This window comes from Lepidochelys kempii, chromosome 1, assembly GCF_965140265.1.
Source record: "Lepidochelys kempii isolate rLepKem1 chromosome 1, rLepKem1.hap2, whole genome shotgun sequence".
Taxonomy (NCBI): Eukaryota; Metazoa; Chordata; order Testudines; family Cheloniidae; genus Lepidochelys; species Lepidochelys kempii.
In genome coordinates, this window is record NC_133256.1 from 216,629,580 (window position 1) to 216,690,527 (window position 60,948).

General features: G+C 47.4%; 2 protein-coding genes across 2 annotated transcripts; one reads left to right on the plus strand and one right to left on the minus strand.

The window, feature by feature from the left end:
• Positions 1 to 43,474: 43,474 nt before the first annotated feature.
• LOC140905883 (homeobox protein NANOG-like) lies at positions 43,475 to 47,647 on the plus strand. Its single transcript, XM_073329378.1, has 4 exons — positions 43,475 to 43,655; positions 45,231 to 45,499; positions 46,363 to 46,452; positions 47,164 to 47,647. The coding sequence occupies exons 1-4, from the start codon at positions 43,475 to 43,477 to the stop codon at positions 47,566 to 47,568; spliced, it is 945 nt and encodes a 314-aa protein (XP_073185479.1). The 3' UTR covers positions 47,569 to 47,647.
• Positions 47,648 to 52,840: 5,193 nt separating this feature from the next.
• On the minus strand, positions 52,841 to 60,746 carry LOC140905892 (homeobox protein NANOG-like). The gene is made up of 4 exons (XM_073329390.1): positions 60,569 to 60,746; positions 55,954 to 56,228; positions 53,762 to 53,851; positions 52,841 to 53,203 (listed from the first exon to the last, which is right to left on the minus strand). The coding sequence occupies exons 1-4, from the start codon at positions 60,744 to 60,746 to the stop codon at positions 52,841 to 52,843; spliced, it is 906 nt and encodes a 301-aa protein (XP_073185491.1).
• Positions 60,747 to 60,948: the final 202 nt, after the last annotated feature.

The window sequence follows — 60,948 nt, forward strand, 5'->3', positions numbered from 1 at the left end:
CTGGGAGGTATCTAAGCCTGAGGACCTCTGGTGTGAGTCCGGTGCAATGAACTGTAATCTGTTGGGGTTCTTGGGGCAGTTGGCCTTTACATGCCCCAGCTCATTACATTTAAAACATCGTCCAGCTGACAGGTCATGGGGGCGAGGTGGGTTGCTGGAGAATGGTGTGGCAGGACGATACGGTGTCTGGAGTATTTCTTGGTATGTAGTTGGGGCCTTGGGCTGCCCCCGGTAGTAGGGTGTGGTCTGAGGGTGTTCCTTCTGGTATCCGCTCCAACTGTGACCAGGATTGTTCCTCTCTCCTCCCTCCACGCATTTTGTTCTGGCTTGCCCTGCCTCTCTGGCAGTCTGGGACTGCTCGTATCTATCAGCATAAGAAGCAAGACTTTCTGCTGAGTCCATTTCCTTATCCCATAAACACTGTTTTATTTCCTCTTTGGACATATTCAGAAATTGCTCCTGAGCTATCAAATCACTCATTCCGTCAAAGCCAGTAACACCCCTTTCTTGGACCCATTTATCTAACAGATTGTTCATCTGGTTTAGATAAGCCACATTACTTAGTCCAGGCCCTCTCTTAAGGGTTCGAAATTTTACTCTGTACGTTTCAGATGTAATTTGAAATTGCTTTAAAACCAAATCCTTGAACTTATTATAGTCAGAAGCCTCATCAATAGGCATCTTATTGAATATGTCCAGAGCTCTTCTAGTCAATTTTGCGACCAATGTGGTCATCTTGTGAGGTTCAGGAATTTTATGGAGAGTGCACAGTCTCTCAAAGGTGAGAAAATATTCAGCAATATCACTGGATTCATCATACTGTGGACATCGTTGCTCCCATTTGCGGATTGTCAGGGAAGGATGGTTAGGGTTATCCAGTAGATTCAGCTCAGCCCTTGCCTTCTCTATCTCCAGTGTATGCTTCCTCTCTTTTCCCTTTTCCTCCATAGCATACTTCCTCTCTTTTTCCGTCTCCTCCATTTCTTTTTCCCTTGCCTCCATAGCTCTCCTGTGGGCAGCCTCTTGGTTTTTTTCTGCCTCCATAGCTCTCCTGTGGGCAGCCTCTTGGATTTTTTCTGCCTCTTTTGCTGCCTCCATTTCTTTTTCCTTTGCCTCCAGTTCTCTCCTGTGGGAAGCTCTTTGGTTTTTTCTTCCCGGGCTCTGTCATATTTGCCTCTCTGTTTTTAACTAACTTTACACCCGAGAGTTAGAAATAAAACAAACAAACAAAAAACTTGGCTTGTCAAAAAAATAGGTTGTGCTGTAACCTGATACCTATTCTCAGCCTGTAATGAACACCTCTGTCTCCAGGCCAAAAACCCTCTAGCTGCTTTTAGCTAAAAAAAAAACAAAACACCTCTTCAGGTCTGTGAAGAACTTGTGAATTTCCCTGCAGGAGTTTAACTACCCTGCCTTTAGGTAGAGAAAGGCCACTCCAGCTCACAAAAGCAAGCTCCCTTTTGTTATGCTTGTTGCTTTGTCCCCTTTTACAAAACCTTTTAAAATCTTTTAAAATCCTTCTGTGCTTCTGGTTCAAAAAAAAATTCTCAAAATGATTTCAGATTAATCCCGCCGCTGTGCCTCCATGTCAAGGTTCCTTCCCCACTCTGAACTCTAGGGTACAGATGTGGGGAACTGCATGAAAGACCCCCTAAGCTTATTCTTACCAGCTTAGGCTAAAACTTCCCCAAGGTACAAACTTTTACCTTTTGTCCTTGGACCTTATGCTGCCACCACCAAGCTTGTTAAACAAGGAACAGGGAAAGAGTCCACTTGGAGACATCTTCCCCCCAAAATATCCCCCCAAGCCCTACACCCCCTTTCCTGCGGAAGGCTTGATAAAAATCCCCACCAGTTTGCATAGGTAAACACAGACCCAAACCCTTGGATCTTAAGAACAATGAAAAAGCAATCAGGTTCTTAAAAAAATAATTTTAATTAAAGAAAAAGTAAAAGAATCACCTCTATAATCAGGATGGTGAATACCTTACAGGGTAATCAGATTCAAAACATAGAGAATCCCTCTAGGCAAAACCTTAAGTTACAAAAAGACACAAAAACAGGAATATACATTCCATTCAGCACAGCTTATTTTATCAGCCATTTAAACAAAACAGAATCTAACGCATATCTAACTAGATTGCTTATTAACCCTTTACAGGAGTTCTAAGCTGCATTCCTGCTCTGGTTCCCGGCAAAAGCATCACACACACAGACAGGACCCTTTGTTCCCCCCCACACACACTTTGAAAGTATCTTTTCTCCTCATTCATCGTTTTGGTCAGGTGCCATCAAGGTTATCCTAGCGTCTTAACCCTTTACTGGTGAAAGGGTTTTTCCTCTGGCCAGGAGGGATTTAAAGGTGGTTAGCCTTCCCTTTATATTTATGACCGCTACCAATGTGTAAGTTCTCACAGGCCTCTAGAAAGGCATTGTCGAGCTATTGAGAGATTTTTCAGAAAAGAATCAATGTAAGCCCCCCCACTGCATGTTTTTAGATTTACGCAATCCTGGGTCACTTTCTAACCCCATTACACCCCATCCTCAACTGTCACTTCTTAATCATTCATTTACCTGAGCAACGTCTTTTCTGTTCACCTTGTCCGCCAGTGCCTTCTCCAAGCCATAATTGCCTTCCACCTCTGGGGGGGGGTGGACAATGAAAGGCCATCACACTCATCGGGGTTCCTCATGAGGGTTTGGGTTTTGGGGTCGGGTTCCTGCGTATCCATCAATGGTTGAGTCAAAGGGCCCCCGCTGGAACTGTCACAGATGTAGCACTTTCTCTACACAAGCCTAAAGGTGCTTGGGGCTAAAACAAAGTCCGAAGTTCTCACGGGGATGGTGAAGGAGTCCATGTTTCCATGATTTCTAAAACACGAATTCTTGGTAAAAGATGGCCTCTTCTGCCCGGCACTGAGATTTATGGGGTGATGGTGCTGTGCTCTGATTGGCAGAGGGCACTGGGAGGAGTTCTTAGAGGGGTCACACGACCCTCTTCTGGGCGGTTCACCCTGTCCCAGAACTTGCCCTATTTGGGTCAAATCTGCTCTTGGGGAGGTCCCCAGCAGCTGAAACCCCTCCTGATTGGTAGAGGGCAATGGGAGAAGTTCTTAGAAGGGTCACATGACCCACTTCTGGACAGGTCACCCCGCCCCCTGAACTCCCCCCAATTGGTGAAAACTCCTCTCGGGGTGGTACCCAATGGCTGAAACCCCACCTGAGTGGTAAAGGGCGGTGGGAGGAGTTCTTAGAGGGGTCACATGATGCACCTTGCTTCCAGTCATGTGGTCGCCTTGACCCCGGAAGTAATACCCCCCTTGGGCGGGACTTCTGGTGACAGGTGGACAGGGCTTAAGGGGTCAAGGGGTTAGGGTTTAAGGGGTCAAGGGGTTAGGGTTTGATTCATGGTAGGGCTCTTATACTACTAACTTGTTTGTCTTAGCGATTGGCTAAATGAGAAGTAGGACTGAGTGGACTTTGTTTTGTTTTTGAGTGTAGTTATGTAACAAAAAATCTACATTTGTAAATTGCACTTTAGGGACAAAGAGATTGCACTACAGCATTTGAATTGAAAAATACTATTTCCTTTGCTTATCCTTTTTACAGTGCAAATATTTGTAATAAAAATAATTTACACTTTCATTTCAATTTTAATTACAACACAGAATACAATATATATTAAAATGTAGAAAAACATTCAAAATATTTAATACATTTCAATTGGTATTTTATTAACAGTGCAATTAAAACTGCATTTAATTGTGATTAATTTTTTTGAGTTAATCACGTGAGTTAACTGCAATTAATCGACAGCCATATATGTATATATATATATATATATATATATATATATATATATATATAAATTCATATTTTCCATTCCCCTGTCCCCGAGTAACACCAGGTCAATTTGAGGGATCTGGCAATTTTTGTCAGGGTTTGGGTTTGCCCCTTGGTATTCAGTTTCTGGGACTGGAACCATACCCCAGTTGGTTTCAGTCTCCTCAGGGCATGCTGGTCTATGCCTCCTATGGGCCCTGATCAGACTAAAAGTCCAATGTTTTATCTGGTCCCTATGTACCACTCTCTCAGGACCTCCTCGTTCAGACTGGATAGTGTAAACCAACAGTTCGAGATTGTTGTGAGTGACCACAATGTGGGGATTTGACATCCTTGATGTCTATGGTTATGAACTGGTTATGAACCAGGTCTGATTAGAGCCCCATTGGACTTGCAATCATAAGTCCTTTTCCTAATTTGGACTGTGTCTTTAGTTGTACTGAGACCAACTTCACAGGCTGTCTTCAGCCTGTCATGGTGATCTTTGACCCAGTCATCCAAATTGGTTACCTCATCCTTAGAAAAGACATCCTGATGCTTCCCTGGCAATGCCCTTAAGTTAGCCACCTGTGCAGGAATCAGCCCTTGGAGCACCGCAATTTCCTATCATGTCTTTCCCAAGAAGAGAAACTTGTTCTCCCTTCTCCCTCCTTGTCACCTGCAGCTCATTTCCACTCTCTTCAAATGTCACCTTCACCTGAGGGACCACCTGCTCAGGGCGATTTATCTCTGCAACTCTGGTTTGAGGATGCAACTCCACAGCCTTCACACTTCAGTTTAGAAGACACTCCCTGGATGGCCTTAGTCTGTACTTTGGCCTTACCATGAGGTGAACTGAGGCAGCCGCCTCAGGTGCCAGACTGTGGGGGGCGCCACTAGGACCCAGAGTGTAGAAAATTGTCCCCGCTACTGGTCCGTATGTATTCTCTCTGCTCTAGATGCACAGAGATGGTGGAGTGCTGTGCTGGAGGAAGGAGGGCACAAGAGACATAACAGGCAGGCAGGAGAAAAGGGGAGAGGGAATAACAGAAAGCAGCAGGAGCTGCAGGGAGAGAGAGGAGGAGGAGCCTCTTATGTACCTCTCTAGCACCCCCAGGAGCCTGGACTGATTAACACTAGCTTCTCAGGGAGCTTCCTGTTTCCTGCTGCTTCCCTGAACCCACTTGAGGAGAACAGGCAGCCAACTGAAGTAGTAGGGGCCAGGTAGGCCCTTAAGACGCTGATATCTTCCCTCACTCAGGTCCTGCTACCAGCCTGCTTATTTGTCCCCTTCAACTGAGTGTTGAAAGCTGGCACAGAACAGCAGTCATGAGTGAAAGAAGAAAACGCCCCTCTGGGGCAGCATTCAGAAAAAGAAAGAAAGCAAAGGAAGCTTTTCTATCTAAGCAGGAAGGAACTCTCCTGAGATACATAGACACATATGTTCATGGTGAGCCTTCCAGTCCCAGTGAGGATGTGTGTGGTGAGGAAATGCCTGATCTTCCAGTTAGCCCAAGTGCAGATGACCTGGCAGCTACTGCAGCATCCATATCTCCATCTCAAATGGATGTAACCATGCACATTCATGAAGAAAAGTGTAGGTCAAAGAAGAGTGTGTTGGAGGCGCAAGAAACAGCTGCTGCTGAGTTTAGTTCCTTAAGTCTAGATGATCCAGGACTGTGGACCCACTTGAGCAGTAACCTGAGGGTCTTCCTTGTACTGCATGGGCCACAGCAAGTGAAAAACTTCATGTTCCCCAAAGACAATGATTATTAGGGTGACCAGATGTCCTGATTTTATAGGGACAGTCCTCATTTTTGAATCTTTTTCTTCTATAGGCTCCTATTATCCCCATACCCTTCCTGATTTTTCACACTTGCTGTCTATTCACCCTAATGAAAATAGAAGTTTCCATCCAACACATTACAAGTGTGAAATCCTCAATGGTGACAAAGTGGAGAGGCCATGGCTTATGTACTCAAAAACCCAGAATGCTGCATACTGTTTTTGTTACAAACTCTTCCAGTCTAATGTTCCAGCCACATTGGGTTCTACAGGAATAAAGGACTGGAAAAATCTGGCTAGAAATCTGGCATGCCATGAGAAGGCAGCAAATCACCAGAGAGCATTCCACAGGTGGAAAGAGCTTGAGATGAGACTAAGGTTAAAGGCCACCATAGATGATCAGCATCAAGAGAAGATTGCATCAGAGTCTTTTTACTGGCAAAATGTTCTGAAAAGGCTCATTGCCATTGTGAGAATGTTTGCTACCCAAAACCTAGCACTGTGTGGCACTTCAGATCAGCTGTATGTGCCAAACAATGGAAACTTCCTTACAATTGTGGAGCTGATGGCTGAGTTTGATGCTGTACTCCAGGAGCATCAAAGAAGAGTCACCACCCAAGAAATGTACACACACCACTACCTTGGAAAAACAATTCAAAATGAGATCATACAGTTACTGGCAACAAAAGTCAAACAGAAGATTGTGGCAGATCTGAAGTCAGCAAGATATGACTCTGTTATTCTGGACTGCACACCTGACATCAGCCATATGGAACAAATTACTTTAATGGTGCGTTTTGTAACAACAACAGAACCTACTGAAAATGTCCCTGCAATGGTGACTGTCAGAGAACATTTTCTAGAATGTATTGACATTGATGATACTACAGGAGCTGGTATGACAAATGTGCTTCTTAAACAGCTGGAAGATACAGGAATTGCGATAGCTGACATGAGAGGTCAGGGCTACGATAATGGTTCCAACATGAGAGGAAAGAACAGAGGAGTACAGTCACGGATCCGAGAGTTAAACCCTCGAGCTTTTTTTGTCCCATGCAGTTCTCATTCATTGAACTTGATTGTCAGTGATGCAGCATCAGCTTCTTGTGAGGCTGCTGAACTTTTTAATGTAATTCAAAGCATCTATGTATTTTTCTCTGCATCAACGGCAAATTTTGAAGCAACATCTGGGAACATCCTCTCTGACACTGAAACCACTGAGTGCCACATGATGGGACAGTCGAGTGGAGGCAATAAAGCCTATCAAACACCAAACTGGGAAGATAGATGATGCCATAGTTGCCATTATGGAGGATAATGCTATGACAGGAACTGTTCGTGGGAGAACAGTGGCAGAGGGAAATGGAATCACCAGAAACATACATAACTTCAAATTTCTGTGTGGCTTAGTGTTGTGGCATGACATACTGTTTGAAATAAATGTTGTAAACAAGAGACTCCAAGGTGTTGACCTTCATATAGCTGGAGTGATGGAACAACTGGACAAAGCAAAGTCATACCTACAGCCTTACTGGTCAGATGAGGGATTTCAAAACGTTCTGAAGAGTGCACGAACGTTGGCAGAGGAACTTCACACTGAAGGTATTTTCCCACCCATTCAAGAATACAAGAGTCACCGAAGAAGAAGACATTTTGATTACGAGGCACGGGATAATCCCCTAAGAGACCCCAAACAACAATTCAAAGTTGAATTCTTTAACCAAGTGCTAGATTGTGCAATACAGTCAGCTGAAGAATGTTTCATGCAGCTCAAGGAACACAGCAGTATATTTGGGATGTTGTATGATATTCCAAAACTCCTCACTATACCTGAAGAAGACCTACACCAGCAATGCAGGGCACCTGAGACAGTGTTGACACATGGTGACATGCGTGATAGTGATTTAGGTGATGAACTGAAAGCCCTTTCAAGATACATTTCAGCAAGGCTGTTCTGGAATATATGTGCACAAATAAGATGACCACCCTCTTTGCAAAAAGAAAAGGAGTACTTGTGGCACCTTAGAGACTAACCAATTTATTTGAGCATAAGCTTTCGTGAGCTACAGCTCACTTCATTGGATGCACCCTCTTTCCAAAAGCTTTTGTTTCTCTGCGCATACTTCTAACACTTCCAGTAACAGCTGCCAATGGGGAACGCAGCTTCTCCAAGCTGAAGTTAATAAAAACACATCTACACTCCACAATGACACAGGAGAGGCTGGTTGGCCTTGCAATCATCTCAATAGAGCATGAGCTGGCCCAGACTGTGGATCTTCAGGAAACAGTTCAAATCTTTGCAACCAAGAAGGCACGGAAAGCACCACTTTGATTATTCAAACAGATAAAAACGCCAGTGTTTACTATGCAGACAAGAAAAGTTACATTTGCTGTTCAGGCGTTTTAGAGTTAAGTGTTACTTAAAATTTTTGAACGAGGCATTTTAAGTTGTTAGTTCTCCTTTATTGGGGTAGGTAGCAGAGCAGTACCACGAGAGGAGTAGAATAGGAAGAAGGCAGAATTGAGACCTTTCGAAGTTTTGGCCCAAGTGAGGTGGCATGGGGGCATCATTTGAGCTCCCAGCCTCAGGTGCCAAAATATTGTGGGCTGGCCCCGGCTGGAGCCCATAAGGTAGGCTTGCCCCAGATGTAGGCTCTACAAGCACTCAGTATCCATTGGTATTTCCTGGTACCCAGCAGCATTCATCAAGGATCTTCCTTCTCCAGGGAGGAATAACTGTCTTCTGTTTTTCAGCCATTTTGACATTTTGGGATTATGGATTGAAGAATATTCCACAGTGTGTGTCCTTGCAGGCTGTCAGATGAACCTGATGAGGAGGGTGTAACCATGCCTAAGTGGGTCACAGCTGAGAATGCCAGAATCAGGACAGGCTGTATGGGTATCAGCGAGGTAGCCGTGTTAGTCTGTATCCACAAAAACAACAAGAAGTCTGGTGGCACCTTCAAGACCTACAGACTTACTTGGGCATAAGCTTTTGTGGGTAAAAAACCCCACTTCTTCAGATGCATGATGTATGATATGAGGCAGATACACCCCAAACTGGTGGTTTATTCTATCATTTGGCACTGACTTGGTGAAATCCAGGCCATTTATCTATGCCAAAGGTCACAAGCTTACAACTCTACTTGACTATACTTATATTAGCTTGCTTAAAGCACTGTCTTTCAGGATACAGGCCGTTAGGTTCCTTGCATTACAAATGAAAATAATGAAGGCAAGCCAGCCCTATAAGCTACATGTTGAAATTGTTCTGCGTAGCTTTAACATTTTGCAACATAACCAGGCATACTTACATAGTGTTATGTTTTGACATTTTTGCTCTATCATTCTAATAACTATATTTAGAGGTGCCGACAGGTCTATAAAAACCCAGACAAGAAACTGACATTTTGTTCATATCACCATTGTATGAGGGCTGTCAATTAACTGTGATTAACACACGGCACAATGAACGCATTAGTGGTTTTTAACACACATTAATCGCAGACCCTCGGGGCGGGAGGGAAACGTGAGCTGCTCCGGAGAACCGGTCCGATCAGGCAGAGTAACGCACGCCGCCACCAGAGGGCAGGAAGAGACGAGGAGAGAGACAGTAACCTGGGTCTCATCCTGGCATTTTTAAAGTAAAACAGGATGCCCTGGGCATCACTGGACCCCCCCTCTCCCCACAGCCTCGCTTGCAGGGCTCGCCAGAGCCGCCCTCCCCTTGGCTCCTGGGGCTGCCCCCCAACTCCGAGCTCCGCACTGCCCACAGTGCTGTCTCCCAGTCCTGTGCGGCCCGAGGCTGAGGCTGACCCCTAGCCCCTTCCCCATGCTGCCTAGGGCTGGGGCTGACCGCCACTCCCAAATTCTGCGCCTTCCCCCTCACCCCGGCTGAGGCTGATCCCCGCCCCAGCTCTGCCCCGCCCTGGGGTCAGCTGTGAAACCAGCACTATTTCTCCACTTTCCTGCTGCCTTCAGCTGACCCCCAGGCTGCAACCGCCTCTCTCTGCTCTGCCTTGCAGCCAGGACAAATGCCTAATTTTGGCAAAAAAGTAGGGATGGCTGGGACAGGACTGAAAAAAGGGGCTGCCCTGGCTAAAATTGGATGTATCGGCACCCTAGCCAGCCCGGGCCCTATTGTTCCTGGCCAGCCCCTCACTCCCAGGACCAACCCCTCTGCGTCGTGTCCCCTTGCCCCAGCCGGTCGCTCGCTCCGGAGATACCCCATAGAGAACAGGGGCCTGGCGAGCTCAGAACGCCCTGCACCAGCCTCTCCACCTCTGCAGTATGAAGAGTCCCTGAGGTAAAATCCATCCTCCCTTGCAAACAAGGGCTCACTCAGCTGAGGGGGGCCCACCTAGCTCAGTAAAAGGAGGCGAGCCTGGTGAGCCCAGTACCAGAAACCACCCTTCTAGAAGCAGCAGCAAGACACCTTCCTCACCCGCCTCCTGCACAAGTTATTGCTTGCTCCTCCCCATTGTCACCCCCTGTCCTCTCAGGCCCTCCTCCTGCACAAGACATTGCTTACTTCCTCCCTCCCCTGTCTTCCCACAACACTGTCTGAGCGATTGGCTGAACAAGAAGAAGGACTGAGTGGATTTGTAGGCTCTAAAGTTTTACATTGTTTTATTGTTAAGTGCAGTTATTCTTTTCTACCTCATTCTACATTTGTAAGTTCAGCTTTCATGCTAAAGAGATCGCGCTACTGAACGTGTATGAGGTGAACTGAAGTTTCTTTTTCATAGTGCAAATGTTTGTAATAAAAAATAAATATAAAGTGAGCACTGTACACTTTGTATTCTGTGTTGTAATTGAAATCAATATATTTGAAAATGTAGAAAACATCCAAAAATATTTAAATAAATGGTATTTTATTATTGTTTAACAGCACGATTAATTGCGATTAATTTTTTAAGGAGAGGTGGTGAGGTGGGGAGGGAAAAAGCAACTTAGGAAGGAAGGGAGACCTGAGCAAAGAGAGCTTAATTAACTCTATCAAGTTATCTTAAAGTACAGGCAGCCGTGGCAAATTTAAACTGATAGAGGATATAAGAACATAAGAACGGTCATACTGGGTCAGTCCAAAGGTCCATCTAGCCCAGTATCCTGTCTTCCAACAGTGGCCAATGCCATGTGCTTCAGAAGGAATGAACAGAACAGGTAATCATCAAGTGATCCATTCCCTGTCTCCCATTCTAACTTCTGGCAAATCGAGGCTAGGGACACCATCCCTGCCCATCTTGGCTAATAGCCATTGATGGAAGTATCCTCTGTGAATTTATCTAGTTTTTGTCAGGGTTTTTTTAATCCTGTTATAGTCTTGGCCTTCACAACATCCTCTGGCAAGGAGTTCCACAGGTTGACTGTGTTGTGTGAAGAAATACTTCCTTTTGTTTGTTTTAAACCTGCTGCCTATTAATTTCATTGGGTGACCCCAGTTCTTGTGTAATGAGACAGAGTAAATAACACTTAGAATCATAGAATATCCAGGTTGGAAGGGGCCTCAGGAGGTCATCTAGTCCAACCCCCTGCTCACAGCAGGACCAATCTCCAATTTTTGCCCCCAATCCCTAAATGGCCCCCTCAAGGATTGAATTCACAACCCTGGGTTTAGCAGGCCAATGCTCAAACCACTGAGCTATCCCTCCCCCCTTCCTTATTTACTTTCTCCACACCAGTCATGATTTTATAGACCTCTATCATATGCCCCCTTAGTCATCTCTTTTCCAAGCTGAAAAATCCAAGTCTTATTAATCTCCTCATATGGCAGCTGTACCATCCCCCTAATCATTTTTGTTGCCTTTCTCTGAACCTTTTCCAATTCCAATATATGTTTTTTGAGATGGGGCGACCAGATCTGCACACAGTAGTCAAGCTGTGGGCCTACCATGGATATATACAGAGGCAATAGGATATTTCCTGTCCTATTATCTATCCCTTTCTTAATGATTCCCAGCATTGTGTTCGCTTTCGTGACTGCCGCTGCACGTTGAGTGGATGTTTTCGGAGAACCATCCACAACGACTCCACGATCTCTTCCTTGAGTGGTCACCGCTAATTTACACCCCATCATTGTATATGTTTAAGGAAAACTTAACAGGGATATAAAAATATTAGAGAATGAAGGTTATATTATTAGCTCTGAGTGAAGAGCTCCATGGATTAAAACAGTTGGGAACCCATATCCCTGGTTTTTATCCTGGCTCTGAGAGGAGCACGGGGGTTGTTACCTATTCTTGCAAAATCTGAATTTTTCCACCAGTGTCTGTTGCTTTTGTCTGCTGCCAAATAGATTGCAGGATTTCCCTTTTCTGCTGCAGTTAACTGTTTCTGGGCAACTCCGTGCGTGAATGCATCAATTTTGGGTCTTACCCGGCTCACTCTCGGTTTTCCACTTTGAAATTCTTTTCATCCACTCCCCAGCGAGGGCAGGGCGCAGCTCTGTGAACTGTTCCATTGTTTCCTTCATCTGATTTACCAATCCAGTGAAAGTATTATTTGCTACTTCTCCTTCCTGTCCACTTACTTCTCCTGTTCTGACAGGCATAAATCTAGGTCTTGGGTTAGGTTTTACCGGAGCCTGGCTATCATCATATGGTGATGATTGCAATGTGGTGGCCTTGCCCCTGGACTGCTTGGTGGCTTTTGGTCTGGGTCATTCTACATGTTCCCATTGCACCATCCATTCCAATCATCCTATGTGTTCCATTTTTTAATTTTGCTAGGGCTACCTTTTTCCATTTCTGTCCCCAGCCTTCAGGCACTATATAAGTACCTGAAGTCCATTGTTGCCCAACAAGATTTATAATAGGGAATGGCACTTCTCTTTTTTTGCAGATTCTCTACAGCTGTTTCCAATGTTCTATTCTGTTCCTGTGCTTTCTGTAATGTATCATGTCTCTGGGCTGCTTGTTGCCCTGCTAGGAGAGCGGGAGCTTTCCAAGGTTCTATTGCTTTTCTTGTTTCTTTTAACTTTTTGTTTCCGTTACTTGTCTCACCAATTTTGTGGTGTGTTATCTTAACCATTTAACAGCCATGGTCATAGTTTGCAATATTGTAAATGTCTTACTTGTATTATTATTTTTCAGGGCTACAGTCTCTGCCCTAGCCTTACAGATTCCAGTCCATGTTTCTTCCCCACTTTGTTTTTTAAACCCATATGGACTGCTTTTTTCATTACCCAGTATGTCCAAACCTTATCAAACTGTGTGAGGGTATCTAGGGAGGGGATTAGGGGTGTTCCCTACCTTGGAGTTTTCTGCCATGTTAGCTTGCGACTCCTACAGCAGAGAGCTCACCGCTTACCAAATCAGTAGCTGGGGTCACCAGTCTTGTCAGCTGGCATGTGTGTGTGTCCTGTCTGTATGCCGTCTCAGCCCTGTGCAGATAGTTGATTCAGCAGACCTCACTAGTACTAGCCAGAAAGACCACAGGCTCTGTTCAGTGACGAAGGCACCCGGCCAGGTTTATTGTTGATGAAGCACGATCCCAGTGACCCATAGGAGCTACAGGTACACTAACATGTATACTCACAACAGTGGACCAGCTCAATCAGCAGTGGGACTTTCTAATGGCCCCTAGGCTGGACAAAGATGCCCCTCCTTTGACTTCTCATTTATACATTGACGCAAACAAGTTACGTATTACACTTCTGATGTGGTTAGTTACCAACCCTACACCTTGTACCTGTTGGTTTGAACAAAACTTCTCCATCCATTATCCTGTCCTCCCATCCTTCTCTTCCTCTGGGTCAGTGTGTTCCTGTATCATTTCCCAGGAATGTATTTACGTGAATATCCTGTACCTAGTACTTAGGACTGCCTGTGTTTTAGCAATGCTTGCCATACCTTTGCCAAGTTCATGTACTGGACAGTGAATTTGTACCCAAGTGTCTGCTTTAGGACACAGCCTGACTTTGACTCATAGCATGGCCTGGCTTTGCTGACTGTGGTTCAGGTCTCAGGTCTTGCACCAGGCCCAGTGTTCTAGGTAGGCTCTGTCTTTCTACTACAGCCTGTACTTCTGACATCTCTATTGGACCAATGTTAATGTCAAGTTGATCAAGTTCATGTTCCATCAAAATCTGGCGCTGAAGTGGGCCTAGGTCTGTTGACAGCGTCTTTGAAATGCTCTGCCCATCTGTTTTTCTGTTCTACCTCCATTGTAAACATTTTCCACCTTTGCTTTTTATTGATCCATTTCCTGTTTTGAAATGTCCACAGATTTCATTTGGTAAATGGTTCCGTGATTTTCTGTCTTTGTAGCAGCTTCAGCTTCAGCTGTTAGTTCGATATATCTCTGTTTATATCTCCGAGACTAAGAAATTTATTAGAGCATAAGCTTTCGAGAGCTACAGCTCACTTCATCGGACGTAGCTCACGGAAGCTCATGCTCTAATAAATGTGTTAGTCTCTAAGGTGCCACAAGTCCTCCTTTTCTTTTTATGAATACAGACTAACACGGCTGCTACTCTGAAACTTGTTTATATCTCCGTTTATCTTTCCTTGTGTTGCTTTTCTCGGCTTTGTCTACTTTCTTATTCTCATTCTTATTCTTCCCTGGACTTATCTGAACAGAGTGGTTCAGCATGGACCCAGGCGGGAAATGGGGCTGAATTTTATCTCTGCTGTTGTCCAACATTGTAGACTGGATAATGAAGACATGTATTTGCAACACAAACAATGGTATAGACTGGGTAGATGCCAAATGCCTAGAGGACTTTCACTTTGCTGATGATATTGTGCTTGTTGGGGACACTGGGGCATGGCCACTAGGTAACTCGAGGGGATGGAAGACCACGAGTGTCGATGAAGCCCCCTCGCACTAGGCCCAAGTGTCCTTGGCCCCCCCTCCTGCCTGGAGGCACTCGCAGCAGCTCTGCGTACTAGGCCCAAGTGTCCTTGCCCCCCCACCCCGCTTGGAGGCACACACAGCAGTTATGCTGAGGATCTGCAACAATATGCTGTGGAGTCAGACTGCCTGAAACTAAGCAAGGCCAAACAGGGCAGATATGGAAGAACAATGCTGAATAAAGCAGCTTTATGTATAGTTTAGCAAATGATACAGAGAATCAGGGAACTAGCTGGGAACTGGATTGGCTGGCTATATGGATACTTGGGGCAGCTTGCTATTGGATAAGTATGCTGGGAAAAAGGATGTATAAAAGCCTGTGTAACTTCCTGCTCTGTGTGCAGGATTTGAGATTTTATTCTCCCTGTACCTTTTTGCAGCTGCAAATAAACTTTTCTGTTTCTCCACCCCGTTGTGATTATTGGGTGCAGCACACCGGGTAACGAACCAACTCAAGCTGTTGTTCAGCCTCTCAGCACTGGGTGCCGGCAACATGCTGCTGTGTGATGACCCCCAAAAAGTTACAGGCAAGGACAAACAACCTAGCAAAAATAGCTGGCGAATCAGGTGGCAGAATTAGTTATGCTAAAACAAACATGCCTGATGCCCAGAAATCAAGCAGTAACATAACCTGAGAAAGCAAAAATGGGAAGAGAGTAGAACAGTTCACCTACCTGGGCATCTGGAGACCTCGAGCAGGAAGCGACATCAAGGATAGGAAAGGCATCCACCACATTTACTAAACTCATCAACACATGGAAATCAAAGACATACAGCACTACAGCAAAACAGAGGGTTTTTAAATCAAACATAATGTCAGCCATAGGCATCAACTTCGTGGGTGCTCTGGGGCTGAAGCACGTATGGGAAAAAACTAGTGGGTGCTCAGCACTCACCAGCAGCCCTTTCCCTACCTCCCTATTAGGTTCCCGCCTGCCGGCAGGCCCCACCAACCAGCTCCTCCCCTTCCTCCCAGCGCCTCCCGCCCACCACGATCAGCTGTTCAGTGGCATTCAGGAGGCACTGGGGGAGGAGGGGGAGGAGCAAAGGCAGGGCGCACTCAGGGAAAGGGGTGAACAGAGAGGGGTGGGGGCGGGAAGAGGCAGAGCAGGGTGGGAATTTGGGGGAAGGGGAGGAGTGGGGGGTGGGGCCTGAGGCAGGGTGGGGGGTCGAGCACCCCCGGCAACTCATAAAGACAGCGCCTATGATACCAGCACTAACATACAGCTGTGAGACTTGGGGATCTACCAAAATGTTAGACAGAAAACTAGCTGCTTTCAAAAACAAGTGTCTATGAAAGATTTTGGGCATTGGTTAGAAAGATCTGAGCGTCACCGAACAGCACCTTGTTTCCACTAGAATAAGAAGGGAGTGTTGGATGTATATGGGGCATGTACTCTGGATGCCAGCATACAGACTCTCCCATGAAGCTGTCAAGTGGAAACCAAATGGTGTGAGAAAATGAGGGCACCCAAGAGAAACTTTAAGAAGTGGCTGGAGTAGGAGGCATGCCTAGTGCTTAGAGCATGAGCTAGTAGGCAGGAATAGGAGCCCAGGGTCAGAATGGGAATGAGAAGCCAGATGCCAGAGCCAAGGGTCAGCGCTAAAGGCAGAAATCAGGAATCAGAGCCGAGGGTCAGAGCCATATTCCCTGGAGCTAAGCAAGGCAGGAGCAGGGCTAAGTCCAAAACAGGAGCAGGACTGGAAAAAGCTCGGGGCAAGGCTGGGAACAAGCAAGCACAGGAGCTATTGCAACTATGGCCAAATGCTTTGAGCAGCAGCCAAAGTGCTGCTTGGCTTAAGAGCTGGCCTGATAACTTTTCCCGTGAATGAGGTGGGGTAGCCGGTGTGACAGCCCACTACAGGCCAGCTGCACTCACTAGGTATGTCTACCCTGCAATTAGAAACCTGTGGCTGGCCATGCCAGCTGAGCTGGGCTGGTGGGCCTCGGGCTGCAGGGCTGTTTTAATTGCAGTGTAGACTTTTGGGCTTGGGCTGGAGCCCAGGCTTTAGGACCCTGCAAGGTGGGAGGGTCCCGGAGTTCACACTGCAGCCTGAGTCTGAATGTCCACATCGCAGTTAAACAGCCCTGAAGCCCGAGACCTATGAGCAGCTGTTTTTTTGTTTTTTTTCATTCACATCTCACACATGTTAATTTCCCCACAGAGGTGCAGGCCTTTGTCACCTCTCCTTTGGAATGCTACAATGAGCTCTGCCTGAAGATCACATGGAAACTTCAGGGTCCAGGATGCAGCTGGCTTAGCGCTATTTCCGGGAGGGGATACATGATTCCCATGCTCTGTGATCTGCCCTGGCTTCTGGTTCATTTCTGGGTATAATTCCAGCTGGCAATTTTGACCCATAAAGCTCTACATGATTTGGGTTCTGGCTCAAAGACCATCTCTCTGACTGGGTGGCCAGTTAACAGGTTTCAGGTGTAAAAGCCATGGATGACATGCTGACACCTCCCAGCCCAACTGTCTCTTGGCCTGCACCAGTCCCCCTGTCTTAGAGACCACCTCACTTCTCACCCCATAGATCCTATTGACTTTATCTCATTTCTTACTAATCCCTGTGTCATTCTTCCCTCCCTCCTGTGCCTGAGCTAGCTTGCCTCTTGCTGTTTAATCACTGTACAGGTGCCAAGGAATAGATTTGAGTAAGCCCCTTTTTCAATTAAAATAGATCAATGAGAAAAAGTTATGCCTGTGTCATCATAACTTGCTTTGGAATTTGCATAGTAGTTAGGCACATTTAATAAGGAATACACCAGATCTCAACCCCGAGGAAAAGGCACAAGACACACTCCTCCCTGGAGTCCCGGGCAGGGGAAATCAGCCCGTGCTTCTTGTTGAAGAGCTTCTGAAACAAGGTGGGTTGCATTTTGGTTTTGGTCACCAAGAGCACATTTCATCCGCAGGAATTTGATTTATCAAACTTCACAGAGAGTAGCTTCCAGGGAACTCCAGTACGGGGCAGCATGCCCCTAAATGGCACACAAAACTGAGCTGCTTGCTGTACTACAATGAGACAAGTACCATACATTTCCCTGGCCTCTTTTTCAAGAAAGAGCCTAATGTGTGCAAGGGGAGCTGCTCAGATGGTGCTATCCACCAGCAGAGGGCGCTCATCTGCACTCTATACAGTGCAATTAAGCAACCCCTGCTGTAGGCTGAGCATGACTCTTTAGAAAGTTGATGGGAATCCCATAAGAAATTAAAGAGAAGGGTGCACTGTGGTTAAGGCAAGAGTGTGGGAATCAGGAATTCTGGTTCTGGCACTGTCACTCAGGGAGCTCATAGGTCACTCACGACTCTGTAACTCAGTTTCCCCATCTATAAACTGGGGCTAATGCCACAACTTTTATAAAGCACTATGAGCTCAGCAGGTGATATGAGCTCTGCGCTATTAAAAGAGTTAAATGTATTTTATAATGGTCTCCTGTAAACATCTCACGGTGGGGGAGATCTGACTCTATCAAAATGAAGAGTCACTTATATCCTGAGTACATTTCCTTCTCCCACTCCAGAAGCAGACCCCAAATTTCCCACTTTTGTGCTATTTCTCATGTTCCTCTGATGCTACCAGTTATACACTGGTACTTCACCAAGATATTCACACTCTCTGAGAGAGACCATTTAAAAAGGAAGGAAGAGAAGAGCACCTTCAAGCATGATTGTTTCAGAGGTAACACCCCAGTTTAGTTTAGATGCAGGATATTTTAGGGAAAGTATTTCTTAAATGACAGGTTTCAGAGTAGCAGCCATGTTAGTCTGTATTCGCAAAAAGAAAAGGAGTACTTGTGGCACTTCAGAGACTAACAAAATGGAGGATTTTCCACTGGAGCCTGGGGAATGAGGGCTAAAGACAAACTCTGTCTTGATTTAGAGATGGAATCCAGGGGTTTTTGGGAAGAAGGGGGCTAGTATCTTGAAGGCCCATATCCCTCCCCCTGGAACTTATGAGATGGAGCAATATCCCATGGGTCTACTCTTGCTACCCCAGGGGCTTATGGGAAGGATTGGGGGCAGTCTCATATCATTGCCCCAGGGGCTTCTGGGACGGAGAGGCAGTATCTTGGGGGGAAGGGAGGGAGTTGTCCCTGCCCCAGGGGCTTATGGGATGGATAAAGGGCAGTAGTCCATGGGTCTATTCTCACTGGCCCAGGTGTTTCTGTGATTGAGTGTATGGGGGTGGTGTCTCTGTGCCCCTGTGGTTTCTGGGTTGGAGGGTATGGGGAGAAGGAGTGGGGACAGGGGGCGTCCCTGAACTTTCTCAGAGATTGAGGTGTTTCAGAACCAGAGTTTGGATTCAGGCCCTTCACTTGTTTGTACATCAAAAACAAAATGTTGAATGTGGAGTGCAGAGCGCCCTCCTGCACACACCTTTCCCCCACTCTTGACCCTTAACATATCCCTGTTAACTCCCTCTCCCTGGTCATGGATGCCCTCCCCACTCCCATTCTGGAGACAGCACCCCCTACAGACAAGAATCCCAGGTTCAGTGAAAAGATTGTGTCTCCTGGTCAGTGAGTCACCTATGGATAGCCCTTCAGAGCCATGAAGCTGCTGGCTGCTCAGGGCAGGGGTTAATGCAGGTTAATGGGAGCATGGAATGTGTGAGCAGGTTTGCAGGTTACCGTTGGCTTTGATGAGTCAGGCATCTGCCTGTTTAGACTAGTTGTCGTTCACACTCATTGTTCCCAGGTAGAGCCCCAAGAATCACAGAATCAGAGAAATGTAGGGCTGGAAGAGACCTCGAGAGGTCATGAAGTCCAGTCCCCAAGGCTGTAGCAGGACCAAATAAACCTAGGCCATCCTTCATAGGTATTTGTCCAACCTGTTCTTACAAATGAAGAGAATTCCACAGCCTCCCTAGGTAACCTGTTCCAGAGTTTAACTACCCTAACAGTTAGAAAGCTTTTCCTAATATCTAACCTAAATCTCACTTGCTGCAGATTAAACCCATTACTACTTGTCCTACAGTCAATGGACATGGAGAACAATTGCTCACAGCCCTCTTTATAACACCTTTTACGTATTTGAAGACTTATCAAGTTCCACTTCAGTCCTCTATTCTCAAGAGTGAACATATCCAGTTCTTTCAACCTTCCTTCACAGGTCAGGTTTTCTAAACCTTTTATCATTTTTGATGCTCTCCTCTGGACTCTCTCCTGTTTGCCTACATCTTTCCTAAAGTGTGTACTGGACACAGTACTCTGGCTGAGGCCTCATCAGTGCCAAGCAGAGCAGGACCGTCACCTCCCATGCCTACTTAAAATATCTTATTAATTATTATTGTGACTAGCCTAGAACCTTCAAGCAGGTTGGAGCCCCAGTGTGTTGGGCACTGCACAAGTATAGTAAATCACAGTCCCTGTCCCAAAGATCTTACAGTCTTCCTTGGGATCTTTTTTTATGGTGGGGGGGAGGGCTCCTAAATCCAATTAAAGGCTATAGTGCCTACCAAGGGGAGTCCAGGCTGCGTGCTTCATGTCTGTAGCCCATGCGCTTTTTGAGTTAGCAATGAGCAAAAAAAAGTTTATGAGGCTATGTCTACACTACAAACTTTGCAAAAAGAAAAGGAGGACTTGTGGCACCTTAGAGACTAACCAATTTATTTGAGCATGAGCTTTTGTGAGCTACAGCTCACTTCATCAGATGCATTCAGTGGAAAATACAGTGGGTAGAGTTATATACACAGAGAACATGAAACAATGGGTGTTACCATACACACTGTAACAAGAGAGTGATCACTTAAGGTGAGCTATTACCAGCAAGAGAGTGGGGGGGAGGGGAGGGCGGAATCTTTTGTAGTGATAATCAAGGTGGGCTATTTCCAGCAGTTGACAAGAATGTCTGACAAGAAACTCTGGGGGTGGGGAATAAACATGGGGAAATAGTTTTACTTTGCGTCATGACCCATCCACTCCCAGTCTCTATTCAAGCCTAAGTTAATTGTATCCAGTTTGCAAATTAATTCCAAATCAGCAGTCTCTCGTTGGAGTCTGTTTTTGAAGTTTTTTTTGTTGAAGAATTGCAACTTTTAGGTCTGTAATCGAGTGACCAAAGAGACTGAAGTGTTTTCCATCTGGTTTTTGAATGTTATAATTCTTGACGTCTGATTTGTGTCCGTTTATTCTTTTACGTAGAGACTGTCCAGTTTGACCAATGTACATGGCAGAGGGGCATTGCTGGCACATGATGGCATATATCACATTGGTAGATGTGCAGGTGAACGAGCCTCTGATAGTGTGGCTGACGTGATTAGGCCCTATGATGGTGTCCCCTGAATAGTTTATGTGGACACAGTAGGCAACGGGCTTTGTTGCAAGGATAGGTTCCTGTGTTAGTGGTTCTGTTGTGTGGTGTGTGGTTGCTGGTGAGTATTTGCTTCAGGTTGGGGGGCTGTCTGTAAGCAAGGACTGACCTGTCTCCCAAGATCTGTGAGAGTGATGGGTCGTCCTTCAGGATAGGTTGTAGATCCTTGATGATGCGTTGGAGAGGTTTTAGTTGGGGGCTGAAGGTGATGGCTAGTGGCGTTCTGTTATTTTCTTTGTTGGGCCTGTCCTGTAGTAGGTGACTTCTGGGAACTCTTCTGGCTCTATCAATCTGTTTCTTCACTTCAGCAGGTGGGTACTGTAGTTGTAAGAATGCTTGATAGAGATCATGTAGGCATTTGTCTCTGTCTGAGGGGTTGGAGCAAATGCGGTTGTATCGTAGAGCTTGGCTGTAGACAATGGATTGTGTGGTGTGGTCTGGATGAAAGCTGGAGGCATGTAGGTAGGAATAGCGGTCAGTAGGTTTCCGGTATAGGGTGGTGTTTATGTGACCATCACTTATTAGCACCGTAGTGTCCAGGAAGTGGATCTCTTGTGTGGACTGGTCCAGGCTGAGGTTGATGGTGGGATGGAAATTGTTGAAATCATGGTGGAATTCCTCAAGGGCTTCTTTTCCATGGGTCCAGATGATGAAGATGTCATCAATGTAGCACAAGTAGAGTAGGGACATTAGGGGACGAGAACTGAGGAAGCGTTGTTCTAAGTTAGCCATAAAAATGTTGGCATACTATGGGGCCATGCGGGTACCCATAGCAGTGCTGCTGATTTGAAGGTATACATTGTCCCCAAATTCGAAATAGTTATGGGTGAGGACAAAGTCACAAAGTTCAGCTACCAGGTTTGCCGTGACGTTATCGGGATTACTGTTCCTCACGGTTTGTAGTCCATCTTTGTGTGGAATGTTGGTGTAGAGGGCTTCTACATCCATAGTGGCTAGGATGGTGTTTTCAGGAAGATCACCGATGGATTGTAGTTTCCTCAGGAAGTCAGTGGTGTCTCAAAGATAGCTGGGAGTGCTGGTAGTATAGGGCCTGAGGAGGGAGTCTACATAGCCAGACAATCCTGCTGTCAGGGTGCCAATGCCTGAGATGATGGGGCGTCCAGGATTTCCAGGTTTATGGATCTTGGGTAGCAGATAGAATACCCCAGGTTGGAGTTCCAGGGGTGTGTCTGTGCGGATTTGTTCTTGTGCTGTTTCAGGGAGTTTCTTGAGCAAATGCTGTAGTTTCTTTTGGTAACCCTCAGTGGGATCAGAGGGTAATGGCTTGTAGAAAGTGGTGTTGGAGAGCTGCCGAGCAGCCTCTTGTTCATATTCCGACCTATTCATAATGACAACAACCCCTCCTTTGTCAGCCTTTTTGATTATGATGTCAGAGTTGTTTCTGAGGCTGTGGGTGGCATTGTGTTCTGCACGGCTCAGGTTATGGGGCAAGTGACGCTGCTTTTCCACAATTTCAGCCCGTGCACATTGGCGGAAGCACTCTATGTAGAAGTCCAGTCTGTTGTTTTGACTTTCAGGAGGAGTCCACCCAGAATCCTTCTTTTTGCAGTCTTGGTAGGAAGGTCTCTGTGGGTTAGTATGTTGTTCAGAGGTGTGTTGGAAATATTCCTTGAGTCAGAGACATCGAAAATAGGATTCTAGGTCACCACAGAACTGTCTCATGTTCTTGGGGGTGGAGGGGCAGAAGGAGAGGCCCCGAGATAGGACAGATTCTTCTGCTGGGTTAAGAGTATAGTTGGATAGATTAACAATATTGCTGGGTGGGTTAAGGGAACCACTGTTGTGGCCCCTTGTGGCATGTAGTAGTTTAGAGAGTTTAGTGTCCTTTTTCTTTTGTAGAGAAGCAAAGTGTGTGTTGTAAATGGCTTGTCTAGTTTTTGTAAAGTCCAGCCACGAGGAAGTTTGTGTGGAAGGTTGGTTTTTTATGAGAGTATCCAGTTTTGAGAGCTGATTCTTAATCTTTCCCTGTTTGTTGTAGAGGATGTTGATCAGGTGGTTCGCAGTTTCTTTGAGAGCGCGTGTGGCACAAGCTGTCAGTATAGTCTGTGTGGTATGTAGATTGTAATCAACTCAAGTTTCATCAGGGTAAAGCCTCTGGGGTTAGTATATCACTCATGCACGTGCATACTTGCCTGCTTGCATCAGCCCTGCATGTACTCAGCAGGAATGCTTGTGGCAATGCACAGTGTGCTGCGCCGTGGGTAGTATCCCAGTGTGCCTCATGCCACCGGTCACTGCAATGCCTTTTGTGAAATTTTTGCGATGTATTTTGGGGTAGAAATAAATTGTGCAGGAATCTGTGGGAGCCAGGGGTCAAGTTCCCACCATGAAACTTTCTCCATCCCAAAATGCCATCCATATCCCTTATGACTGTGCAAGCACCTGACAGACTGAACAGAAGAACGGACCTGCTGGGTCAGACCAATGGTCCTTCTAGCCCCGTATCCTGTCTTCCAACAGTGGCCAATGCCAGGTGCTTCCGAGGGAATGAACAGAGCAGGGCAATTATTGAGTGATCCATATCCTACTGCCGTCCGGTCCCAGCTTCTGGCAGTCAGAGGCCTAGGGACACCCAGAGCATGGGGTTGCGTCCCTGCCTGTGCAGCTCCTGAGCCCGCAGTTCAGGCCCTAAGCAGCCCAGTAGAAAATCTCTGCCCAAGTCCCAGAAGCTCCCTCTCTTCAGTCCCACAGGACTTTATGTGGCTGTTTCAAGAGGATCATATGTAAGATTTAGACGGGGGATTTAGACGGGGGATTTAGGCTGCTCTGGAATGACTGTCATAAGTAAGGGCTCAATCCAGAGAAGTGCTGATGTAACATTTGTGCCTCTGCAATTCTGGATTTGTTTTGCTTCTGCCAACTGCAAGCTTTTTTTTAAAAAAAACAAACCCGGCAATTTATATTTTCAGCCTCCACTTTGGAGCCAGTTCTGCTGTTACCCTCTTCATCCAGCCTTGCAGAAAACTTTTGTCTCTGGCCAAACAATAGGTGAGAACAGATCCCATATTCACCTGAATGCAGGGCAAACTCTACTGTCTCATTCAAATCAATGAGGTGACAACTTAAGCCCTGCCTCCCCTCATCCCCAGTAAAATCCCATCCAGGAGAGGATCCCCAGCCCTGTTATGACTATTCACATGCTAACTTTATGCTCAGGCCATTTCCCCCTATTTTCGTTATGTTTTTCAAACAAGAAAATTAAATGTGAACATGCACAAACGTTCCGGTATATATGTAATCAAACAATGGTATTTTCTCTATATGTTGATGCTGAAACAGTTTGTTTGCTTGGGGATTCTGCTGCATGTGTTTCAGAGGAACATTTGCTGTCTCCCAGGAACAGCCTGAAAGGACCCAGGGCCTGATGGAATGGACAGTGCAGTCCAGACACAGAGTAGACATGGCTTCACTGCAGTGCGTTACTGTCCTGAAATAGAGCTGTGTCACAGAATCATAGAAGATTAGGGTTGGAAGGGACCTCAGGAGGTCATCTAGTCCAACCCCCTGCTCAAAGTAGGACCAACCCCAACTAAATCATCCCAGCCATGGCTTTGTCAAGCCGGGCCTTAAAAACCTCTAAGGATGGAGATTCCACCACCTCCCTAGGTAACCCATTCCAGTGCTTCACCAGCCTCCTAGTGAAATAGTTTTTCCTAATATCCAACCTAGACCTCCCCCACTTCAACTTGAGACCATTACTCCTTGTTCTGTCATCTGCTACCACTGAGAACAGCCCAGCTCCATCCTCTTTGGAACCCCCTTTCAGGTAGATGAAGGCTGCTATCAAATCCCCCCTCACTCTTCTCTTCTGCAGACTACACAAGCCCAGTTCCCTCAGCCTCTCCTTGTAAGTCATGTGCCCCAACCCCCTAATCATTTTCATTGCCCTTTGCTGAACTCTCTCCAATTTGTCCACATCCTTTCTGTAATGGGGGGCCTAAAACTGGATGCAATACTCCAGGTGTGGCCTCACCAGTGCCAAATAGAGGGGAATAATCACTTCCCTCAATCTGCTGGCAATATTCCTACTAATGCAGCCCAGTATGCCGTTAGCCTTCTTGGCAACAAGGGCACACTGCTGACTCATATCCAGCTTCTTCTCCACTGTAATCCCCAGGTCCTTTTCTGCAGAACTGCTGCTTTGCCAGTCAGTCCCCACCCTGGAGCGGTGCATGGGATTCTTCCATCCTAAGTGCAGGATTCTGTGCTTGTCCTTGTTGAACCTCATCAGATTTCTTTTGGCCCAATCCTCCAATTTGTCTAGATCACTCTTTACCCTATCCCTACCCTCCAGCATATCTACCTCTCCCCCCGGCTTAGTGTCATCTGCGAACTTGCCAAGGGTGTTATACCAATAAAATAAAAACCAGCAGGATCTTATTAAAGGGGAAAAGGCAAAATACCACATTTATTGTGAATACAGACAGAATCATAGTAAGCAGTTAGTTATAGCTATAACATTCCATTCAATCTTATATTTATTCACACATTCATTCATACACACACACACACACTCAGAGATTCTGCAAGGTTGTTATCATAGTTACCAGCCTTAGAGTTGCTCATGCCAAGCCACTGGCCAGGTGGCCTGGACATGAGGAGGGAGCAGGGCCTTGTCAGATGCTCATCTGATGCTCCTGGAAGTTGGTTTGCAGAATCAGAACCCCCCCCCCCAAAGTTCTCACTTTCTAGAGTCCATTTTTATAGGAGTTTCTTCTTATGCCAGTCTAAGGGAATTGCTTCATCGTGCTGTTGCTGAATCAATCAGCAGATAGCACATTCCTGACGGCTCCGTGCTGCTAGATGTTATCTTGTTCTTTGGTTCTCCCATTCTTAAGGCTGTTGGGTGGATTCCAGTCTGCCCTCCGGGGGTCCTCTGGTTATTTCCACTTGACGCCTTCTTCAGACGATGGACACTGGATTCTTAGGCTGGCACCTCCCTGATCATTCAGTTATTATCCACACCAAGGATCCATCCACATACATCCTCTATCTCTATTTTAATCACAATTGTTTTTGTGATTCAACAAAAGGGCGGGGAGTCTCTGGGTGCTGTTTCTGTTGTTACAGAGTATTGCTTTGAGTCTCTCTCTGTGTGAATAGCTTTGAGAACAGACTCTGTCTTAGAATGTACTAATGCAATTAGCAACTTGCAAGTTTCACACATAGAGGGAGAAAAACAGTACCAAAAACCAAGAGACCTCTTAATTAGTAATACCCTGGAATTTAAACTATGGGGAATCAAACTTATTTGTGATTTTAATAAAGAACTTCTGTAATATGATCCAACAAGGGTGCAATTCATCTCATCATCCAGATCATTAATAAAGATGTTGAACAAAACCGACCCCAGGACCGATCCCTGGGGCACTCCGCTTGATACCGGCTGCCAACTAGACATCGAGCCGTTGATCACTACCTGTTGAGCCCGAGAATCTAGCCAGCTTTCTATCTACCTTATAGTCCATTCATCCAATCCATACTTCTTTAACTTGCTGGCAAGAATACTGTGGGAGACCGTGTCAAAAGCTTTGCTAAAGTCAAGCTATATTACATCCACCACTTTCCCCATATCCACAGAGCCAGCTATCTCATTATGGAAGGCAATCAGGTTGGTCATAATGGTACATCCTTACTCCATAGATCTAGGCCAGAGCCTCTTCTAAGACAGACAGAGCAAAATCCAGAATAACTGCACTGACTGCAAGGGAAATTCATTTACAACAGTACTAGTGAGACAGAATCAGTCCCAGACCCACAGCTGTGGTGACGCCTCTTAGCATCCTTCGCTCCATCCCCAGGGGAGTCAGGCACTGGGTTCCTTCTGTATCTCCCAGACCCTGCTCCATAATGTGTTTCCACAGCATAGTGATGTCAACTCTAAGGAGTGTATGGCCAGTCTCTCAATATCTGGTGATTGCCTTAAAGCCCCAGCTCCTGAAGTCACTGGATTATTGTTATTAATTATTATTATTTGTATTACCAGATTGTCATAGACCAGGACCCCACTGTGCTAGGTGCTGTACAAACACAGAAGAGAAAGATGGTCCCTGGCACAAAGCATTTACAGTCAAAGTATTGGACAAGAGACAAAAGATGGATACAGTTGGACAGGGGAGCACAAGGAAAAATGAGACAATATTGGGCACACCAGCAACCTAGCCATTGTTAATTTTTTTGTAGGCATCCCAGCAAGGAAGAGTCATGAGGATGATTTGAAGGAGGATAAGGAGGTAGCTTTTCAGATGGTCATAGGAAGCGCCTCCCAGGCCTGAAGGGTAGCATGGGAAAAAGAACTAAAGTGTTGTTTGCAGGAGATGGAGGCTGGCATCATGGGCCAATCAGAGGTGAGCATCCACAGCTCAACTGTAAATGACAGGTAACAGGGAGAGTGGGGAATAGGCTGTGAAGGGCCTTGAAAGTGAAGACAAGCAGCTTCCATTTGATGCGATAGAGAAGACGGAGGTGGAGAGATGTAAAGAGAGGGGTGACATGGTCAGCATGGCAAGCTAAGGAAATGATCTCTGCAGCTGCATTCTGAATCAATAGGAGCAGGCCAAGATGGCATTTGTCAAGTTAAGGCTGTACCTCAGAGATGTTAAGCAGAAAGAATTTACAAGATTTAGACTTAGCCTGTATGTGAGGACCTAGAGAGATGATGTGAGAATCTCACTTTGGGGTTATTTTTGTTGAAGTACATCTCCAGGCCTGGAGGGTGAGGAGAGAACCTGGAGAGGCCCAGGAGGCACAAAAAGACCCAACATTTATTATTTTTGAAAGCCATGTTTTAAAGTCTGCTTCATGGGTTTGGAGTACTTGGGTTTGGCTGTACTCTGACCAGCAATGGAATGGCTAAGACTGAATGTGTCTTGAAGGTTGATACCTGCAGGAGGGAAATATGAACTGGAGACTCGCTTTCCTGACTTTAAATCCCAACCACATACATTTGCAGAGTTGAAGGTTTTTTCCTTTCCCTTTCATCAGAGAAATGCATCATCTAGTGTTTGGCAGCTTCTCTGTTCTCTAGCTGGCCAGGAAGACAGGCTTAGCTTTTGAAGACTCCTCCCCAATTAGCTGGGTAATGGAGCTGTCTCACACAATAACATTTGAACCGGAGGGAAGCAGAGAAGAGAGGGGACAGACAGGACACCACACATTTCCTCATGGCTTTTGTTCCTCACTCCCAAGGATCTTTCCAACCCATAGCCCCAGAGGAAGACCCGGGTCATCTGTGCCACAACAGAAGCCCGCCAATTTCACAGCAGCCGGCAACTTCCTTTATATAGGGATGGAGACAGCAGGAAGCAACCCCCTCCACAACTTTGGTAAAATACTGTAGGGGTGGGGAGCAGAGCTGAGGGGCCAATTCAGGATTGATCACCACAGTTTATTCTGCAGCAGGGCTTTGGCCTGTCATTAATAGACTGGACTGGTGGGGATTCCATCCCTTCACATATGGAGCCTATGCTACAGTCTCATCACTGGCAGATAAGTTCCCCTCTCCAGCCTGAAATTCCCACCTCTTGTTCCATGTTATTTATTATTCTTGTTTAATAAACATTGCAGTAGTGTCCGTGGGCTCCAGTCAGGATAGATATGGGGATGTGTTCCGTGCACTGCAGAACTTTCAATCTACGCTCCCCTTTTATTCCTCCTCCCCAACAACCTCACCCCCCCTGCAAGCAATCTGTTTCCCCACAGTTAAGACCTGTCCTGAGGCTTTTCCTCTTTATAGCAAAGACCAACTCTGAGAGCTCCTTGGAGTCCCTGTCGGTTGCCTCCAGTGTTGCTGGGAGCCTTGACCAGGCTGTAGCCCCCAGCTGGGTCCAAGTGGGGGAAGAGCAGCTTGGAGAACAGGTGACTGGGAAGAGGAAACGGAATCTCTACAGTGCAGCTCAACGCCAGCGCCTGGAGGCATCTTTTCAGAAACAGAAAGATCTGAGCATCCAGGAGGTATCAGTATTTGGCGAGGAATTAGGACTCAGCTCCAAGCAGGTACAGTCAGTCACCTTCTCTCCCAGCCGCAGCTATGTTTTCCTCTCTCTTTGGTGAGTCAAACTGAATCCCAAAGCCACCCCAGCTGCTGTTGGGAAGGTGATGAGTGGAAAAAGGAAATAGAGGTGAGCTCTGTGGGGCTAAGAAATGTGGTGCTCATGCTGCAAGGCTTGGGGGACAAGTCCCGTAGCCACTAGGGAGGGGAGGGGAAAGGGTCTTCCCTGGGTGGCATATCATGCAAGTTAGGAGAGCGGGGCAGCCTCCCTTTCTTCTTTCGGGGGCCATGTCTGCACCAGGATTTGAGCCACCTTTTACCTTAATGCACCAGGATTTTCACAGGTGCAGTTTACCATGTGTCGAAACAATACCACATAACCCTGTCCATCTCAAATGATCAGCAATGAAATAGTTAATACTGACATTTAAAGCGTCCCCATCATGCTTTAGCATTAGTGCCCCGGGGAGATGAGTGGGACTCAGGGAGCCCACACTTCTCTGAATCCTTGCTTCAGCCTGTCTACAGACTAAGGGCACGTTTACACCGGGGTGGGGTTTTAAAGGTTGTACCTACACCGATGCATCTGAGATGGGTGCGACCACCACCCTATATGGAAGCCATTGTACCAGTGTTAAAAGGGTCCCGTGCCGGTGCAGCTCACCCCATGGGGGTAACCGTGTTTTGGAACCAGGTTTAACACAATCAGGCCACATGCCATGGGCTACATGCACGCATCACGTGGGTTGGAGTCGGCCTGCCGGCCAGCTGTTCCACCCCTCTGCGCTAGGCAATGTCTACATACCCCTCAGCTCTTTCCAGGACACGTACAGCTAGTGAGTTAACCAGGGTGCTTTGGGTGGAGACAGGGCCGGCTCTAGGTTGTTTGCCGCCCCAAGCAAAAAAAAAAAAAAAACCTCCAAGAGCACAACTGCGGAAGCAAAAAAAAAACAACAAACCACCCGGAACGCCGCCCCTATAATTGTGCCTCCCCAAGCACATGCTTGGTTTGCTGGTGCCTAGAGCCAGTCCTAGGTGGAGAGGTTTCATAGATTCATAGATATTTAGGTCAGAAGGGACCATTAGGATCATCTAGTCTGACCTCCTGCACAACTCAGGCCACAGAATTTCACCCACCATTCCTACAAAAAAAAAAACCTCACACCTATATCTGTGCTATTGAAGTCCTCAAATTGTAGTTTAAAGACTTCAAAGAGCAGAGAATCCTCCAGCAAGTGACCCGTGCCCCATGCTACAGAGGAAGGCGAAAAACCTCCAGGGCCTTCCAATCTGCCCTGGAGGAAAATTCCTTCCCGATACCAAATATGGCGATCAACTAAACCCTGAGCATATGGGCAAGATTCATCAGCCAGATACTACAGAAAATTCTTTCCTGGGCAACTCAGATCTTACCCCATCTAATAACCCATCACAGGCCATTGGGCCTATTTACCATGAATATTTAATTACCAAAACCATGAGGTTCAGGGTCTGGTAACGGCAGAGAGGGGTTATGTGGCTCAGGAAGTGAGCAGGGCAGAAGGAACATTCTGTGTCTGTGTGACATTCTGTGTGAACATTCTGTCTCATTCCCAGCTGATGTGAGCAGTAAAGGAACCACTTATGGGAACACTTTTCATTAGCACAGCCCCTTCGGCTGGGGATCTCAAGTGATTTACTGTCATGAATTAGCAAAGCCTCCCAATCTCCACGTGTGGTAGCTGGAGGGAGTAAAGAGAGACAGGGAGAAGAGGAGGATGGGAAGCAAGAGAGGAAGAGGTGAAGGAGAAAGGGGAAGAGTGAGGGAGAAAAAGGGGGAAGGATGGAAGTAGGAGGTGAGGCAAACTATTTTATCTCTTTCTCTGTATTCCTCCTTCCCTCTCTTCCCACCCTCTTCCTACTCTCTCACATTAAACACTGTCTGCTGCCCCTTAGTGGCCATTTAAAGGAATGTGATGCCAAACTTGGCTACTTCAGAAATTGTGTCTCTGTGGTCTGTGCAAGTGTTTGTCCGCACACACATTTGTGTGTCTGAAAAGTTCTCTTTAAATGGACTCAGAAATCTTTCGCCACTACCCAGGAGGTCCCCTGGCTTCTCAGAAGCGTCCAGTAGACAAAGAACTTGAGGTCAGTGATCTCTACCCCATAGTAACCGTGTTACCATCTCTACCCCATAGTAATCCCATCTGGAGCTGTACTCTCAGAAGGACAGGCCTCTCTCATCTCAGGGCCACAGGTGCTGAGTTCAAGGTACCCTCCAAGATTTGGGGCATGTCTACATGCAGAGATGTAAGGTGTGATGTGAAGTTGATTTTGGGCAGCGTCTGGTGCAGAAGCCTGTGTGGACACGCTTATTAGAGAGACAAGATGGGTGAGGTAACATCTTTGATTGGAGCAATTTTTGTCGGTGAAAGAGGGAAGCTTTTTGGGTATAAGGTATAAGGTATATAGGCATGGGCGGCAGGTATAGTAGGCCAGGGAAGGCTTTGCTTTCCTGGCGCTGCCGATGGACAACTGGGCCGACAGTGTCCCCCCTTTCCGGAGACCCACACCACCTCCTCCACTCCAACCCTCACCCCCGAAGGTCCCCGCTCGGCCTGGGCAGGCCTTCAGGGGCGGGAGGAGCTGGCAGTCGGGGAGGCTGCTGGTAGCTCGGCCCGGCCCGACTCTGCTTGACTCTGCCCGGGGCAGGGGGGCTGGCCCGGCGCTCGGGGGGGGTGGCAGCTCGGTCTGGTGCTGGAGGGGGCCAAGGGTCAGTGGCTCCTCAGGTCGGGGGGGCCCCTCAGGGCTTTTCCTTTTATCGGGGGGGGGGGGGGGAGGGTCCAAGGCTCTGGCATGCAGGTGGGTGGAGCCTTGAGTGGAACGGGTGGGGCCGGTGGGCTATGGTACACAGAGCTCTTCAGATCTCTGTGTCCCCACCACCCATGGTACACAGACGCTCTTCAGATCTGGGAACTGTACTCAGTCTGTCACAACTAAATACCAGGTGGATACAGCTCAGTGCCTGGCTTTATTGGGAGATAGGTCTATGGCGACTGTTTTTCAGCTCGAGAGAGAGTGATGTGGGCTAGGACACTGGTGCTCTCTCTGTTTACTGTGCGTCTCATGGCCAGGAGCGTGGGAGCTGCTTGCACACACTAGCACGACCAGGGACAGCTGCCAGTGAGCCTGGTGCCAGCCCAGTGGCCTCACATGCTGCTGCGTCCACCGCTGCGGTTCCTGGTGGAGCCCTGCAGCTCTGCGGATATCCGTTTTATATCTCTGGATAGTCCATGCTCTATGAATAGGGGTGGGAGTGGGATTTGCTCCTCTTTCCAATCCAGATGCTCATCCAGCTCTGATTTCTCCCCGCCTGTCCCTTCTGCTCCAAGGACAAGGAACGCTTCTTCAACCTGCCTTCTCCGAGAGAAACATATGTGCATCTTAAAAAAACCTGAATCCAAAACCCTACCAAAACACAACACTCCACTCCCCGCACAATTCTCCCCCTGCGGAGAGGATGAGAGAGAGAATGAGCCATGCGTGGCAAATATTAGCCATGTCTTTTAATGCACCACTGGAAGGCGCTCAGCTACTACTATGATGATTAAGCCAGTATAAGAAATAGAATAGAATAGACATGCTGCCTTTTCTCTTTCTTTAGCTTTCTCCATTTTCCTCTCTGTGGAAATTGCTCCCAATTTACACCCAAGTAATGGAGATCAGAATCTGGCCCCGTGGGCCAGATTCATCTTTGGTGTAACTCCATTAATTTGCAGTGGGCCTTCCCATAGGGATTCATTTGGGCCTCTGTACCTGGGACAGGATTTCAGAATAGGAATGGTATTTTGTACACAATTTGGCAGATTCTCCTTTCACAGGCCTTGCTTACAGGAGCATTTTTCAACTCTCCCACCTTTGCATTATTACTGCTGCAGTAGCAATAATGGAAGCGCTAATGTAGGCAGGCTGCCAACTGCCTTTGGCATTTTAACCACTGAGTCATGTTGATCTGCTCTGATTAGGGTTAAATGACACAGTGATCAAAATACCAGTGGTCTACAATAGTGCTGCCACCTTTGCTACTGCTGGTGGAGCTGCAGTGGTGACTGGGCAAGAGAGGGAAATTTGAAGAGGAATGCTAGTGTAAACATAAACATACTGATGTGCATCTGGATTAACCCCATTACAGTCAGTGGAGTTACTCTGGATTTACACTGGTGAAGCTGACAGCAGAATCTTGTCATGTCTGTTTCTCTTTCTCCCTCTGATCCTGTCTACACTACAAAAATAACCCTGGTTATACACATTTGTGCCCAAAACATGTTATAACATGTTGGGTAATTTTGCCTCTGTGGATAGGTTGCAGCCATGTTAAAGAACCATGGTAGCAACTAGGTACGACTGGAGTGAAAACATGACTCCCTGGGGCCTGGTCTACATACAGATTTTGTTCTGATAAAAACTATTTTTGTCAGGGCTGTAGTTTTCTATTGAAATAGCCAGACTGGTACAGCCCCTCATGTGAACAGTTATACCAGTATAAAGTGTGTTAAGTCAGTATAGTTTATTCCTCTTCCCACACTAATCAACAGGGGTGTAAGCACTTCTATACTGGTAAAACTGCATCCACGCTTGGGGATTTTAGTGCTTTAACTATGCCATTTTATGGCTTTTTCTGTCCACACAGTCATGGAAAAGGCATGTTTGACAACATTCTAATCTTGCTGTCTGTGGTCATGTGTAATCTCTCTCTCTCTCAATCTGGTTTTGTCGAGATAGCTAGATCCCTGGGGCAGGGACCATCTTTTGTTCTGTGTTTGCACCAGGCCTAGCATAATAGGGTCTTTAGTCCATGACCGGGACTCATAGGTACCATGGTATATGGAAATAACAAATAATAATAATAACAACTCAAGGTAGCTCTCACTATAAAATCCTAGTGGAGACAGGGCCCATGTAGTTGTTAATTTGATGCCGCTGGTCAAGGCCAACATTATACCCCCACCTGGAGTTGACCTTCATTAGCTACATCAAGTACCAAACTACATCCTCTCTCTCTCTGTGTTTTGTTTTCTCGTATCTTTCTGTCTCTCCCCAGTCACCCACCTAAATATTGTAAACAAAAGCAGGTAAATCTCCTTCTTCCTTCAGTCCCAGACGACATCCACCTGCTGATTCCATTCCACAGTCCTTGGGCTTTACCATCCTCCCTGCCTCCATTCAGATGGAGAGCAGGTGAGAACCAAGGAAGCCCCAGGCTCTAGCACTTGCTAATCACCCATGAATGCCGAGGTGGGAGCCAGCCCCAGGGGAAGGGACAATGAGGGTGAGGGCTGGACAATATGGGGAACCCTACTCCAGCCCAGCAGGTGCTGGGTTTGAAAGCAGAGCCCCCCAAAATCAGACAACAGCCTCAGCAGGGATGAGCTCAGAAAGAACGGGAAGGGGAATATATGTGTCTGTTGAGGTTTCCAGCACCAGAGTGGCACAGAAGGGACAGACTGACTCACCCAAAAAGCATGGGCTAAGTACATGGGTTTGGCTTCTGTGCTGTGCTGAGCATACATGGGTACAACATCACCTGCAGACTCCGTGTCCATTTATGCCCACTACAACAGGAGCCAAAACCATTCACTTAGCACATGCTCTTCATTCGTTCTTTTCTGATCTGCATCAGCCCCTACAGGGTAAATAAGATGCGCCTGGATCAGTGCTTGAATGTAGAGATGTAGGGAAAATGTGGGTGCTGCAGAATACAGTGTGGATGGCTCCTTAGGGAGCAGGTTCCCCCTGAATCACTACTGAGAGCAATACCTTGCTTCAGAGAGTATGAGGGTTACTCAGTAGGGGGCCCTCTTCCCCCTGAACAACCACTAGCCCGAATGCCCCAGTGTAGACATAGGGTTCATTGTACCGTCTTTTGAATGAGATATGAAATGGAGGCTCTGGCTACTCTAGGTCTTGGGAAACTGCCTGCTACTTTTCACAAGAGTAGGAACGTCCTGGTATTTCAACAGGATATAAGTATAAACTATTCTTTATCATCTGCCCGTAATTGTTTGTCTAGTGTTTCTGTGTGCTCTTAAACCACTACAGAGAGGGCAGTGGTGAGCGAATGATCTTGATCCCAGTGTGTACAGCACCTTGGGATCCTTCAGGATGTAAGTCAGGAGAGAAATGTGCCATATGGTTATCTGTGTAACAAGTCAGCTACTTGACTTGCCTAATTAAACCTCTTCTTTTCCTAGCACTTCTGGGGAGAGACATTGGAGGTTGTGGAGGGCTGGGGGATACCTTCCTTGCACACACAGCAATCCAGCAGTGACTTAAATATAACTTTTTTTGGCTGAAGGTTTGCTACAGCTGTTAGTTGTGCAGATGATATTCCCACTGGGAGACCGCTAAGAAGCTGAGGGCAATACTCAGACTGGGCAATGGAGGGCAATGTACCTCCAAGAGAATACACTCCTGTTTAATTCTACATGCCTAGCAGGAGCTCCAGGCTGTCTCCTCCCTCTGGTTTTATTCAATGCTGGAGGGTTTGTGCAGAGCTGCTGGTGGCCACGTGCTTGGGGTAGGAGCTCCCCAGACAAGGGAAAACCTGTCTCCCGCCTGGTCTGGCCTGGAGGGGTCCATACTCTTCGTTCATCCGAATGCAGAACCTGAACGGCTTCAGAGAAAACTCTTCTCCTGGCTTCTGTGTAAGGAGGTCCATGAAGGTTTCGCTGCCTCCTCCCTTTCCCCTGCTTCCCATTGTTGAATAAAGACCATGTACTATGGGGGGATGGGCGGGAGGACTATATTTAAAGGGCCTCAGTGGAGCATGTCTGGGGTATATTGGGCAGTACTTCCAGCAGCTCAGCATGCCTAACATCATGGAAGTGGGCTGGGAAATGGATCGTGTCCTAGGTTTAAGGGGAATCCCTCCAGAGCTTTGTCTACGCTAGGAAATTTAGGACCTATAATTGCCCATTGGTGCAGCTCCACTCATGCTGCTAGTGGTGAAAGCCGTGGTACATTATACTCCACACCTGAACATAGCCATTGTATGAACAACATACACTCATATCTCGATGTCTGTACTTTGACCGGTTAACCTTTTACCCCCAATCGGGGAGATTGCAGATCATGTATTCCTTACGCCACCCGATCCTAACCCGAACTTCGCACCCCTTGATAATCTGTACCTTATTCCCTGATAACCAGAAACTTCTATGCTTGAACTCTGTACCGTACCGTTTTCTTTTTATTTTAATATCGTCTTAATACAATTATTAAATCTGCAATTCTGATGGAGCTGCACTGGTGCCAGAGAGAAGGTGGGGGACATTCAGGACATTCTCAGTGTAGCCAAGGCCCTCAAGGTCACTTCTTGCCCCTCTGCCCACGGCTAGTGGAGGATTGTTGCCTACACTTTATTCCGCAAGGCTTTGTCCAGTCCTAGTTCCAAATAATGCTGTTTCCACGCCTTCCCGTGGGATGGCTATTCCACAAGCTAATCAATCCTGCCATTAGGACATGGCTCCTGATAGGAATATGTGGAATTAAAACACTTTGTCAGTGTGTGTGTCAGGAACCGGTGGTAATGAAAGAACAGACCCCTCAAACTCTTGACCTTGTGGTTTGTTCGTTAGCCTTCCTGCCCACATATTTTCACACTCTACTTTTCTGCCCAGGGAAGCAGTACATGCCAGTGACTGTTTTGGCCTGAGTCTGCATCTCCACTGTTAACAAAGGGCTACAATTATCCTGCAGTTCTCAGGTGATCAGGAGCCTGAGATGTTAATTGGAGGGGAGAGCTTTGTCCTTTCTCTGACCTGCTTCCCCAAGGAGTCCAGCGAAAGGAAAATGAGATTATAATACGAATGACAGGCTAATTTTTGTTATTCTTTCAAGACTGCCTTCCATCCACAATCACTGCTGCTCAGGTTGTGATGTTCTAGCCAGACAGGGGGAGGTGGCTCAAGCACTGGAATGCTGGGGAGCGTTGCGTTAGCACTGGGTACAGTTATGTGTGGGGAGCCCAGGGCTGGAATAACAGGGGGGCTGCAGGGCAGGACTGAGGGGCACTGGCAGAGCGGTGTGGGGAGCCCAGGGCTGGAATAACAGGGGGGCTGCAGGGCAGGACTGAGGGGCACTGGCAGAGCGGTGTGGGGAGCCCAGGGCTGGAATAACAGGGGGGCTGCAGGGCAGGACTGAGGGGCACTGGCAGAGCGGTGTGGGGAGCCCAGCACTGGAATAGCAGGGGGGCTGCAGGGCAGGACTGAGGGGCACTGGCAGAGCGGTGTGGGGAGCCCAGGGCTGGAATAACAGGGGGGCTGCAGGGCAGGACTGAGGGGCACTGGCAGAGCGGTGTGGGGAGCCCAGGGCTGGAATAACAGGGGGGCTGCAGGGCAGGACTGAGGGGCACTGGCAGAGCTGTGTGGGGAGCCCAGCACTGGAATAGCAGGGGGGCTGCAGGGCAGGACTGAGGGGCACTGGCAGAGCGGTGTGGGGAGCCCAGGGCTGGAATAACAGGGGGGCTGCAGGGCAGGACTGAGGGGCACTGGCAGAGCGGTGTGGGGAGCCCAGGGCTGGAATAACAGGGGGGCTGCAGGGCAGGACTGAGGGGCACTGGCAGAGCTGTGTGGGGAGCCCAGCACTGGAATAGCAGGGGGGCTGCAGGGCAGGACTGAGGGGCACTGGCAGAGCGGTGTGGGGAGCCCAGGACTGGAATAATGGTGGGGTCGTGCTTCAGAGTAGGACTGAGATGTTTTTCTAAATTAAAATTAAGAGCGTTCCATCTTTATTGTTTGGTTGGCTCTCCACAGCCTATGAGAGGCATGTTTCAGAGTAACAGCCGTGTTAGTCTGTATTCGCAAAAAGAACAGGAGGACTTGTGGCACCTTAGAGACTAACCAATTTATTTGAGCATGAGCTTTCGTGAGCTACAGTTGCATCCGATGAAGTGAGCTGTAGCTCACGAAAGCTCATGCTCAAATAAATTGGTTAGTCTCTAAGGTGCCACAAGTACTCCTGTTCTTTTTATGAGAGGCATGGTTTGTCTTTCCAGATGTATTTGATTTGATTTTACATCATTTTATGCCCCACCTTGTAGCATGTTTTTATGCTCCCACAGAAGCACACTAGGTGAATGCATCAACCCTATGTTGAGAGGAGCCCACTCCTTACTCAGGCCAAACTCCCATTTTAAGACTCGGCAGGCAGGCCAGGCTATGACTGGTTTGAATTCCCCAACACCCAAGCTGTAACATTCTTTGTCCCAGGGGGGCTCAGCATAAGGTTGCAAATTTTGGTTGGAGGTATTCCTGGAGCTTTCTTCACACGACATAATCTTCAATTAAAGATTAATCTTTCGTTCCTGGAGACTCCAGGACAATCCTGGAGGGTTGGCAACCCTAGCTCAGCAAGGTGGGGTATTTCTGCCTTTGAAAAGATCAAAACAAAATCAAAGAAACGACTTCTGTTCTGACTGATAGGGCCCAATTCACAGTCCAGGTAAAGTCCTGTGGGCCACAACAGTTGTAGCTCATAGCTGTGTTCTACAGTAGTGTAGAAAAGGGCCATTTTTTGTCTAAGATACATGTTAGAAAAATAAAACTCTGTGTAACAGACAACTGCTTGCTGAGCTGCGTATGGTCCCGCTATGCTGCAAAGCCTCTATTGCAAGATGGTATCCTCTGCCTGAGAAAACACCATTCTGTCTTTGTTCATGGGCACACTACAATTTAGTCAGGAGAAACATGCTTGGTTAAAAGTTCTATTGTAGCTAAGACTTAACCAGGTCCCCACAGGGGGACTGTCTCCATTACAAAAGTGTGTGGTATTTGAACACCATTGGGAGCACCTGAGTTCGCTGACATGGTCAACAACATATCAGCTAGTCATGGGTAAAACCTGGGCTGACACAGTGTTGAACATGATTTGCCCTGGCCTACACTGACTGCAAAGTCATGATCAGCATCATGTCAGCTAATTTGAATGCTCCCAGTCACATTCAGATAGGGGAGGAGGACTTCCTCACCTAGACAAGCTCACCGAGCTAAAGCCTCGGACACTCAAGGTGTGTGGATACTGAAGCAGAGTTAGATCCTGTTTACACAGCTCCTAACTCATGGCTGAGGTATATTTGTAATGTACACAGGCCCCTGACTCGGACATACTTGTAGCATAGACAAGCCTTTCTATAATGGTGTGAATCAGAGCTGCAGAGCTAATTAATTGTGTGCATGAATAGGAGAGGGTCCAGTCCAGATGTGAATTTTGCAGCTTGAGCCAATCTGTAGTAATGGACCTGGGGCCCAAACAATGGTTGTCCCAAAAACATCATGCTCGAGAAATAAAAATGTATGGAAGATGCGTTTTGAAAGGGAGGCCAGATAGACTGAAATGGATTTCCAAGGCTGGAGGGAGGGATTTCCACTAGAGTTGGGTGATTTTGTCATGCAAATAGTTTTTTCACAGAAAAATGCAGATTTAGGGCAACTGAAACTATTTGTGGATTCAGGTAGATGTCAGTAAATAGCTTTTGTTTAAAAAAAAAAAAACAACAGCCAAAGAACTTTTTTTGGGGGGGGGCGGGGGTCCTAAACAGCTCATTTCAGCATTTCCAACATGACATGTTTTGACTTTTCATTTCAGAAATACCTTTTGTTTCGGTGTTTCCCTACATTTTATTTAAAAACCATTAACAACATTTTTTAAAAACCCTGAAAATGAAAAACAAAACAAAACCCTTTCATTTCAGGTCAACCAAAACATTTCAGCCAATTAAAAAAAACATTATTTCAGTTTGATCTGAAACAAACTTTTTTTTCCAAATTTTTAGATTCAGTCACCAAACCAAAAAATCAGTTATTCACCCAGTGCTAATTTCCACATGCCAGGGCCTACCATAGCCAAGATGGAATTCCTTACTGGGGAACCTCAAACAGTGGGTGATGGTGAGTGGTCTGCACTTGAATGTAACAGTTGCACAGCGGCTTCTGTGTAGACATTATCTACCCAGAGATGAGGGTTCTCCCATCGCTGTAGTTAATCCACCGCCCTGAGAGGCGACCCCCCACCTCCTGGCTTTTAGGTAGCATGTGTGGTTTCTTTTCAAGCCAATGGGTATAACTGAAGGTGGCATGTCAATGACCCATCACCCCCTGGCTCTGCCACTGCTCAAAACCTGGCTCAGTTTCTGCTCCTGGCAGAGGCAGGCACTACCCTCGCTGACAACAATGGCAGTGGGAGCTGTTTGCCCCCAGGCTGAATTTAGCCCTCTGTCTCTTTTCTAAAATCTCTTTAGAAAACACCTCCTTCCCCTTTGTCTCTGCCACACTGGGAGGCCTGCTCATGAAAAGCAATGTGCAGAGCTAGGTATTAATATTATTATAGTATTAAAATTAACATTCTGAGTGGTGCATTTTGCAAAGCCAAATGTGCATGTGAATGTAACAATATGGACCCATATGTCTAATTTGTATTGACAGAATAGATCAGTTTTGCCAATTAAAATAACAATGACAATAAATAATATTTTTCTTTGTTTATTAATTAAACTCTTAGGTCCCAGTCCCAAAGGCACAAGTTTCAATTTGACACCAGAATTTCGTGGCACTGCCCATATACATAAAGTTAAGCCTGTGTATACTTCTTTGCAGGGCCTTATTTTTGATGCCGGGGATACACTTATAATAGTAATACCCAGCTCTACCATAGGGTATTTCATCAGTAAATCTCAAAGCAGGTCAGCATCATTGGCCCAGATCCATTGATTTCAATACCTTTGTGGATCTGGGCCATTATTCCCATTTGACAGCAGGGGAAACTGAGGCACAGAGTGGGGCTGTGACTTATGCAACGTTGGCATTATTAATTGCCATTACTATTTTATTATACTTTAAAATGATAACAGAGCACAATGGCAGTATTTATTATTTAAAGCAATGGCAAATATGTGAAAATAAATATAGGAAGGGTGATATGACTCTGTTGCACTACCCAGTGTTTGTGCTGGAGTTGTGGGAGTCAATTGGAGTTTTGCCACTGTCATTAAAGAAAGGAAGATCATTTAAGGAAGATTTATTTCAATTAGGAATGTGAAGAATGCCTGATGAGGAATTGACCCTACTGACCCGGCACGGGGGAGGGGAACGAGGCAGCCAAGATTTGTGCTGTGTCTTTATTTCATGCATCCCTTGAGCCTGATTAGGTTTCCCCTGGGTTCCTAGTTCACTGCCTGACCGCCCAGGGTTTTCCTTTAACAATCTAATTTGGGAACAAAATCCCAATGAATTAAGAGTGGACTGTTGCTGCGGCCAGCGCACCACAGCGGGAGCTTATTTAAGGCTTGTGAACTCTCTCCCAGCCACGGCGACATACCTAATGCACTTCGCACCTAGGTCTGGGAGGCAGCTTCTGCCAGTTGGGGTGGGGGATTCGAACACACCTCCCAGGTGCCTTGGTTTGCAAGTGAATGGGCTGCGGATCTAGGCTGGCTCAACTCCACAATAAGTTTGCGCCGGTAGTTTCGCTGGGGAGGGGTGTGTGTTTGTCTGGTGCCAGAAGGGATTCCCTCCCTCCTACCTTTGAATTCTTTTAGGAGGGGGTGTCTGGTGCCTGCTGTGTCTCATTCCCCCTTCCTTTGACTGATTTCATAGGAGGTGTCTAGGAGGGGGGGAAGCTATTGCCTCTTTCTCTGGATTATTTTGCAGGGAGAAGGGGCATGGGAACAATTTCACCAAGCAAAGGCATTTGAGACTTGATCCTGAACCACTGAAGTCAAAGCCATTTTTGCAAAGTTTGTTGACTTCAGTGAAAAGACAAGGAGGACTCGTGGCACCTTAGAGACTAACCAATTTATTTGAGCGTAAGCGTTCCTGAGCTACAGCTCACTTCATCGGATGAACTTCAGTGGTTCAGGATCAGGCAGCTCAGGCTTGTGGTTCTGCAGTAACTTTATTTTGTCCTGCACATGTTCTTCAGGTGTGCCTTCTAAACTAGCCAGTCTTCAGATCCATCCTGCAGGCTTCCTCTCCCTACCCCCACGAGTGAATGTGCTGCAGAGAAACTCCTCAATCCTCCTTCCCCCCCCCCTCAGATTTGTAGATTTTTTTTTTTAATCCACTGATTGAAGAAGAGGAATGATCTCCCCAGTGTTTGTTTTTCATTTATTTTTTTTTAAGGAAAATGTAATAGCAACTTTGCCTTCTTCCCACTCCAAAATAAAATAAGGATTCTTAACCTTTAAAGCTAAGGCCCCCAAATTAAGATTTAGTTAATGCTTTTATACATGAATACAATTTTGTTTGTGCTTCAAAGATGTTTGGAAATGTATTTTTAAGTGGATTTTTTTTTTTTTTGCACTAGGGTTGGGGGGAAGAAAGAAGGGGGAGGAGAGAACATAAGATTTTTTTTTAAGAGCGAAAATTAGGGAAAAGGTTTGAAAAATGAGGGGAAACAGTCTGCCAAAAGATATGAAAAGTAGTAAGAAGTGCAAGGTGGATCTACACAGGTTGCCTCCCTCTAAATCCAATCCTAGGAATGTTGATAATACCAACAAGTACAACAAATGAGCAAATCTGCTCTGCTTTGAACTCACCTCCCCCCAATTCATATATTTAGATAACAGGTAGAGAGGAAAAAACCTCTAAGATATTATTGCATTAATTTGCAAGGGGGCTGAGTGCTTAACTGTTTGCAATTATAGATCTGTTTTTAAATCTGCAGTTTTCTGTTTTTAAATCTGCAGTAGGGACATACATGAGGAAAGCATGCCCCAAGGGGAAACTCTGGGTCTGAGTTAACTGCATTGGGAAAAGAGGGGGCTGTATGCACTAGCAGGGGATGCCTCCCCAGGCTTCCAAAATGTATACTCAAAAAGGACCTGATCCTGACCCTGAAGTCAAGAGGGGGAGGTACCATTGACTTATTAGTGGAAATAATGCAAGGCCTACTACCCATTGCTAAAGTGAGAAGGAAATTATGTAGTTACCCTTCCTTGAATAGTAACATATTTCCACTACTGCATAAGAGGTGCCTACAATTTGGCTATCCTTCTGCCAATCTGAGCAAGCCTGTTGCTGAGTGTTGGCCATTTAGTGCTGAGTGTTGGCCACTTGTCTACCTCACCTTTATTTAATAATACATTACACATCAGAGGAAAGGGAATCAATAATTGTTTATCTCATTAATTATCTGTCTTAGTTATCCATCCATGTAACTCATCTGCTGTTGATATAATATTGTGAACATACCTAGGTATGTATACATACAGCTCTGTATCTCTAGCAATGGATCATAGATCTCTGAATCATAGCGACCATACCCCTTACAGCTCAGACACACCGGGGGAGAACAGACTTTTGGGTATCCCTTTTTACAATTAAATTTTGCAAATGGTGTTTGTAAACTATCCAAATTGAGCTCTCATTTTTTTCACTCCCCCCCATCCCCCTCGCCCTTCTATCCTCTCCTCCTCCTCCTCCACCCAATCCATAGCCACTCCCCTCCAATCAACTTACTTTTAACATGACAATGGCCTTGAAAATTCTCTCTAATCAAGGCAAAGTTAGGAAGGACATAAATCTACCCCCACGCTATAGGCATCTGTTTGTATGTTTGTCTGATAGAGTCTGCCCCTGTCCATCTCCACCTTGTCTTTTCTGAGATTAGGGTTTTATTTTGGGGTAAGGTCCCCCAAACACAAACATCCATGAGTGCCCACTTGGCAATGCCCCCCTACCAGCCTTACCCAGCCGGGGTAGGAACTGGAATAAAGTATGGAGACTACTACTGGAACTGCCCAGGGGAGATGGACAATGTCCCCCACAAAGAGGCAGCAGATGCTGATGTCCCGGTCCCAGAGCCAGAGGAGAAGACCCTCCCTAACCCAGGTAGGCCAACTTTGGAATGACTGAAGGAAACTCCAGGAGAAGTGGTTGTTGTTATTATTATTATCAGTCTTGCTGCCTGAAATGACTCAACGAGGGGCGGGTGTGGGAGAGCTCATCTCGACAGCTGTCCTCTAGCTTCACAGCCAAGTGACCTCCCCCTCTCCCCCAAAAGACGCTGCTGCCTTGGGGGTTTTTTTTAAGGGAGGAAGAGGGAGTCCTAAACGCTGTCTGATCTGGGGGAAGAGCTGAGAGGGCATTTCATGGGGGCTTAAGCACCCACCCATGGGTGCAGTAAGCAGTCCTGTCCGGCAGCAAGTTGGTGTGGGAGGGCGGACGCCCCCCGGAACGGACCCAGAGCAGAACTAGAAGGAGGCTGGTCGCCAGAGCCCTTTGGGCACGTGGTGGGAAGGCTCTGGCTAAGGGCCTGATCCTGCCCTCCTGGACGCTAAGGCCATCGCTGCCTTCATGGGGGGAAGCGAGACACGTCTAAAAATCCGAGTTAGCGGGGTTGCGGGAGGCCTGGGGTGTGAAGGGCTGGGAGGGAGCCGCTTTCCCATGGGGGTCTGGCCCGGGATGGGAAACCAGCTCCCGGGGCCCTCCATTTGCAGCACGGGCGGCCCTGCTGGGACCAAATCCAGCCATGCAAAGCGGGGGCGCGGTGACCCCCGCCTGTGGCTCACCAGGCGCGAGAGCCCCGTGGGGGAAGCAGGGAGAAGTAGCAATAACCCCCCCCCCCCGCCCCCAAGGTGGGGAGACGGGGGTCGAGGTCTCCGGACGCGGGGAAGGCGCCAGGGCACCGCGGGTGACCCAGACCCGGGGGAGGCTCGAGCCATTGTCCTGGCTCCGCTTCCGGACCAAATCAGGCCTTGCTCCCTTGCTGGGAGGGGGCAAAAGGGCCCGAGCAGGGGTGCGATCTCTGCACAGGGCTCGGCTGCCAAGGCTTGGGGGGGACGGGACAGGTAGCTCCGCGGGGGAGGCGCGGACGAGTCTGTGCCTGGCTCCTGTGGATTCCCGAGGCGCATGCAGACGCCCGGGGCGCCTCCGGATCCCCCCCCCGCGGACAACACCGGGGAGAAAAGAGCGAATTCAGGGTGTCCCCAGCCCCCAGGGAAACAATTGGCCACCCGGGAATCGCTGTGTACGGCGCCTTCTCCACGGCTGGCCTGCGTCTTGCTTCCCTGGCCTCATCCCTGGCGGTACTGCCGAGGGCACGTTCTTCCCCTGCCCGGCTCCGGCTCCAGCCCCCGCCTTTACTTCTCGTGTGAATGCCTAGCGGCTGGCGGCGTGTTTAATCCTAGAGCCCGCAGTGCCGGGACCCCCCGCCAGGTGTCAGCAGAGAGGGCGTCGGTTTTCCTGGCTCCTTCGCTCCCCGGTCGCTGCTGTTTGCGCGGTGTGTGGACACAGCTCGGCTGAGCCCCCCCCGTTAAGTCGTGTGCCCCTTTGCCGTTAAATGCAGTCGGCCTGTTTCCCGAGCAGTGAGATCGGGCACCGTCCAGCAGCAAATCGTTATCCCTTAGGGATTAACTTCTCCTCCTGCTCTCCCTTCATGGGCCACTTTCCTCTCTCCCTCCCTAGAGCTCTCTCCAGCGTCCTCCAGCTCGGGCGCACGCATGCGGTACACCCCGGACTCGGCCACCAGCCCCAACACGGAGCCCCCATCCCCGCACCCTGCGATCCGGATGGGTGGGGTGGAAAGCGGGGGAGGGGTGAAGAAGGCCAAGAGCCGCACGGCCTTCTCCCAGGAGCAGCTGCAAACCCTGCACCAGCGATTCCAGAGCCAGAAATACCTCAGCCCCCAGCAGATCCGGGAGCTGGGCTCAGCCCTGGGGCTCACATACAAGCAGGTGAACACTGAGATCTGGTTCTGTAGAGTGTTGGCATCCCAATGGCTGGGCTGCATCCCTGGGTTGAGGCGGTCTTCCAAACACGGTCGGTTTTTCAGTGGGAGATCTCCAAGGCAAGGTCAGATTCCTCACTGTCTCGCCTCTTCTGTTGTAATTTACATCTGTGCAAGGAGGCTGTGAAATGCTACCAGTGTCAGAATTCACCTCCTGCTCACCTGGGATTATTCATCCACTTTGCACAGGTGTTCAAGACTAAACAAGGGGCAGGCAATGAAGAGTCCGGTCCCTCTTGTTCTATAGGTAATATTCACTGTGCTCTTGGAGTCACTGCTGACCCCTTTGCCCCAGCATGAAGGCAGGGGGTGCTGTCAGCAGAGAAAGATATGGGCGATTTGGGTGTACTCTCTACTTGAGTCAGTACTGACACTAGTAGTATAGTATACAGACTAACACGGCTGCTACTCTGAAACCTAGTAGTATAGTGTCATCCTGCGGGGTGCTGTGTTGCAGAAAGTGGTGTGGGTGACTCTGATTTAGGACTGACCCATCTTTCATACAAAAATGCAGGTTCTGACTGTGATCATGAAAGATTCTGTGGTAATTTGCAGTAGAGGTGGCTGTCCCAGTGACTGTAATTATATTTTGCCTCCCTAACTGCTCCCATTTTCAGCTGGATAGAGTGGTGGTCTTCACTTCATAAATTATTGTTTATAATTGCTCTGGCCTGCCATGTTCCAGCCCAGAGGTGGCTGCATTTCAATGCTGGGTGAAGCAATCCCTTTATGTATTGTCTAAAAAATATTTTGTGAGCTCTGTCTAAAAGGGGATTTTTATGCCCTATCTCCTACCCCCATCACCTCTAGGTAAAAACATGGTTTCAAAACCAACGAATGAAGTTTAAACGATGTCAGAAGGAAACTCAGTGGATGGAAAAAGGGACATGCCTATCCCAAGTAAGAAGAGGTTTCATTATGGGCAGTTACCAAGGGGAGCTATAATATCTGTCTAATGTGTACGTGTTTGCTATCCAGTTAATATGGGATGCTCATGGGCTTAGTAACCAGCCCTTGCTCAGTGTTTCCAGTACAGCATTCATTCATTCTCTGTTTATTGTATCATGTAATTTAAGCTTACATTGGGGATTGAATGGATCTGGGGGAAGGAGAGCAGGACTTTCTGCTCTAGGATCTCAGGTCGGGGGATTGGCTGGATCAGAGAATGGCATATGGACACCAGTTGCAATCCAGTGAATCCAGGAGGAGCAGGGGATCATAGAATATCAGGGTTGGAAGGGACCTCAGGAGGTCATCTAGTCCAACCCCCTGCTCAAAGCAGGACCAATCCCCAATTTTTGCCCCATATCCCTAAATGGCCCCCTCAAGGATTGAACTTACGATTCTGGGTTTAGCAGACCAAAGCTCAAAGCTCAAACCACTGAGCTATCCCCTCTAGGATATTGTTACTCCTATTGTGGTAGCGCATAGATCCTAGGGCCCCATTGTGCACTGGCGATATATGTAACAAAAAGGTAGTCCCTTCCCCAAAAGTTTATAGTCTCCTGGTTTGTGCTGCTGGAGCCTCAGTACTGTTTGTTTGCACCCGTGTATTGAACCGCCTTCTCTCTCTCTCTCTCTCTCTCTCTCTCTCTCAATGGATTTCATCAGGCAGGTTACCTGGATTTGAACCCCAGTTATCACCAGGGTTGTCCAGTTAGTGCCAGCAGGAACATCCAGACTGTGACCAATGTGCATCAGAGCTATGGTAGCAGCCAGACCTATGGGAGTGGCCAGAGCCTGTACCCCTTCGTGGCTATCGAGGAGGAGGGGTTCTTTGGGAAAGCTGGGGGAGCCTGCAGCACCCAGCAGGCAATGGGCTTCTTCAGCCAGCAAAAGATGAACTTTTATCATGGCTTCCCGGCGAACATGGATTATGCCAGCATGGAGACAGAAGATGGCTACCACTTCCAGAATGCCTCTGTCAATGCAACGTCCTTCCCGGGCACAGCTGGGTGCCAGCAGTACCAGCCAGTATGGCACCCTCAAGGGACGCAAAGCAACTATAACTCTTAGGCCTATCCTTTTCCTTTCCCCCTCCCACTCTTCCTTCAGTTTCTCTTATCTGGCCTCTCAGTTCTTTAGGGCCCTGATCCTGACTCCTGAAATGTGTGGAGTCCCCCAGCTCCCACTGACTCCAGTGGAGGGGCTTGGCACCTTGCAGGATGGTTGGGGTCTCTCTCTCCTTCTCTTCTTTAAGAGGCACCTGTCTGTGTCTGACTCAAGAGGTGTGCTGCATGGCTCTGAAGTTGGCTTTCCTCATATTGACCCTGGCTGGCTCCAGGAAGAGGCTCTGTATGTGCATGGAAAGCCATGTTCATGCAGGGAAGTTTGTGAATGTTGGAATTGGAGATGATAGAGTCTGCACCAGTGAGTCCTTTCCCTACCCTAGTGTCCCCAGTACAGCAGTATCCCCTCTGTAGACCCTTTCCCAGGCTTGGTCCAGTCCATGTTTGAAATTAACTGATTTCAAATACAACACAGAATACAAAGTGTACAGTGCTCACTTTATAATATTACTTTTAATTGCAAATATTTGCACTGTAAAAAAATAAACAAAACCCAAGCATGGGGTTTTCCCTGGGTAAGATTCTTCTACCCTTCAGCAGACCCCTCATTGTTAGAAAATGTTCCTGATTATGCAACCTGAAATTCCTTTCCCCCCCCCCACCCCCTTTTGTGTGTTCCCTCCCTCCACCAGCCAACCTCCATAACATTTGAACATCTAATACATCCTTCAACAGGGAACACTCTCCAGCCCTGACCAGGGGCTAGATTTGGTCATCTAATCTTTAAAAAAATCTCAGATTTACTATGATTGTAAATAACTGCAATCCCTTTTTAATTAGGACCTGAATATCTACTAAACAGTGACAAGAGACTGCCCAGTCCTCAGTTGGTGCAAAGCAGCATAGCTTCATCGACATCACCATTTGCACCAGCTAAGCATCTGGACCACCACAGGGGTGAATGGAATTCAGATTCTAATTTCAATTCATTGTGTAATTAAGAGAAAGAGAGAAAGGAGATTGAGAAAGGGGAGGGATAGAAAAATGGAGAAAGTATAATGTAAGCAAATGTGGTGGATTAGGTTAATATCCTAATCCAAGAAAATTACCTGTAGTGTTTACAAAGTGGCTAACTGTGTCAGTCTGTTTAGGGTGTGCCCAAATTTCATTCTAACTGCTCTCCCTCCACATCTCCCCTGCTCTACTCTGCTGGCAGGCTCCCAGCCCGACATGACCCTGGCTATGGCATTGCAAGTCATCAGCACTGTGAGAGCAACTGATGTCCTCAGGTATCCATCTGATTCTCTTATAGTAGTAATAATAATATCTATACATGAAGGATCCCATAGCACTTCACAAATTACAACTACAGCACCCCTGGAATGAGGCCACTCTGCGGTGGAGGGTGGCAGCCAGGCAAAAATATTCTAGTTATTTCAAACCTGATGCTTAGATCACTTAACCTAGAAATTAGAGATGGTGGATGAGACCATTAGATCCTATCTATCCCATTCTCCCAGGGCCAGTGCAGGATTGCTCCCTACTGTTTCTTCTCCAATTCTAGTTTTAAGTGACTCTGTTAATGGGGCTTCCCTCACTTTCCTTGGGGAGACATTGCCACAGGCTAATTAGATTACTTATCTATTTCTGTATTTAAAGTGGGAGGCTGTCAGCTTCTCCTGGACTCAATGTTTAAGCTTTGTGGGGAGGAGGGGGAAAGTGAGAGGTGGGAATTATAAAAACCAAACCCCAACTTGCTATAAATACAATTGTTTTAATAAATATCTTTTACATTTCAATAAAAACAGGTTTTAAAAAACTAAATTGTCCCCTGCAGTGCTGTGGAACTTAAGGTCATGCGCAACTTGCGGCTTGTGAAACTGACGCAAAAAAGGAAGTGAAATGGACTAGTTCCACTGTCCCAAGCCAAGTGCAAAAAAGTAAACAAACGACATCAGTGGTGAAAAATGAATGACATGTTAAAGATTTGTTTTGTTTGAATAGCAGGTGGTGTTGGTAGTAGTTTTTGTTGTTAATGTATGATTTTTATCTCAATGCTATCTTAACATCTGCACAAGGGCATTGTCCTACTTACATTTTTAATGCAAGGCAGATAATTGTTTGCTATCATGGATTGCTGGGTATATTTTTTTTCTTTTTTTTTATATGTTTTAAAAAAAGACTTTTTACTTGCAATGCAATTTAACTGGTGTTTTGTTACGCTGCGTCTGTTTTATCATTTTTTTGTTTCTACCTAACGTTTTTATAAACTCGTGTTTTACATTTGAATGGAAAAATAAACTGGATTTATTTTAATGGGGTGTCAATTCAGTGATGTAATAACTTCACTTTCATCCCAAAGGATGAAAAGAGCTTTATGGTGACAACTTCACCTACAGAGATGAGGAAAAAGCATTGAGTCTTGCCAACCCCAAGAGTTTAAATATCATGAGTTGGGGCTCCCAAAATCATGAGAATTTTCAAAAACCGTAAATGTTTGGGTGCTTTTTCTTTGCTGGCTTCCGAGCCTTTAGGTTGAATTCACTTCCTGTTTTCCAGCTTTTCTCTGCAACCATGAGGGCTAGAAACAAAACAAAGCTGGGTAATCTCTTGATACAAGAATGTTATGTTAATGGGACAAACAAAAATCAGATAAGAACATAACATCTTTCAGGAAGGTTGCAAAGTCACACTACTTTATTTCTTAAAATCCAGACTTTTAACACACACAACCCAAAAAACAGACAAAGCAGCCCGTTCCCCAAAACGGGCATCATTCACCCCACCTTACTGTTGACTGTCTGCAGGGTGCCGCTGAAAGTCCCAGCTCCTTCCTTACAGAAGCCCCTTGCCTGCAAGCAGAACCAGGAAACCCTTTTTACAAATCAGTTATCGTTCTGAATATACCACAAAGAACTGGGAATAGTGCCCATTATTCACTTCAAGGTGAACATGCTGATGCATTACATGTGCTCCCCTGCTTTCCCATCTCCCCCTGTGCTCTGCTCCCCAGTTCAGACGTGCACTGTGGTGGTATGAGCGGGGAGGTTCTGTGCTTTCAGTCTCTCTGGTTTCTCTCCTCTGGCTCAACTTCAGCCCTGCAGCATTACAGGAATTGTCCTGCTTGCTCTGTACTATCATTGTCTCTCTTCACCTGGATGTCTGCAGACGCAGAGGCCTTGTAGCTAGACTGTAAAGTGGGCTCTAGAAGTGGAATGTAGAATCAGTTGCTTGGCAACCTTCAAAAGAACTGCAATTTGTGTTTTCATTTCCCTAAGCAAATTGAATGCTGGTCCATTAAGGTACCAGATAGGTGACAACCCAGGAGAACTGAAATCCTGTTCCTCCTCAGATACAATACGAGCAGGGCAAGCTTCCCTCCTCCCCCATCCCCACGCCTTCACCCCTCACATGACTTACCCTGGGGATGAGAATGGAACTCAGTCTTCACCCTTGCTGAGTGCTATAAATAGCAAACAATAATAATGGGCTAATTATAACTAGGGCCTTGGCGATTTTTGTGGGTTAGCCATTAAGAGTTTTTAGCAGGGTTACATGCTTTGCCTTTCTCGCCAAAGATCTCAAAGCGCTTTGCAAATATGGATGAATTGCACCTCAGAATATATGTGTGGTAAATAAGCATCATTCTCTCCATTTCACCAAATGGGGAACTAAGGCATGGGAGGGGTGAAATGACAAAGGCCTGACCTGAAGTTAGGTTGGCTTAACTACCTCGCTCAGGGCTGTGGAAAAAATGTCATGCACTGTGTGATGTAGTTAAACCAGTTCAAGCCCCACTGTAGGCACTAGCTTGGTGGAAGAATTCTTCTGTTGACCTAGCTATCACCTCTCAGAGAGGTGGATTTATTATTGCACCAGAAGAACCCCTTCCATCACTGTAGTGTCTTTGCTCCAGTTGCAGCGCTGCAGCTGTAGCATTTCTAGTGTAGACAAACCCTTAACAGAGGTTGCACAGCAATTGTGCTCTGGAGCCCACAACAAAGCCTGAGCCCATAAAACTAGAGAGCAGTGTGAACTGGATTTTCTGAGGCAGCTACCTCAATTAAAAGACAATTGCTGGAAAACCTGGTCAGGTGGCAGCTCTTGCTTGGAGCCCCATCCCCAGCTGTGGAGTGGAGATGGCAGAGGATGTCAGGGTTTTTTTGTTTGTTTTTTAAAGGCGTTAGCTCAATTGAGTTAGTTTAATTTGTAACCCATCTTCAAACATGTTAATCTGCATCTTAATGGAGCTTTTCAATCATGGTAGACTAATACAGTTAAGCAACACACCTTTTGCCCCTCTATAGTTCTCTTCTGGGGCAGTGCTAACAAGAACTCCCAGGCCAGTGGAGTTAACACCCCACTGAGATGAACAGGGCAGGTCATGCCTTTCAGAGCTATTGTTTTGGGTTTTTTAAATAAAGAGGCAAAAACCAACCCCTCCCTCCATGAAATGCTTATGTAAGTCACATGACCAGAAGCTAGTACTCTAGGTATGGAACCATGCTTCTTAAACTGGCCCCAGTGTCATCTAATATTGCTCAGAGCAGGCCTGCCCCGAAAATGGTACCAGCCACCAGTAGCATGGTTTCTAGCATTGCAAACTTCTGAACTGGTGTTAGCATTGGTGGGAAGCTCCTTACAGCACCACTGTAATACAAATCAGTACTAATGCAATGTTAGCCATGCTTTTCTATTTCTTACATGGTGGTTCTGTGTTTTCACATATTGCAGTGTCCTGCAGTTTGTCCAATGTGTTAAATAAAGAGAAATAGAAATATTTTATGGGAGAAGAAAAATCACCTTTTATTTTATTTGCAATATTAAAAGCACCTTGGATCTCTAGACTTCATCAACACTAGACACGGCAAGGTTTAGTGTAAACAGCCTAAATAGGGTCATAGATTAAAAGGCCAGAAGGGACTAATATGATCAACTAATCTGTCCTCCTGCATACCACAGGCCAGAGAATTTCACCTAGTGATTCTTGTAGCAAGTCCATATGTTGTGATGGAGCCAGATCATATTTTTTTAGAAAGATACCCAGTTTCACTGTAGGGTAAATGTATGGGTACACCTACATGTTTGTGCATGGATGTGTGTTATTTATTTTGTTAGTAACTGCATGAGAGTTTGGGTGGGTGTGAGTGAGCCCATGTGTCTGAATGTAAGATAGGGACAGAGTTGTGTAATTACCCTAAGTAGGAGACAGCGTGAGAGATGCAGGGAAAGGAAGAGATTCAGTAACAATTGCTTTGGGCTCTCTGCATTAACCCTGCTTAGGGGTGGTACAGATGGTGGCCAGCAGTGCCCGGAAACGGTGCCACAGTGGCTGAGGCATGGTGGAAGCTATAGCCATCTCCTGTCTTTGCGCCAGTGTATTCCATGGTCCCAGGGAAGCCATGATAAAAGTCTACTTTGTGCTGGGCAATGAATCCCACTGTCTGTTGGACGCTACAGGTGGCCCCACCTTTGCCGAAGACCCCCCCCTCCTCATTGGCTATGAATGCATATGGGTTCTGCCCTGCTGAGTAGTTCTGACGGGGGTTGCCCACAGCTTGGATGTTTCCAGCTGCGCTGATCGGATAGCTCTGGTGGAATTTGGGGTGCACTTCCAGGTACCCGCTGGGCTGGAACCCGGTCTGAAAGAGAGAACAGGAATCAAAACCAATTGCATCTCTACTGGCATTCACCGGGCTAAAATGTAGAAGGGCTATATCTATCCTTTTGCTTTCAGGCGTATCCATGGGACACGAGGAGGTGGGGAGGAACAAGAAGAAATGTACTTCATAGATCTGATATGAGGTGATATGGGAGATGTGAGGCCACTCTCACAACTGGGCATGAGACCAGACTCACCGCTGGCTTGATCCAGTAGAACAGGAGGAGAGCTACTAACAAAAGCTGGACCATTGCCCTGCTTGGCTGGGGGACACCAAACTATCTACCATTTTTGCCTTAGGGCAGGAGGCACGTCAGTGGGCTAAACAGACCAGAACAGCAGAAGGCAGGCAGGATGGATCTTCGGCATGACTGGGGATGGCAGAGGCAGGTTACCAAACTAGCTGGACCATGGTACTGATCCAGTACAGCAGGAAATGGGATAGCAGAGGGAATATACCACTGGGCTGTGGGAGAAGGCAGGACACTGGGCTTTCTGGACCAATGGTCTTGGTCCCCTTTGTGTGGAATGCCCTTACCTGAGTGAGGCACTGAGCCCGCTCCGACCACAAGTTGTGCTTCTGGCATCTCTTCAGCTTCATCCTTCGGTTCTGGAACCAGGTCTTAACCTGCCGTGAGGGGTCAGAAGGTTCCCGGGGGAATGGATAGTCAGGGGGGAATATGGAATGGGCTAAGACATTTTTCACCTCTGACTCACCAATTACAATGAGACTCTTGGGTAAGGGGTGGAGTGACTGGAGGGCTCAGGGAATCAGGGAGTGGAGTATAAAGCATCTGAGTGGTTGCTGGTTAAAGTCTGGCCCCAGTTCAACATCAGATGCCTGTTTAGTGGCCTATGCAAATTGTGTCAGTGGATCTCTGTCCCCAGCACCTACATTGTCCACATTGTGCCCATCATTGTGACATTTAGGCGCATTACAGCTGTGACAAATGAATGAGTGTGGCCAAAAACTGGCACAAATCAAACTCAACATGGTCTCTACAGTCCCACCCATAGAATGGATTAAATCCCTCCTGATTACAGGCCAAAATTAAGGAAATGTGTGTTTGCGGGGGTGCAGGGAGGGCAGAAGGCCTGCCCAGCATCCTATCAGTCCTCAAAATCAAGATCCCTGATGGGGGCAGATTCCAAAGCGCACTCCCCCAGGGCTGTGTCTGCACTAATAGGGAGTGCTGCAAGGATGTTGATTGCAGCAAATAGCTGGTTGTCTCACTTGTCCTGTTTCTGACAAAACCGGTTTGGGGGGTGGGTAGGTGGGGTGTGTGTTTGTGTTTGTTATCCCAGTGCATCCTGGGATATCTGAGGCACCAAGCCCAGAGTGCCCAGCACTTTCATTAGGATAATCTCCATAAGCACTGCATTGTGGGATAGGGTTAGGAAGAATGGCTGAACCATAGCAGCTACAATGCTTGTGGCTTCTCATCCACTCTCGGGAGAGACCATTATAGACGGCACCAGTTCAGCTGGACCTGGGCTATCGATTTCATCTCAGGCATTGCAGCGGTGGCACAAGTGATGCTCATAAATCTGCAGGGATGGCAGTTGTGTGGGGGGCTTGCCGTACCTGCATGAGGCCTTGTGTCAAGCGCATTGCATGGGTGCGGGAAGACAGGTTGGTGGGAGGAGTTCAGCCCTGGGGAGAGCTCACAGCAGCGTCCCAGCTTACTGCAGGTGCTGCATGGGGGCACTGGGGAGGGGGTGGGCAGGAAATTATTTGTGAACTAATCCATGCCAGGCCACTCAGCGCCTTATGGGGAAATTCACCAGTGCCTGGAACTGCACCCAGCAGAGGACTGGGAACTGATGCAGAGCATAAAGTGCAGGGAACTATGGTGACCCACTTACTGCTCAACCACACCACAGACCATGGCGTCACGGCACTGCCAACTCCTGGCATTCAAAAATCACGAATCAGGCCCTGAATATCATGAGAGTTGTGATTTTTTAAGCCAGATTTGAACAAAAGGTCTCTCTCTTGCTCGCTCGCTTTGCCTCCTGATGTTGGAGCCTTCAGAGGGTCACATTTTCAAGCTTTTCCCTGAAACCAGGAGATCTAGAAACTTTTTTTTAAAAAAAAAAAATGAAAGCTGAGCTTCTCATGTTTTCGTGACTCAAGGTCTTCAGGAAAATCAGCAACTACTGGCAGATTCACAGTAAAATCTCAGGAGTTGGCAACACCGGCAGTAGCTGGTCCCCTCATCGTGAGTCTCAACAGAGGTGCCAAGGACTGACTGGGTTTTAGCACATTCCATCCATGGATGTGTCATTATCCCCATTTTACACATGGGGAAACTGAAGCACAGAGAAGGGACGTGACTTGCTCAAGGTCACCCAGCAGGCCAATGGCAGAGCTGAAAAAGAACCCAGGTCTCTTTGAGTCTGAGTCCAGTGTCCACTAGGCAACACTGTCTTCCTGCTGAAATTTTCCCTCCAAGAAGGGTTTTTCTGGGGCAGGACTGAGGCACATTTGGGAGCGGGAGGGGGACAGTTATATGTGTGTGTATGGAGCTTGCTCTGTCACAGCCATGTCCTGTACTTGCTCTAAGGAAAAATATAGGACATAAATACTAATATTGTCATCTAGCACCTTTGCCACTGTTCTGTGCTAATCAACCCCCACCTTTATTCCACGACTCCTCTTGCAGTAAGTGACGTTCAGGTGCAGCCCAGCCATTACAAGGCAGACAACTCTATGCCCTCACTATTCACCTGCTTGTAAGTGAGCCCCAGGACTGCAGCCAGTTCCCGGATCTGCTGGGGGCTGAGGTATTTCTGGTTCTGGAACCGCTGATGCAGGGTTTGCAGCTGCTCCTTGGAGAAGGCTGTACGGATCTTGGCCTTCTTCATCCCTCCCTCTCTTTCCTTCCCATTCTTCTGGGGCTTGGACGCAGGCTGGGGGGACGAGGATTCTGTCTTGGGGCTGGTGGCCGAATCTGGTGTGAAGTGGCTGAAATTCCCAGAGCTGGAGGAAGCAGGGGAGAGATCTAAAGACAAAGGGGATATATGCTGTAATGAACCCACATGTGTGTAAATACACACACACACACACACATGCAGAGCCCTCTGCTGGGTGAGATCAGAACTGCTTATCTGTGTGACATAGGCCATATACTGCTAGCAGCAAAGGAGATTCTCCTTTAGCGCAAGCTCTGAGGATCTGCGCCTTTGTAGCAAAAGAATCTGATATGTATCCCTGATGCCAGTGTGAAGTTGCAAGTGGCCAGATTAAGCCTCACGGTGACACCCTGGATGGGCAAAAAGAACAGGAGTACTTGTGGCACCTTAGAGACTAACAAATTTATTTGAGCATAAGCTTTCGTGTGCTAGTTGCATCTGATGAAGTGAGCTGTAGCTCACGAAAGCTCATGCTCAAATAAATTGGTTAGTCTCTAAGGTGCCACAAGTCCTCCTGTTCTTTTTGCGAAAACAGGCTAACACGGCTGCTACTCTGAAACCTGGATGGACAGTTCATCCCTACATCTCCAAATCCTCTATAGCTTGTCCTTTTGCAGAGCACTTTGGGACCTAGGGATGAAAAGCGCTATAATTATATGTTAAGGTTGTCACTACACAGCCTAATCTGGCCACTAACTTGACACTGGCAGCCAGGATCGCTATCAAATCCTTTTGCTCCGACAGCACAGACGCTCAGCACTTGAGCTAAAGGAGAATGTTTGCTGTTAGTGGTACAGGGCCTCTGTCACATAGAGGAGCAGTTCTGCGCAGGACAAGCATAATTACACCCCTTTGACAGATGGACAAGCTGGGGTGCAGAGGTGAATCACTCGCCCATGGGCACACAGCGAATCTGTGCACTGGACTCTTGGGCTTAAGTCTGGTCAATTTTGAGCCTTGATTTGGGGTCCCCAGTCTGAGACACCTTAAAGGGGCCTGGTGCTCAAAGCCCACGTGTGCTCAGCACTCTCTGAAAATCAGGCCCCTTTAAGAGGTCTCAGGTTGGGCACCCAAAAATTGGGGCACTCAGCATGACCAGTCACAAGTGAAAGTTTAGGCTTTGATCCCTTAGTCCTGTGCTCCAGCCACTGGACCAAACTGTCTCTCACCAGTAGTGTTACTTTCTGCTCCTTCTACCCAAGGATCTCAATGCACTTCACAAACACTGGCAAATTAACCCTCCCCATCCCACTGTTGGGAGGGAGGGAGGTAGGTATTATCACCACCGATGTAAAGTGATAACCAGAACAACCCAGTGAGTCAGTCAGGACAAGAACGCAGGTTGCCGGACTCACAGCCCACTGCTCTAACCACTAGGCTGCCGCTACCCTTTGCAAAGCACATGAGAACTAGAATAGAATATTGTGCTGATGAGAGTTTACAGGAGGAGAAAAGGCACAGACAGAGGACACAGAGACAGGTTGGGGAGCGCCACTCACTCCAGAGACAGTATTCAAGAGGATAGAGGAACCCGCAAAGACCCTTCCAGCTTGTCCTGGGAAATATCCTAAGGGGGTCTCTGCCTGAAGGACAAAGCCAAGATTGAGATCTAAAGAAAAAGCTTCCTAAGCAATCTGGGCTGTTAGTCCAGACAAAAGCCGCCAACATGCAAAGCCATTGAGGCAGCATGAATAGGAAAATGTTAACAAGTGAGATTACACAGATAGCTCTCCCCTAGGTGTCTGGCACGTGTGGATGCGGGCAGCAGTGGGGGCCAGGAAGGGTGTATTGGTTTGCAAGCCTGGCCAAATGCCCTTGGACAATTTCTTCCCTCTCCCTGACCCCCCCAACTTCTCACCTGTCTGCCCATAGGGAGAGGGGAGAGTTAACATCCACTTGTGGGGAGGACAGTTTCAGGGCCAATAAGGGAATTACCCCCTTAGATCTTTAGAGACCATCCTAACCCATCCTTGGTCCCAAGCACCTGCCCCAAAGAGTCTGAATCAAGAGGTACTTTGGGAAATCCTAATGCTCCATCTCCCCCATGTAAGCTACTGATCTCTTGTGCAGGTCACTGGCTCCTCCCTGCTACCAATCCCTCCCCAGCTGAGAGGAAAAATGGTTGTGTGGTTAAAAAAGACACTTGAAATTCAGCTGTGGGTTATATTCTGAGCAGAGCCCCAGGCTTGCGCTGTGTGACTTACATCTGGCACCTTGGGTAGTCATTTGCACCCATGTAAAACGCCACCAGCTGAGATGGAGGTTAAGGTTTTGCACAGGTGCAAATGGAGGTAATCACACCTACCCTCCTCGCAGGGGCGAGGGTACATTCATTGATGTCAGTGAAGTGCCCAGGGACTACAGGGAGCAGCGCCACAGAAAAGTCTAGAGATAATCGAACAGCTATAACATGCCCCAGCTAGCACTCTCTTTAGACCCCAGCCCTCTCCACTGCCAGCTCCAGCCCTGCCCAGCCATCGCCTTCCCCTGAGAATGCCAGCCTACCTCGTTGTCCTTTCCCCAGACCCCCACCTCCACCAGCTATTCCAGCAGGCCCCACTCACCGAGTGCTGATTCCCCTCCCCACAGACATGTGCTCTCCATGTTACCTCCCTCCCTTTCTTGACCCCCTCTGCTTCTGCTTGACTTGCCTCCTAACTGCCGCTTCCTGGCCCTAAGAACTGAGAGTGGGGAGCCTGGGTTGTGAGGGCCCCCGGGGGGGGGGGGGAGGGGAGAGTGGGGCAGGTTCCTGGCTGTGGGGAGCTGGGTGGTGCAGGATAGGGAGAAGTTGTGGCTGCAAGGAGGCAGGCTGCATAAGGAATGCTGGTCTGGGGTGGGGGTAGGGAAGGAGTCGGTGCTCATGTGGGGGTGGGGGGTGGGGAGAGCAGGGCAGGTTTACTACAGACCCATTGGGGAACTGGCCCATGTGAGACCTGCATACAAGGGTGGCTGGAGAGGGGCTGCAGGATGGTGAGTGGGGCTTGGGCTCTGCATGTCTGGGGGGGGGGGATCTGTGAGTTTGCAGCAATGGTGAAGGTAGGTTAGGTGAGGAGGGTATGTCCAGGCGGCCAGTGGGACATGGGTGTGGGGTTAGAAGGGATTTCAGTCAGCTTGGAGAAAAGGCATAACTCCATTCAAAGAAAAGCTCCTAATTCCACACAGTAATAGACGCACCTCAGTACCTAGACTAGCATCTGCTACCCAACTCGCCTCCCAAACCCTGACGGGGAACTAGCCAGTGACTGAAGGGTTAGGAGGACTAGGAGGAGGAACAGGAGAGTCAGCAAGAAGCATGAATGGCAGCTAAACAAACCCTCACACTAAAAACTGAGACAGGCCCAGGTCTTGACAGCTCTTCATCTCTGCAGACCTTTGAGTCCAAGTTCAAAGCTCTACATCCAAACTCTCCCCTGGGGTGGAGTGGGGGGAAACACCCAGCCTGCCTGATGTATTTGTGGCCCATGGAGCATAAAGAATCTAAGATTTCATTTAAAACAAAGGGTACGTCTCTAGTCCTTATGGTCAGGAAGTTAACGTACAAAATGAGAGCCCACTGTGTACTGATGTAACCCCTTGCCTGTAGATAGCCTGAAACAACAATGCTGATTTTTACAATGACTCAAGAGAGGTGTAATCCCCACCGCCAAATTCCCATTAATCTCACTGGGGCATTGACTCTAGAGTGTAAGGATAGCACTAGGCAAAGACCTGTCTGCATTAACTATTTCACTGATGAACATTTGAACAGATGGGATGGGAAGGAGGTAGGAGTGAAGCCCATGGGGTGGGAATTGGAAGCTGCTGAATTGAAAGAAATGGAGAGAGAAGACAGGGGAAAACAGAAAGAGACAAGCAGAGAAAGGAAGACGGGGAAAGGAGAGAAACAGAGGGCAGAAGCAGTAGTGGATCCTAACAGGATTCCCCATCCTCCCACTGTGATACTGAATGAGACTTGAACAAGTATAACAATGATAATGACACATTCAATCACTGTGTAAAGGCTGTCATCTTTGCAATGCCCCCATTGCCAGCACAGGGAGCTGTGCTGTGGGTGATGGGTGTACAGAACACTAAATGCATGCTCCGGCCCATGGACCAAACATGGATTTTGCCTCTCTCCATAAATATGACAGCTCTGGTTTAAGCGAGGCCTGATCATCCCCTGCCCCCCTTGGCCATTCACCTGCCAGGATAAGGTGTTACAGATAGACAAGGATACTTTGCCTTTACAGTGCTTATACCTGAGGATAAAAAAATGTTTTGTAAGTCTGAATGAATTAGGCTCATATCCACATTTTATAAAGGGGAAAGAGAGGCACAAAGAGTGGAAGTGATTTTCCCAAGGTCACTCACTGAGTCAATGACAGATCTAGGATTGGCACCCAGGTGTCCTGAATCTCAGTCCTATGACTTAACTTTGATGGCTTACCTGAGTTCTGGCTTTCCTCCACTGGAAACTGGGCATCACCAGCTGCTTCTGCTCCCCTTCCCGGGCATGATATAGCAGGTTCTGTACCCCCTGCTGAGTTCCAGTAAAACTCCCCGTAGCCCATGCCAGTCCCACTTGGGTAAGGCTGGTAAGGGGGCACAGCCAAGTGAGCACTCATGTGGGTTTGGTTTGAAGGGGTGCTCCCCCCTGGGTGCTCCCCACCCCCACCTCCCAGTAGACAGCACCTCACTCAAGGACTGAAGCTCACCACCCAGGATGAGGGTGCCCTAGAAAGTCTACCTTTATAGCTAGCAGTTCCCTTCTAAGGAGTACAATATCCTGCATCAGCCAGGTCTTCAGTACACATTGTCATGTTAAAG

What these genes read in the sequence shown, in the direction of transcription:
- LOC140905883 (XM_073329378.1), top strand. Translation starts at nt 43,475, where the DNA reads ATGAGTGCCCACTTGGCAATGCCCCCCTACCAGCCTTACCCAGCCGGG. An exon ending in GAAGACCCTCCCTAACCCAG is followed by an intron (nt 43,656 to 45,230) that starts GTAGGCCAACTT and finishes CTCCCTCCCTAG; the next exon opens with AGCTCTCTCCAGCGTCCTCC. An exon ending in TGGGGCTCACATACAAGCAG is followed by an intron (nt 45,500 to 46,362) that starts GTGAACACTGAG and finishes CATCACCTCTAG; the next exon opens with GTAAAAACATGGTTTCAAAA.
- LOC140905892 (XM_073329390.1), bottom strand. Translation starts at nt 60,746, where the DNA reads ATGAGTGCTCACTTGGCTGTGCCCCCTTACCAGCCTTACCCAAGTGGG. An exon ending in GGAGGAAAGCCAGAACTCAG is followed by an intron (nt 56,229 to 60,568) that starts GTAAGCCATCAA and finishes CTTTGTCTTTAG; the next exon opens with ATCTCTCCCCTGCTTCCTCC. An exon ending in TGGGGCTCACTTACAAGCAG is followed by an intron (nt 53,852 to 55,953) that starts GTGAATAGTGAG and finishes CCCTCACGGCAG; the next exon opens with GTTAAGACCTGGTTCCAGAA.